Below are 71,745 nucleotides of genomic sequence, written 5' to 3'. Positions count from 1 at the left end.
TTGCAGAGACAGCTGTAGTGTAAACCCAGACACGCTGATTATCAGTGCTAGTATAAAAACAGCCCCAAGTCCTGGCACCATAAAGCCAAAATCACTCAGAGGAAAGCAAGCAAATAACACTGCTGATAAAAGATCCAGGATATAAATGGTTTGGATTTCATATTAGTTGATATCAGTATTTGTCACTAAAGGGTAGTGGGGCAGTTCCAATGACAAATATAGACACCAAGATAGTGTGAGAAATTAGAAGAGTGGTTTAAACTGTGGGCTGGATGCTGGAAAAGGCTGCAGTAATATTCTGCAGAGGTAAGCAAGTTACAGCTGGCAAGAGTCTGTACACACAGCCCTGAAAATGGAGAAATACAGAGGTCCATCACTCTTGTTCAGCCACAAAAGAAGGGATAGGAAAAATCTGAACAAGTCTGTCTGAACTGAATCTAGTGAAGATTGGATCTTATGAAATGCTGCATTTCCCATAACCCAGATAAAAGGTCCCAAACAGGCTAAATGGCCAACAACAATGACTGGCAGCCTTCTACCTGCCTTGCCAAGACAAAGCACCACTGATGGCCATGGCAACAACTGCCTCACAGGGAGGGATGGCCCAGTCAGCCACCTGGTAACTTGTGCCAGTGTTTTCAGAGAATCAACAAAGTTGGAAAAGAGCTCTGAGATGACAGAGTCCAACCTAGGACTGAACATCACCATGCCAATTAGACCATGGCACTAAAACTGATAATTTCTAGCCCTAAGACTGATAACTCTGTATAAAGCAAATCCAGAAACAAGAAGGTCAGTCAGTCAGTCATCAAATCTGTAGCAAACTGTTTTCCTTGTACAGCAAGACAGGTCAAGGAAGATGCAATTCCAGCTGTGCTGATTCCCAAAGAGGTGCTGAGAATTAGCCTGAAGGTTCCCACACTGGGCTTCTGGGGAATTTAGCTCAAAGTGGGGACAGGAACCCACCAGGGAAATACCCAGAACTGAGATATTTATAGAAAAAGGGCCTTTCTTTTTAATTCTACCCAGCCCCATACAATACCAGTGAACGTGCCATGACAGTGCTGGAAGGAATCAGGTCTCTGAAAGGAAGCATTCAGGACCTGAAGTCACACACATGCCCAAGTTGGATGAGTCAGAAAGAACATGTACTGCTCAAGCCTAAACAACAAAACAAGGACACAAATGAGAGTGAAAGGTGAGCCACAAATATAGAAGACAACAACAGCAGGAGGAGCAGCTCGCTCCTGCTATCTCAATTCAGCCATGGATAAGGTGAAAACAAACCTGGTTTGTAATGTCAGAGACTATATATAGTTTACTACTCTAGTTTCTGGGATATGAACTGTCTGAAAGAACACTCAATAGAATATATTTAGACTGCAGACCACTGTTACTGGTGCAAAATTTGAATCAGAGCACATGACGTCTTTCTCTTGAGTTCCTGCAAGGCCTGGGAAGACAGTGCTAAGAACCGAGATGCTCAGACACTTTCCAACCATGTATTTTTTCTAAAAATCCCAATCCTTCAAAAAGGCTTATCATTTCCATTAATTTTTTTTCCAGTCTGTCTGCCTTCCTGCTAGCTCCCAATAGCAGTGTGCACAGAGCCTGCCCTGACCCTCGACCCTGGGATGGTAATTTAGGTCTCTGCAGCTCACAGACTGCCCCAGAGCCTGGGATCCCAAATCTGCTCTGCAGAAAAGAGAAATGACTCCCCAGGCAAACAGGAGCCTGAACTGCAGGTGTCAAGGCCTCTCCCAGCAGCTCTGTACCCTAAGCATCAGCTACACAAAATGGGAGACAAAGAGATTGAAACAAAGGTGATTGCTGTGCAGTGCAAGACATTCAAAAACAAACACATGAAGGTCAAGACATGAACCAGCAGTAACTGAGGAGTTCCAAACAATCCTACACAGGATTCCCAGAAAAATCAGGTCTGAATAGAAAAAACAGGAAGATGTTACCCAAAGAACACCCAAACCCAACCCACAGAGTGGAATACAGACCCCCAACTACGAACATGAAGTAGGAGAGAAGAAGCAAGATCAGCTTAAATGAAGGGCTACATGACTTCAGATATCTCATTAAGTGGCTGTGTCCTAAAATAAGAGTCAGGTCCAACAAGTCAACAGAAGAAAGACAGCAGCACCACCAAGGTTAAAAGGATTGATGCAGCTGAACGTCAAAGCTGTTCAGCTCAAGGAAAGGAAAATCCTAAAGCAAGTCTAGGCAATTTGGTCTTCAGGCACATGTTACAACACTCCTATCACTGCCCCTCATAAGTGCAGTTCATATCAGAAACACAAAATGCCTCATCTTATTGCTTGAGCATGAACTACCCCCTGCACTGCACCTCTGAGCAGTAACACAGACTGCCAAGCAATCTGTAAACACACACAAGCCACTGTTTACAGAACTGCCTGGGGTTGTGAGTCCTTCCATAACAGCCCAGTCAGCTGAGCCAGGCACTCAGCTGAGCACAAGCAGGCAGTTCACCAAGTACTACAGCAGAAGGAGACTACAGTCCACAAACATGCAAACAACAGGTTCTACACTGCAAGCACTGCAGTCAGAGCCACACAGACACATCCTGTTGGAACAGGCTCAAACTCAACCTGTAGACTGACATTCTACATGGGAGAAGAGCTTTTACGAGGGTTAATATTAAACTTACAGATTAGAGCAGTTCTCATCAACTTTACTAAGAATGCACACATGGTCCAAGGCACTGTTCATCCTTGCATGCTCTCTGATGGTCATATCCTTCAAAAAAGCATCCTTCTCTTTATAATGTTCCATGACTTTGAGTAATAGCTTTGTGAATAAAACAGAGAAAGATTTTCCAGGAGATAAACATAATGAGTTTGTTAAGCTGGCCAGAGTGATGTAATGCAATCCAAGACATCCAAAACAAAGTTGGTTTTGATTCTTAGCTCACTGAGAACACGGAAAGCCAATAAATCAAACTAAATCTAACATAACATTTACCTGTGGACCTTAATGGTATTTTCAGAAGAGAAGCACCATTATCACTAGTTTCATAGAAAAGGAAATTGAAGTAATGAATATGAAAGAATTACTCAGTCACCCAGCAGATCAATTACAGAGGAACAAGATATTCTGAATCTCATTATAGTCTTCATTCTATAGCAAAACATTAACTCTCATCTGCACAGAGCCAAGCCACAGAATGCCATGTAGACAGAAAACTGCAGGACTGACTTTTTTTCCCCAAGACATGACTAATCCAAAAACCCTTGGCTTGTTTGCTTGGATGGTTTTAAGGCCACTCTCTCCGTAGTCCTTCTAGAAATATCTTTCATTTGTGCTCCTCCAGCAATAAGCAAGAGAAAATACCATGTATTTCAGGCTGCTTAATATCTTTAACAGAAAGCTGAACACAAACAATTTAAACACATCATTATCTCTTCAACATGAAGAACAGTTAGCAGTATATTCAAATTAACAGACCAAAACATTTTTCTGCTACGTGGCTGTAAATACACAATAAATCACGTGGCCATAGGAATATGAAACGTGTCTGGTCTTCCCGGCCATTTTGTTTCTCATGTAATATATGATAATAAAAAAAAAATTAATTACTTAAACATGTATGCCATATGTACATGGCATTCTTTTTAAGGTTGCTGAAGTCCATTTTCTGCCACTGGTCTTTTCAGCAACTCAAAAAGTAAGTAAATACAAACAAACTGCAGAAAACACTTTTCCTGGACTTCCTACAACTAGTAACCAAAATTTAACTTCACAAATCGCTTGAAATCGCAGTGGGTTTTGATGAACAGCTTACAAAAGTAGAAAAGCAGATTCCCATTCTCTCTTGCACCAGTGGCGTCTCTACGTCTCTGCTCTCACAGGGTCGATCGTGGTTAAGTTTTGGGAGATACACTCTCTTTGGCTTTGTTTTCCTCAGACCTCTGCACAGTTGGGGTTCTGCTCCCACAGCTTTCCAGGACTATCCCAGAGCACCCTTTGAGGTTCTGCTGCCCACTGATTGCACTGCTGTTACCACAGGTCAAACGGGCTCACGCAGGATTTGGCTCCGCATGAAATCGCCTCAGTGTGAGCCTGCCTGACACATTCACTGTCTTAAAACTCACAGACATACGACAAGTAAAGCAAAAAGCTGTGCCAACCGAGCTCCACACAGTTTGAATGTCAGCCTGGTATCCTGCATGACAAATACTCCGCTCAGAATAAAAGTTTTAACGTGCCAAGGCTCTCACGAAAAGTAAATTTATTTACAAAGGCAAAGCCTGCACTCATCATTTCAGAAACACCTCCTTGACTCTGGCAGGTGTTCTGCAAGCCAGCAGGCTGCACAACCTGGCCAAGAATGTCAAACACACGTAGCACCTCACAAAAGGAACAGAAAGCAAAACTGCGCCATCCAGAAAGTTTTCCCTTTCAAACTTGGCTCACAACAAAGCTCCGAGGAGCCCCTTACCGTGAATCTCTTTATGTAATCAGAAACACAAAATCCTCCCATGCTCAAACGAAGGGATCTGTGCAGGGAAGATTCTTGATACAAAGTTCCCATTCTGCTGGGCTTGTCTGGTGGTCACCCAGGTAGCCTACAGCCTTTTACTGAATAAAGCTGCACTGCCTCCCTGGATCTTGCTAGAATTCTGTTTGTGTGATAAACCAGGCATTTCATCTTATCTACCACTACACCAGGCATTTCAATCATTTCACTGCCCTATCAGCAGTACTAAGCTCTATCTGTATCCTAGCAGCTCACTTCCTGAATCCCTGATAACGGGAGCTCCGGGGCACGGAAACAACACAAGATGACAGTCACATCTCTGCAGGCACTGAACAGCTCCTTCTTCGCATTCCTCTGCTCCTTGGCTTAGTTTCGTCCAATTTTACTTTGCTTTTGCTGTGACTTAAGGACAGCAAGTTTCCTTCAGCCAGGCAGCGACAAAACTGTCACTTATCCAACAGCTGTTCTTTTTTTCCAGTGACACTGAACTGCTGCAGGATATTTGCTTCCACATAACACGATTATTACACGTGGGTGTTTCGTGTATTTCCAATTTCTTAAGCACAGAACAGAGGGAACAATGAAAGGGCACAAAAGGACCATTCAAGAGGATTGATCCTCTGTCAGAACTCTCATACCTATTGAAGCCTTCAGCACTGTTTCCACAGCCTGATTTGAGCTCAGAGCCATTCCCTGTGTAAAACCCCTTACAGCCAAACAAAAGCACTTACACAGGTTGCTACGAAGTCCATGTAGATGTATTTGTGAACCCCTAGATTCAGAATATTTTTACTTTTTTTCTACCTACACGGATTATTATGCAGTCATAATGCACCCAAAATGAACCCTAATGAATTCCTTTTTACTTTGTTCAGTGTGAGACACACTTTTTTTTTATCAAGTTCTTACCTATAAGATTGTGTCTGCAGAGGACAAATATACAAAGACGACGGATACAAAGATGCTGGATGACCTAAGAAGAAAAGTAAGGTCTGGAGAAGAAACTCTACTTTCAATTTTAATCTGTGTTGTGCCTTCCTTTCCCATTCAGCCAAGAGATTGTAATAGAATTATTTCTGATTACAAGCTTCAAGTGATCTAACGTAAGCTGAATCACATCAGGCATGGGAATACAAAATGACAGTCACTCTCTATGGACCTGCCTTTGAGCAGGTGGACAAGCCATCTCAGACAGCAGTACCAGGGCTTAGCATGGGCCAAGTCTTCACTGCTTAAATCAGAACAGAAGTGTGTTTTACTGCAGGATGAGTGCACATGCACTCTCTGCCCTGGAACAATCAAGTGAGCAATAAGGGTAAGATACTGTACCTTTATCATTATGATCTAAGAGATGTCAGGTCCAGAGGTGTGGGTACAGAGCTGGCTACCCCTCTCACAGAAAAAACAAGTGTTTTGTTTCCACTTGGGTTTGGAGAGCAAAAAACCAAATATGCTGTTAGAAAACAAAATAAAGTGAACGTAAGTACAGACAAAACCAGAAAATTAGGGTGAGTGAGGAGCTCTTGCAGGGCAAAAGCCAGGGAGGAGATGGCTGTGCTGCTGCAAGTATTTGTTACTGCCTGGCAGGGAATGTTTTTCAGGCTATCCAACAAACAAGTGAACAGGCAGGGGTCGCCTGGGGTACCGGGGGATTTGAGCACAGTTCAAGGAGACAAGATAGTTCTCCCAAGAGATGAGTATCCAATATACTGGTAAAGGGACTAGTTTAACATCCTGGGAAAGTGACACAGGCAACCTGAGGCTGCCCAAGATGCAGTACTGGCCCCAGATATGTGAGGCCAATCTCGACTGCCAGACCCCTGCACGATTCCCACCTCCACCTCTGTGCTTCAGCTTTTCCACCTGTAAAACAGAGTTAGCCCTTCGCAGCCAGAATATTCTCAGAGCTTTGGAATCTACTATTACTATGCCGCCCTTTTGAAAGGCAAAAGCAAACTGTAAATTCTAGGTCACAACTTCCCCAAAAGTTTTAAGCCCCATTAGCCCTGTGGCACAGGGACAGCTGTGCCTCCTGAGCAGGGAGAGCTGAGGCTGCTCCTGAGCCCTCCTGCCTGGCTGGGGCAGGAGTAAAGAGTCATTATTACTTAATGTGGCAGCAGAGGCATGGACACCATGCAAGCCCCATGCCACGGGGAAAGCTTGCATGACAAAGAGAATCCTTCAGAAAATTTGGCAAGCCCTCCAGAATTTGCAATGCTCAGCCTGCAACCTTCCATTAGCAGATCTAAATACAGATCTGTAGTGTAAGACAACACCTTCCTGCGGTATTTTCATTAATTAATATTAAGAATATAATTATTATGGTGAGTTTCACTGATTTTTAAAATCCATTTGTGTTCTGCAAAAAAAACCCCAAACAACCCCACCAAAAAACACAACTAATTTGGAGCTTTTCTCTCCCCCATTTTAATTTCAAATCTCACTACGTCAGTTCTGGACTGTGTGATTCTGTGAGTATTAAAAGCAACAAATTAGTAGTAACCATATAACATTCAATCCACAACAAAGAAATAGCCCACTTCCCACAAATTTAAATGTACTGCTGTGGATAGAAATCAGGCAATGGACACAGGACTATGTTTTCGTTAATACCTGGGAAAAACCTAATGAATTTTACACGTCAGAAAATACATTTTGGGTGCCTTGTCCTAAAGCTCTAGAGACAAGTAAAGCACTCGCTTTGGACACAGGCTTCGTAGATGACACAAGACATCATTTACTTATAGAATAAATGCAAAACTTAACACCCAACAAATGAAATCAAATCCAAGGTTAGTACTTGAGCTTTTAGAGCAACTCTTCAAATCTGCTATATTTAGACCCTAAACTCCTCTCTCGAACCAAGTGTTTGACAGCATATCAGCTCATCTGGAGCACAGACCAAGGAAAGGGAAGAGGTAAAGAGGTTATTATAACTGGCTTCCCCAGCCAGCTGCTGACAGATATGCCAACTCTTGCACTAACTGCAGGCTAAAATGAAGGGGCTCAGCATTTTTAAGGTGACCTCTCTCCTCTCCCAGCATCAGCCTCTGTGAATGAGGAGGAGGTGCATTGGTCCAAAAACACATCCCTTTTTTCAGGGAATTTATAATCTAAACAACATTTCCTATATCAAATGGTTAATACAAAGTATCTTTCTTCCTGAAAATGAGGAGAAGCTTTAGTCACTTGGCACATTTCTTTTATACAACACTTAACAGTCAAACATTTTAGAACCTTTTTGTCATTAACAATCAGGGGCAGGGAGCTACTAACACTGATGTCACCCAGTTTATCTCGTCATGGCTATGCCCTCAACACTGAACTGCAGGTTCAAGTTCTCTTCCAAAAGGCATTTCCAAACTGTACCAGTAACTTACCCTTTCATTACGCTCCCATCCATGCAACAAGCTAGACCTGAATGCCAGCATCCAGGAGTGTTCCCAGGGGAAGGCACACAGAACCAGCAGGCAGGGGATTGATACCAGAAATGCTCAGGTCCCCTTCTGTATCTGATCAGGACAAGTATTCAGGAGCCTGTGAAGGCTTTGACTGATGAGGCATGTTCTAAGAGCAGTCAATTCCTGGTTGTCCCTGTGCCAGTATCAGCTCATTTCTAGAGCTGCTCCACTCACAATGGATTAGTATTAAAGGACAGGTCTGAAAGCCTCCCCACCTCATTAATATTCATTTTATATTTCAAATTCCCTTTACACAAGGACTCATCCTCAAGGCTAGAAGCCTCATAAATTATATTCCATTTTTAAACCTGCAGTATTCGCTGTCATTGTTTCAAAAGGAAAACACTAGTGGAGACAGCTTTAGGCAGTCTGCTTTTGTTTAAAAGAATACTATCTAAAGCCCTGCTTTAACTTCATTAGCCCACAAAGATCTGCACTGCAACGAATCCTGCCTGCAAAGCACAAACACAACTGTCAGCAAATTTTCCTTCTTTCATTACTCTGCTTTTGTTCCAGCTGCCAGAGTGGGTGGTGTAACATCTGCTGCTGAATAAACTCACAAAAGGCAACTTACCTAGTGAAACACTCAAAATAGCTACAAGCACCATAGAAAAAAAACAAATTAAGAGATAAAGTGACCCAGTATCTACTTTGTCTCCTGCTAAACATGGGAAGATGATTTTGCATTCAGAGCTATCACATCACACAGCAAACCTGGCTATGATGGCCATAAAAAAAGGTCCAAGGGAGAACATATTGAACCCTTCTCTGTAAGGATGGGGGCCAGTTTTTGGGTAGCAGTCTTTTCCTTCCGTGCAACACTGAGCCTTGTTACACAGGCCAACCCCACAGGCAGTGCCTGCACCCTTCTACCTTCCACTACTGAAGGAATGGACAGCAAAAGCAAAAAGAAAGATTTTTCTCTTTTTACCTTTGTAAAGCATTTGCTGTGACACAGATTTCATATTCAACAGCCTGTTAGTTTAAAACACAGACAGGTAACTGGAACCAGATGCATTTGACATCATTCCTCCACTTGCCCTCCAAAAAGCCTACAGTGGTGAGAAAATCAGACCAAACACATTTCCCAGAATGGGATGTCTAGGCTGTCACACACACTATTCTGTGCTTTTTATAAAAAATTAACCCATATCCTCTTGCCCACTCTGAGGTAGCCACACAGCAGAATTGGTAATTACAGCCTCTCATTTAATGCTCCATTAACTAGAGGAGACGTCATTTCTATGAGTAAGCCCCATAAAGAACACATGCAGCACCAAATTTATGTGTCTAATGAATATATATGTGGAAATGATAAATATAGAATCCTCTCTATATTTGAGTTTGAAATTCAGAGATAAATATTTTAGATGTATTTTAACTTTGGCAGCCTGGACCTTTTTTCCCCTATCTTTAAATCAGTGTTCACTACGTAGGTTCATTCTAGCCCTCAAAAACCTTCTTCACACGAAATTTTCCCCTTTTGAATTGGCTCTGGAAAACAAGGATTAACACTCTCCATCCCACTCCCAGTGGTGGTGGGATCTTGCTCACCTTCCATATCACATCTGAATCCATTTCCCACAGAAAAGCCCAGTAAACTCACAAGGAAGGACACAGATGGGGAAGGGCAAACACAGGAACAAAACAATACAGCCTCTGGAGAATTCCTTTCTCAAACCACTTAATTCTTCAGTAAAAAGGAACTGCTCTACTCTGAGAACAGCCTGAGTAGCAGTATCCTTACTCCTACGAAGGCAGAACCTCCCCACTCACTCTGCCTTCTTCTCCAGTATCTCCTGCTCCTTCTCACAGCTCCAGAAAGCCAAAACACATGCATTGCTTTCTGCACCATGATATCCTACAGAAGGTCTCCACTCTCATGAACAGCCTTAACACATTAATCATTATTATTCGTCATTAAATCACTGCTGATTCTCATCATTATCCCTTTCTCCACTCTCTAGCCAAGTCCAGCATTTCTGTTTTCCTACCCTCACCATTCCTACCTTGCTCTGTCTGGTCCCTGCCTCCCCCTCATGTTGAGTGAGTCACAATTACTTTCCTGCCTTTGCTATATAAGGAAACCCCACTGCAGCTCTAATGCTGGCTAATAAGGAAAACTGCATGCCTGAAATCCTAGAAACTAAGATGACTGTAATCATAACACAAAACCAGTCTGACAGTGGCCTTTTAAGTAATTGTGCTTTTGAGTCATACAAAGCACAAGCTGTCAAAAGCCCATTAAGATATCACAGCTTGATCAGCAAAAAAAGGCACTACTAAATTGACAAGGAGCAATCAACAATCTCAGAAATAATTAATCTAATACAATCTCAACCCATCTGTTAGTCTCAGAAAATATAATTTTTATGACTTTCTCAGATTCCCCATGCTCAAATTATGAATCTCCTCCTTTCCAAGCCACTGTAACACGAGCATTCAAAACAGAACATGTCCCGATTTTCCCATTCACTGCATTTTTATTTTTGATCTTTCTATCATTGGTAGGAGTAGGGTTCTGTTTTCATTTTAATTTTGAGTTCTTGCAACACATTAACAGTCTAATATTTTAAAAGAAAATATTTTGAGGCTCATTTTGCTACGTCCTATTGCCATCAGTCTCAATCACTGAACAGTACAAATTGTTCAAGTATCGGTTTCCCCTTCCAAACTCCTCTAACCTTTTATCTTTTCCAGAACTACATTTAGATGCAGACTCATGAGCTGTAAGCAAACGTGAGCTTCCCTGTTGCTAAGGAACTGTGTGCCAGTAGACAGTGCTGGCAGTGTTGGAAGCAACAGCACAGAGCTGCCAAGTTCGGAATTTGGTCAGCGTCAAAAAATGTAAGCTAAATATTTTGGATGGGACTCTCAATCTTTTTAAAATGGGTGTGAACAACAATGAAAGAAAAATGCACCCAGAAATGACTAGACTCATGAGTAATCCTGCACACTGGATTTTTTTCCCCACCAGGGCACTTAAGATGTATTGCAGAATGCAGCTATTAGTATTCATCTAAATTAGGCTTCTTGCTCAATTTCCATTCAGTCAATTATACACTGCTTTGAGGTACTATTTTCAAAACGTTTATCTAAGAAAGGTATTACAGAATTTCAATCATTCAGTTAAATAAAGTTTGTTTTAAATGTACCCTTTTGACAAACTTTCTCTGCATGTCAGTAATATAAAAATTCTAAGAGTAAATTCTAATGCTTGTTTTATAATCTTAAAACAGATTTGTCCACTCAATTTGGTAGGGAATTCTACTTTTACAAATTTTTGATTTTTTTTTAAAAAAAGTTTTTACTTTAGTTGCTTCTTTTTCAACACAATTAAGAGGTAGAGCTACAGGACTGGGTTCTGAATCATTACTTGGCCAAGACTCGATATATCTCTGCCTTAAGCATTTCATCACTTCCTGTATCATTTTCCATTCTTTGGAATAGCTCTGTCTTAAGGAACAGAGAGCTTTGTTAGATTTCCCAGATGAGAGGAAGCAATCTTAATCCTCCACTGTTACAGAAAGGTACAGTAAAAGCCAATTACACCTTAAGCCTCAGCCTACAGTAACACTGGTTCCCTGGTCAACTTAAACAAATCGAGCCTCACATTTCTAACCTCATTTCTCTGAGGTTACACACCAGCATTTCATAGTTTTCATGCAGTCCCCAGCTGACAGGCTCATACAAAACAAACAGCTGATCTTTGCAAGAGTTTCTTATGCTCGTGCCTTTCCTCTGACTCTGTCCTGTGTTCAAGACAAAACCTGTACTACCCCCAGGACACTCTGTGTGGTCTCACCAGACAGATTTAATACCCAGTGCACTCTTATGCATGTTGTGACAACTCTAGATCTAAAGATTCATGAACTGTGCTGTTAATAAACTCCATGCCATTACTTAAAAATGCCCTTTATCACCTCAGAACTTTTTATCTGCCAAAGCAGTCAACCCCATCAATACACACTACTTTCAAATACACTCCAGACTGCTGTGCAGTGTCAGTAAAATTGTATCATTCATTCATTTTACTGCAAACCAGAACTCCTGATTCACCCCTTGCTCCAGGGAGTTCACTGCCCCTGACAAAACACCTTTGCTGTTGCTGAGAACCAGGAGCTGGGACCCAAACCAGACACTGCAACCACACCCCCCACACACGGGCACCTCCACACACACACACAAACACACCTGTGCTCCACAGCTTCTCCAAATAAAGCAACTCTGACCTCAGTCTGAAGATTTATCTTTATTAGCAAGATATTTTCCATAAAATATTCAAAAGCTGTACATTCCAAGACAAAACTGAAACTTAGAGAACTGCCAGACTATTAATATTTTTACTCAAGGTATCTGGAACATTCACTGTTCTTAACAGCATTTTATGGTCTTCAACACTGTCTAGGATTAAAAATAGTATTTATTCCTTAACACTTAAAACAAAATTTAAGACTGAGTTGAGATTGAGAGAAATAATACATAACAGGAGACCAAAGGCATAAACTTTAATAAGACAGAGCTCAGGTACAAAGTCAAGAAGCACCAAGAAAAGCACCTTATGTGGGTAAAGGGAGGTCAAGGAAGGAGTACCTGACTTTTTTCTGGGGATATGCTGCGTGGTGACACCAAACAATTCATGAGAACCATGTTCTGGGCTTGAAACTAAACAACTTGGATGAAAGCAGGTTTAGGTTTTCTTCTGCAGAAAAAAGAAAATACACAGATTTATCCATTTCCACTGCCTCCTGCCCAATCAATGTCTTGCTTTTTACTTTGATTTTGCATCCCAATCAACAGCTGCCAGCTATGAGTAACCCTCTTCAGAGTAAGAGCAGGAAAAAAAATGAACCAAACGCTTTAGTACATTGATTCACAGATATTTTCAGTTCATTACGAACTCACAATATCTACTGAAATCACAGTGTATTTTTGCAGTGTCTGATCTGCCACAATGCAGCAAAATTGATCATCTTCCTCTCAAAAGAAAAATCAGATATAACTTTGGGGCAGCCAGACTTAGAGTTGCGTGAGTTTTGAAAGTGACAGCCTAAAAAAAGAAGAAAAAAAACATTTATTCTATTACTTATCAGAGGTGTCATACCACCACTGCTACCTAAGTAGCAACCTCCAAAAATGACAGGTAAGTAACTGGGGAAAGCAACACCTTGAAATGCTTGAGCTGCATTTGCTAGGGGTTATTTGCCAGAATCCACAGTGAAATAAAAAAGTAAGAAGCCTATGACAAAACATTGACATTGTCAATACTTTGAGGGATAAATTGCTTTCAGACTCACCTGAAAGTGTTGGTTAAACTTGTTTCCATTGGGTCTGCTCTATTTCCTTAATAAGCAAGAAGGCACCAGGCAAAATCTGTGGAGTGAAACAGTTGGCACTGAGAGCCCAACACCTGCTCCAGCCCTGGTCCTGCAGAACAAGCAGTCCCTAACAGCTGAAGACATCTGCAACAGATGAAGACATCCTCCTTTCACAGGACATTTCACAATGTCCTGTGAAATCAATCTAAATCCTGTCTCCCCCGACCACTCCATGATGCAAACAAAAGCACTGGGAGCACAGGCTACTGTGAGATTTGCTCGAAACACATCCTGCTAATCCAAACAAATCACTTGCACAGAGGCACCCGGAGATGGCAGCAGCCCTGCACCGGCTCATGGTGCAGGGGGATCCTTCCTGGGATCGGCAGCTCAGAAAGGCCTAAGCTGAGCAGGGATTAACAGTGTGCTGGTTACAATGTTTAATCACAGGTTGTCAATATTTTAGAGGTTATCAGAACGGCAGTCAAGCACCACATCCTGTTAGGCAATGACATAATGAGCATCCTTCACAGTACAGTCCGAGAGACAAGCAACAGACACAAAGCTGTGAGTAGCCTACAGGGTCATTGTTTCACTATAAAAACAAACAAACAAACAAACAAACAAAAAACCCAATTAAAACAACAACAACCAAAAAACAAAAACAAAACAAACCCAGAAAAACAAAACAAAAATTAAAGCACTAAGTAAAATCAACCCATAGACCGTGTTTGGGAACTGATATTCAAAGCCAATACCTCATTTCTAGTCTCTCTCTCTCCATAAATCCTGCCCAAACACAGGATGATGATGATAATCTGCAAAGTATTCCTCAATACTCTGTCCAATTATCTGCAAAGTATTCCTCAATACTTTGTCCAATTTTCAACTTTCTTTAATCAACCATAACAGCATTAGAACAAAAATAACAGGAAAATCGGAGATGTTGGTAAAATTTGACCAAAGAAAACTTAAATACATGGGAATTCCAGGGGAGGTGAAGAGTTTCCTTGAACAATTTTTTATTTAACTGCCAACTGAAAGTTCAGAATTCTTTGGTCTCGACTAATTCTTCACCTTTACCAATTCTCACAGCTCAAGAGCTGACATCCCACACCAGGGGAGCAATGTTTCAGTGCAGAGAGCCAGTAACACCCCTCAGCAGGATTTTAAGTTCTCACATTAGATATGAGTGATGTTCCAAAGCAAAGCGATCTTTCAGGGTATTTGCACTGAAAACTGAATACAATGCTCTTCCCAAACTCCACAGTAAGAATGCCTGAATAAACAGTGAACTATTTAGAATAAGGCTGCCATCTAGTAGCAGAAGAGAGGAAATGCAGAGAAATCTCAAGCCAAAACTTGAACTGTGAACCCACTCGATGGTCAGACATGCTGTTACAGAAAGCTATAAACACTGGCAAGCATAGCTCTTAAGAAAAATAAATGGAAGCAGATTTCTTGCTGAATGGTGGTTTGCAAACAGGCAGTTCTCCAGCACAATCATAAACTATTCAGTTCTTAACAGGAAGTTTACTCAGTCAGGCAAGTCAACGTGTACAGAGGTGGACTGGTATTTTACTTGATCTTTTGTTCCTAAAAAAACAGCAGCCTAATTCACTTTTTCTGAAAGAAGACCATGTTTCTGTGTGAGGCTGCACGCTACAAAAAATGCAGTGAAACAAATGGGAGTCAGCCGGAACCACAAAGACAGTCATAGGCAGGGCCCAAAACCTGAAACTAGAGTCACAAAATAAGTTTTGTGTAAGCAACTTCCTGAAGTGTTACCATATTTATTCCTGCTTCTCAGAAACTGTGCAGTTTCCAAGTCAGAGCTGCAGTACATAAAATTTTTCTCTTTCATCACTTAGCTGTCACTGGCTTTATTTTAGTCTCACAGACAGAGCAAATACCATTTACAATTATAATCTACAATGATTTGCTGCAGTGTTTCATCCGTGGATCGTTTCTAACACACAAAGAGTGAGCTCTTGAGATGCCATCATGTTGATGCCTCCTCTGTACAATGCAGAGACTTTCCAGTTCAGTCACTGAATGTGTTCCAAGAAATCTGTCTTGGCATGCCACAGTTACCAGGGCTTTGGGAAGATGCCGAAATGTCCTGTCTATATAGGAAAGAATGGCTTGCTTCTGGTTAGTGGGAAGAGAAACTCTGGTCTCTTGCTTTGCCATATCCATTGGCCAAGAACCACTATCCCTAGGATATTTTCAAGGCCACCTGCTTCCATCACAGCTTTCTCAAAGAAACTGGAAGCCAGCAGGGGAAGAAAAGAAGCATGACAACATGTGGAGAAAAGCTGAGGGCAGAGACCTGGGGAAGACAAAGAGAAGAAACAAAGAAACAGAACTCAATTTTTCCAGAGAGCCACAAGCAATGAAGGAGAGAAAACAGCTTTGCCCTTTGGAGAGGTATGAACATATTTTTCAGCACTTATTAGAGAAGGCACCAACCTAAATGTAAAAATTGTGAGTTAAATTTTGTCACATCTAACAACATTAACTTCAGGCCTCTGACAGTAACTTTAGCTCCATGTGGAGGAGCAGAAAGAAGCAGAACAGGTAGGAAAGGTCAGAGCACCAACAAACTGCCTTGGCAGTTCCCTTTGTCCCTTCTTATCACAGCAAATCTTGTTCTAGCAACAGGAGCAACACCAGCCTGATCACATCTTTCAGTTCTCAAAGTCAGAACTTCCCTTTTGTTGTTCTGACTTAAACAACTTACCATGCAAACATAACCTCTATCCTTAAGAGTTACTCATCTGTCCTTACTCCTGCTATCTGTGACAGGCTGGGGCTCTGGAAAGCAGAAGTCTACATGATGTAGGGAAGTAGGTCTTGTGATCACAATTTCTCATTTACTGGAAGACAAATGTGTATTACTGGTTTAAGTTCATTTCCACACCCACCTCTCTCATCCAGTGCTAAACAGGATCCAAATTATTCCTTAGGAGTTAAGAATTAAAAATCACTTTCCATGTTTCCTGCTTTTGCCTACAAAGTTTGCATCTGATCAGTTCCTTGTGGCTTCACTTGAAACTACCACGGCTCCTTCTTTTAACCAATAACTAACAGACAGTCAGTATTTGACAGTCTGGCTTTTAAAAAAATCTTGGCTTCCACCCAGAGCTCAGTTCGGTAGCAGAACCTCATCCGGCAATTCCCACTATTAAAGTAATGGGATACTGAAGAGTATGAGTAATACTTAATTAAAAACCGTTTAGCTGCATTCCCCTTCCCAGAAAAGGGCGAATGAAAGGTGATAAAACCCCAGTGTATCAGATTTTTATGAATGTAATTACCTCCTACACCTCCTCCCACAGGATTTTACACGGCTTGAGGTTTTGGGGTTTTTTTCCTGGTGACACAAAACCCCCCCTATAGTTACTAAAGGAAGAGTTTTGGCTCCTGTTGCACAACATCACTTGAACAAAGACCACTCTGTTGAACGTCTTCCCCAAACCTATTTCCCCCCAAAACAGCTCAGGTAGACTTTTGCTTTGGTGTTTACAGTCAACAGTCCAAACACAACAGTGAGAAGAATTATGCTTTTAAAAGGCAGGCAAAGAGAGCTACTGAGAGTAAATCAAGCTACCATATCTTCATGTTTTGGCAATGGCAGTAAGGTGCTGACTGCAGATCCACATCCCTGATGCCTGCTTGTCTCCCTCTCCAGGAAATAATGGCCTAAGAAAGAGTGTGGCAAAAGAACTTACCGGCTGGGCAAGGCAGAGACCAGCAAATAGTTGTTACAAAACAAGTGCTCAGCTCTTAAACTTCAGGAGTCTGACCCCAGAAAGTATATATGACTTGTAAAAAACAGCTCCACGTAACAGGGAATTATTTTCTAGAGCTAATTCATACATAATATGAAGCTAACAAAATACTCCCCCCCAAATTAAACCACTTTAGTTTTCTTCCTATCAGACTTATATCACACCTATTAAAAAAATGTAAGTCTCAAGTCATACCTAGGATGAATACCAGACTTCTAAGAGGATAAAAACCAACACACCCTGAGTATCACAAATGTACTTAATTCCCAGCTCAATAAAATATTGGAATATCAATTTATTAAAAAGTTATGCGAACTGTACATACGTAAACTGCAATATAGCTGAAAAATCTGAAATATATAATTTTAAAGGAAAATCATTTATTTCTGAAAATATTTAAAATATTGCATTTCTGGCAGCAAATTCAAGAGAAGTGCTCTGGAATAGGTGCAGTCTCTCTGTGCATTTGTCTAACAATTGTCTTCAAGGCGTAAAACACATCTGCTTCCTGATTTCTCACAGCACAGCGTTGTGAACACTTTCTTTCTGGTAGAGACTGAATTTGACTTCCAAGAACAGCAGCAGAATTTTAACAGGAAATACTATGGTCCTTGTTGGTGTAGACAACGCACTTCCCAAGAGTCCATGACACCTTGGCAATCTGCCAGCCATCCTGCATAAACTGCACCACACTGTGCTTAAAAGTCACAGAATAAGTCTTTGATTGATAATTTTTCTGTTTATTTCCGCCAAGGCCACCGAAAATACGAAGGCCTTTTCATCTGAAAGGTTAGCATACATGTCAACTTCTTTTTCTTGTTTCTCTGTAGAAGAAAAAAAAGTCACTATTAGAAGATTTCTCCATTATTCCAAGTTAATGCAAGTTACACAGCAGTTAATAAATTATGTGGAGTGAAGTAGTAGAATTGAAGTCAGACAATCAACTCCTCTGCACGAGGCATTGAGAAAGAAGAGGAAGCAATGGAGGCACACGAAGGCGCTGGAAGAGCCACAGAATTAGTCATCCAAAAGCATGACTGAATTTCTGTTCTTAAACCATGACAAAAGAATGAGTCGTTAATATAACAATAAACAAGTATTCAAGTGTTCCTTCAGTGGTTTTGGTTCTGCTGGTTTGTTTTTTTAATTTTACATAAACACCTCACATCCTAGAAAACAAAGTTATTTTACAATATACTCATTAAACACAACATTTGTTTCCCTACTTTGCATATAAGTGAAAGCAACCCAAGAGTTTAATTACAGTATCAAAGACCAAAGAGCAGATACTTGGCAGAAGTCAGGCTCCCAATTTATCATCATGAACACTTCTGGACTTCCTACACTGCAGCCTTTCCATCCTATCCCAGCTGGAGAACAATGCTAACACCTCCCTGGGCAAATGACAGCCTGTGAGCCCCCTCTGCTGATGTTGGCTTGCTTCAATGCTACAGACACACAACAGGAAGCCATCAAAAATTTCCACACTGCAGTGCTCAAGTAAACTGAGTCACACCACAAAATCTTGTAAAGTAACACGATTTCAGAAATACCACTTTCATAAATATCACCCACTCCACATCACAAGTATTTATATCCCAGTTTATCCAGCCACAGGTAGCTGACACAAATCATTTAGAAAATAAAGCTAACAAAGAAACAGTTTTGTCAGCAGAAGACCAGGCTTGTGGACATAAAGAAGAGAGAAATGCATTCAGAGCTTTAAGGTCGGTGCCCAGCTGTGGAACTCCATCTCTAACCCAGGTTCCACAGTGGCCTGTAATTACTTACAACCATGACATAAAGCTCACCTGACAGAGCCCTCTGTCTCACTAACACAATCACACATGTGGCAACTGCTCCACCAAGACACCTGGACTGGCATGGGAGAGAGTGAAAGACAAGGCAGCACTGGAAAATAATGGAAAGCACCATGTGGAAAAAAGATCCCAGCATCTCCTATCTCCACCTACTCACCCAGTTACCCCTCGATGGGTTCACATTCATTAACAATATTTTTAGATTTGGTTTCACATTTGTGTTACAGCTATGGACAGAATTCCAACAGACTGCCTTCCCTGTGAAATCAAATGCTTGCATTAAAAAACTAAGTAGGAAAGCTGAAAATCCTTTACCACCATGTTCTGATTTAATACTGATACAGAAACAGCAGAAACAAGCTGTCTGTTGGTTCCCTGGCTATGCAAGACAATATTCTCTAGAGTACTGAGTTTGAAATGAGTTAGAAACTGAGTTTCATTGCAAGTCCTGCCTTGTAGTTTAAGGCAAATCAGTCCCTGCATGTACACCCTGTCTGGGTTGCTCCACTTCCTCCCTCTCACCATTTAAAAATTAACAATGCTGGGAGTTGTTCCAACCACAGACACTGCACACACTGGTTATTCCACATTAACCTTTTGTATTTTCATATCTAAACCCCACCCCTTTTTTCATGCTTCCTGATCCAAATCCAGCCACCACTTAAATATGTGGGTACCCAGCAAAATGAAAAATACTCCCCTCCCACCACCCCTGGGCTACTGTTAACAGATTTTGGACTTTTTAAATTTTAGTTGCCCTTCCTCCCTGTCCTCACAGGACAGGTTTGTTCTGAGAGACTTCATCTTACTGAAATCTTAATATCTAAGAGTATCAGGGATTAAGGTTTGTAAGCTTCACACATTCTCAGGGCAGTTCCAGTTCTCAGCAGTAGCAAGTGCCGAGTCTGCACCAGCACAATATTTTACCCCAGGCTGCTCATGGGACACCATGGCTTCTGCAGACACAGTTAAACCTTTCCACTTCAGTCTCCTCTGAGAATAGATTTGACTCATTTCTCTATTATGAGTAAAAGACAAAAATGGTACTGTGCTTCTGTACAACTAAGAGGTTATTGAGATGAAAATAGTCAGTCCTTCTGGAGCACATCTCTTGCATCCCCCAATCTCCTGCAACCCCTTATACCTGCAGCCCTTAAAACTGAATATGCACAAATCAAATGGGGACCCTCCCCCTCACAAATTTTGCAAGGATTCACTACTCAAGATAGGAATTTACTTCAAATGTGCACACTGGGCAGCAAATGTGTGAGTAATACAGCTGGAAAACACTGGAAAAAGAAAATTTGGGCCAAAAAATTTACTTCAGCTCAAGTTCTATCAGGATACTGAAATATCTTTATAAAAAGATTCATCCCTTGTTAAGTAACAAGTATGCTTTAGTAATTCTACAGACCCTTTTTACTGAGTCTTATTTGCTGGTAACCTCTTGCAGAATAACCAACACCACTTCCTTCAGCACACAAGGGTTTTGTTTGTTTTAATACAGTCAGGGTTGGTACCCAGATAACAGGGCAGCCTGGGAACAGGTCTGGCTGTGTGTCAGTCCCACACACTGAAACAAAGAACACACCACCATAGCAACAATATCAAGAGTCAAATTATTACGAAGCGTTTCTATTTTCAAAATATATTGTACCATTTCTGACAAACAAATCAAGTGATAATTTCGACAAGCTAAGACTGCAGAGAGAAGTTCCTATTTTCCAGGGTCATCAAATGGCTCTGGAACATGAGACAGGACTATTTTCTGGGTCCCAGCACTCTGCCATATCCCCTTAATCTACATCAGCTTCCCCTTTCCTCCCTCTCCATTCCTTCTTGCTAAATCTGCAGGAAAAATAGCTCATTTTAAAAAAGCTTTTTTGCTTTTTCTGTTCTTAATTGTTGCTGAATCCTTCAGCTCTGTGCTCTAATGTGAACCAGTCACAGAGGACACAAAAGAACCAGTCAAAGGCACGGACATAACTGGAAACAAGCACACTGTGTACGGAAAGAGCATGGCAAGCAAAGAAGCAAAGCTACAAATGCCATGGGGATCTTTAGGAAGACAATTTTCATAGCTGGGTGGTCTTCAAATGGACAAATGACCTGCTCTTCCATCCTATTATAATTGAGGTGTTTTCTGTCCTGTTTTTCCATCTACAAATGCATTAGGCATTGCAGAAGCCCAAGAGGCACCAAATATTTAACACCTATGCAAGCAGTCTTTTCAAATATCTGGGGTGAAAGAAGGACAGCACAATCTCTAGTGGCAAGCAATGTGTACCCAAAATATCACAGAAACAAACAACGGGCAAGGAAATAAAGTCTAACACCAAGCTGACACCTTGCACTCCAGAGCTGACTTTCACCACTACACAGACTGATACCAGGACTAGCAATCACTCACACAACAATCACCTTTACTGTAGTAAGTTGCTTAATATACATAAACAGTTGCTTAATATACGCAAACAACACTATCAAGTAGCAGGTTTGGTAAAAGAAGACTATTTCTAAAATTCCCACTAATTACTTCACACACAGTAGTTAGGTCAATTTTCTGAGAGACTTGAAAAGAGAGAGGTCAATGTTAACTTGATTTATAGTAATTACTTACAAAATGATGAGTTCAGTGTTGAATTTATTTTTATAGCCATGACAGCCATATATATATAACTTTTTTCTTTTTTTTTAATCAGCCGCAAAATCACCGCAGTGACACATTACAGTCTGACATAACCAGAAATAAGTCAGAAGTAAGAAAATATTCTAAGCCTACTTACTCCTGAGCAATAAGATGAGCTGTCCTGAAGCAAAGATAATGACAAACGGGTGTGAACCCAAGGCTCTGTACCAGCTCTGCAGAAGAGGGGGAGCAAGACATTGTAGCAGTGGCCACAAGTGGAGGGGATGGCAAGAGCAGGAAAAGATGAAGGTAATCTTACCAAGGGAGATTCAACTTTAAAAAACACACCAAGATAAATGCACACCACACAAACACACACACACACTCTGATGCAAAGATCTCACTGCATCTCTGTCTCCAGTTTTCTACCTCAAAGCACTGCCATACTGTACCTCGCAGGATGCAGCAGGAGGTTGGAAACACTCAGCCTAGTTCTGATTAGGAAAATGTGCTCTCTAAATATCCCTCATGCTGTCAGGTTCTTGCTCTTTGGAGAGTATAAAACGTGTTAAGAGAATGGATCTTCTCCTTTGACTGCTTTCCTCTTTTTCAGGGGACAGAAAAGAAGATTTACTTTTATAGGGCAATCCAAGCAGCTTGCTGGAATTTTAAAACCAAAGCTGTTTGTGAACTAGACCAGCAGTTAAAATGCCTAGAAAGGATCCTAAAGTTGCTTGACAAAGTCTAACCTGGGTCAATAACAAATAGGGAAAGTACATACATCAATAAGCCACATAAAACAGTGAAGAGATTAGATATTACCAGTGTATTCCTATTATAGCAAAACAATTGCCACCCAGAAAAAAAATACAGAAGTCAAATTCCACCTCCTCTTTCCACATCCAGAGTACTAAAAAACTCCACCAAATCCCAATTTATACTTGTTTTTTACATGAAAGAAACATTAAGAAAAAACATTTGAATTAAACAGCAGAGATGTCAAAATTGGTTTTGAAAAGGAATTAAAGGAATTTGCAGCATGGATTAGCATCCTTTTTTTGGTTAACAAACAAGTTGGAAAGGAAAAAATAAATGCATTTCTGAGTTATAGCACAAGATAGGCTTGAAGGGTTCAGGAATTTTAAGAACAATATCTTCTGCATATTTGTGTGAAGTTTTCTTATTTTCCTCTTACCTGCCTTCCAACATTTTTAAGTCCATGTTAAGTTTTAGATTCATAATTCAGGCCCCAAATTACTATCTTCAAAAACACAGATAGCAAATGAAGTGTCATTGGGCTCTTAAAACAACAGAAATTTTAAGTGACAGTTACATCCCTTAGGGGTTTGTAACAGTCTCTTTGCTGTATAAAGACTAAACCCAGCAGGTAAACAAGGAACCTTAATAATCAAGGAGGCATTTTTTCCTCCAGAGTGTTATTCTAGAAACATGGAACCAAAATTCAGGTCATAGTAGTGATGCCCTTTTTACTTTGGCCTTCTTAAAGCTTTTTAAGCAATCCCGTGCTTCTAATCCCTCTCTGACAACAGACATCATTATATTGCTTGTCCTTGTGATATAACGCTGCAGCACCTCAATAGAAGCCAAATCAAAACAAAAAACCTACCCAACACTTCAGTCCAATGGCTTTCAAGCTACATGTTGAAACTTGACACAGTGGCTAAAAATACAGATTTAGATCTTTGTGGTTTGTTTCATCAGACACTGAAACACAAAACGAGAGGCCTCTACAGATGTGAAACAGTCCCTACCCTATGTTAAGATACCAGGTATCAGCTGAACTAGTCTAGTTAAATGGTTTATTGATTAAAAAAAGTCTTCATACAAATAGAAAACCCAGTGAAAATACTTCTCCAGTTCTCATACCTCTTTCTTCCTCGTGCTTTTTTGCTGAGGCACTTTTAGGTCTTCCTCTTCCTCTTCTGCTGTGATCTGAATGGCTGTTAGACCTGGATCTTTTTCGGTTTTCTAAGTCTTTATTTACTGCAGAATTTATCTTCTCTCGCTTAACTCTCTCTGTCCTCCTCCTTTTGGCCTCACTCTTGTTTTCTGTGCAAAGGAATAGAAATGAAATCATCCAGGGTTCTTTTCATCTCTGTTCTTAATTTATTCCTAGTGCTTACCCCATGTTTTTTCCTTAAAGTGGTTAGATGTTTATGTCTGTACATGGCATCCATGCAGAAACGAAGGGCTCAGATCCAGAGTGACACTTCACCTCTTGATTACAAGGTGAAAACCTTCAATTGCTTCAAATGCATTTTGCAATGTGAGATATTTGCTAGTACACGAAAAGCTCAGTTTCCCAAACAAGATGGAAACACAAACTGTACACACCACAGCCACCAAGACAGCCCACTGCATTTGTGTCCTCTAGCAAAAAAAAAAAGGTTTATCATACAGGCAAACACCAGAACACTTGAGCTTCTTTTGACAATAGCAACGAAATCATTCCTGCTGCTCAGACAAATCAAAGGCTGAGTCAACGATGCCATCAGTAAATGCCACAAAACACGGTGTAGGTGTCCCCCTATGACAAGGCTGTGACAGGGGTATTGTTTTCCTACACACCAAAGTTTAAAAAAAAAAAAAGTGTATTTACATGAGTTTCACCTGGAGGTTAAGTATGAATTAATAAGCTTGGGTACCCAAAATAGTACAGTGACCACAGCACACTACTGAACATGGATTAGCTGCACATTTGCAAGGCTGCAGCACCGTTCTGCAGCAGCTGTATTGTGGAAAACACTGAAACATTTCCTAAAAGAAGTGGCAGGTACCTTATGAGAACAACATAGACATAGACAGTCTCTTACTGTATCTTCCTGGGGAACTGATTTTCTCTTGCTGCAGTTATCCCACTAATCTCGTACAGACACAGGGTACAAACTGGACAGCAGTGTAACTTGTCACTAATGTTAATACAAAAGCTGTATTTCACAGTGTCACCAACAGGCTGAAGTATTCAGGGACCCTCTGGACACCAACCTCGCCTCTGCTCAAGCAGGGTCACCAAAACCAGTTGGTCAGGACCCTGTCCCGAAGGTTTTTGAGTATCTCCAAGGATGGAGACTCCACAACCCCTCTGGGCAACCTGGGTCACTGCTTGGTCACCCTCACAGTGAAAGGGCTTTCCAGAGCTCTTTCCTACAGGATGGCCCCCCAGTATATATTCACTTTGTCTCCCCTGGTGCATTTCCTATGTCCAAAGCTGAATTACACCACCAGATTACAGCCTTCAGCTTCACTTGGTAACTACTTGATCAACAAGTGAGGAAGAGGAAAGAAAACTGACTAACATTTCCAACCTACCACAGACATTTCTCAACCTCCTCCACCTTGAAAGTTAAGTCATCAACACGATATCATCTGATTCCTACAAGATCCTTCAAAACAGGGATACGAAACATCAACTGCTTAACTCCCATTTTGTAGGTCTGGTAGACAATTTTAAAAAGCAGACATTCTAGATCAGATATGCTGCTGGGGGTTTTTTTGGTGTTGTTTTTTTTTTTTAATATACATCTTTGCCGGCAGGTTCTTGTTCTCACTCATTCTTACTAGGACTGGAGGAAGTGATAAAAATTATCAGAAGATCAGAAGAAGAATGTTATTCATGCCAGAATGCACATTCAACTGACTGATCACTGTATCCACTTGACACACAAGTTGGACACAAAAAATACACTATTTTTCAATTCAATCCATGGAGAGAGAAGCAAGACCCACCTGGATTTAGATTAAACGTTATGAACAATTTTATTTTTTACTTTCAGAACACCCAGCTTCAATCAGCACATACTCTGAAATCAGATCCTTCTGGCACCTCTAGACACTTAGCTTCGAAATAGGATTAACACAAAGCTTCCTGTAATGAGGTTTTTTGCATAGACACCAATGTGCACAGCTAGAACATACACAGAGAAAATGCCAACATCACAAGTGCAAACAAAGTAAGACTGAAAATACCAGTTTTGCCCCCCTACTCAAAATTCAAGCAAAATGAACATATTCAAAGTCTACCATGCACAAATTCAAGGGAAAGTGAACTGACAATAGTCAATTCATCCAGAGAAGTAAAATACTTGATCCTTTGCTTCCAATAAATAAGGGGAAAGAACTGTTGCCCCCTTCCTGCCCCTCCATCAGTATTACCTGTGATGGGTGGTGATCTCTCAGAACGTTTAGCATGCAAGAGTTTTCGACTAATAAATATGTAGCCACAGGGACATGATTTACATGCAACAGGAACCTGGGAAAACAAAAGACAAATATTTCAGATAGAGTCAAATTATGACAAAATTCCTGCCTGATGAAGAAACAAACACACCAGGAACTCACATTTGGCAGAGATAACTCTTCCAATTCAGTCAGTACTGCAAACTATGGCCTGTACTATTATACAATTGTATTTAAAGATAATAAAACCAGAATATGCTGTGAATCACCCAGCAAGCCTTTTCTTTATGCAGTTGTTCAAAACCAAGCTGGAAACAGCACAGCTGTTGTGATTGCTTTGCACTGCTTTTCCCCAGGCTGGCAGGAAGGGGGTGGGGGAAAGTGGAGAGCATTAAAGGAAGGCTGAATTAAAATAGAAATACAATTTCTCTTCAGAGCTCTCAAATATCACCAGCCAAATCAGTCAGACACTTCCAGTTGTGCTTCCTCTATTTATTTTTAAAAAATAATTATCAGAACCATCAGCGCATTCAGAATACATTCACTTTCAGAAGCATTTGAAAGCAGCTCCTTTAGAGAGCAGGAGCAGCTTTAAACAGGAGGCACAATAGAGCCCGAAGCAAAACAGATGCATTTGTACCACACTGCTCCAGAGCTGGAGACAAGGCCGGGTGGCTACAGAAGGACCTTGTTAATTCAAAATGCAAATAACTCACCACAGCCAGTCAAAAACCGACTGCAGGCCCAAGAGTTTGAGAGAATACAGGGCTTTTCCTGATCAGCTGAGCAGACAGGAGCAGTGTGTTCCCCCAGAATATGACAATGTAAAACAAGAAATGCCACATTTAATATGAAAAAATGAAAAAAAAAAAAAATCTCAGAGCAATTTTTTAAAAAGCCACACTGATAAACTACAACCCTCATTACCTTAATGCCAAGATCTTTGGAGATCTTTTAAAAGTAGTAAGGAATACATCATGTTGCTTTGTTAGGTTTAAGACTGAAAACACAAATCAAAACAAGTTTAAACAGAGATCTGGAAGAGATTAAAATAACACATGAAAGTCGAGTCATGTTGAAGCATGACAGAGGGGGAGAAAAAGCAGGAGGGACTTTCTCCAGTGTAATTCTTTAAGACAGGTCACTACAAGTTTGCCAATGTCCACTGAAACAAACAGGAGCACAGAACCACCACTGTCTGCCCAACGTAACCAGAGATGGACAAGAACCAACCTCCAGTGTTCCACCGGCTAGAAAAGACCCTGCCAATATAGTACATGAATTTGTAAAGGGGAACTTAACTCCTACTCAGAATAAAAATTATTTGGCTTTCTGCAGCACATCCCAACTCCTGTATTTCACTCTACAAGCAGCTTACAGGTAAGACTTTTGACACAGGTTTTACACAACTAGAGACTTTTTCATTCCCTTTATGGAGACACTGACATAATAAAACCAATTCCAATAAAGGTTTATTGAATCTTAAAGCTCAGAATTTAGCAGACTTATACGCACACTTGTCTCCTTGTTCATTTATCAGTCAGTATAAAAGTACTGAAGTCCACAGTCTAGTAGATAATGTGTGTATTAAGGTGATACAGGAGTTCCATTTAAATCCATTTTTGAACCCTTGAGTCTCTCCAATGATTACGTTTCCAGCCTCAGCTTAAAAAAAAATTTTGGCTAAACCACCCAAGGGAATTGGAACAGACCCAGTATTTTTCAACGAACTTAACTGTACCTAACAGAACAATTCTGTTCTCACGTTACAGGTTTGGCATGTAGGTGTGTGCACCATTAGCAGGGTGGGGATTGGGGGGAAGGGGCTCATTCACTGAAATGTGTCAGTTACCCTTTGAAGGCCTACGCTGATAACATCCTGCTCCATAATTAAGGCTACATAGTCCTACAAACAGTACGTAACTTTGTCTAACATCTTCCTAACCAAAAAGAAATTCAGTTCCTTACACAGGAAATTTTACCTGACACTAAATTAAGAAGTGATAATTATTTCCTCTCATTGACTGTAAATACTTCAGGCTCCCCAGTTTAATGGGGTTGTGCTTTGGTTGTGAAAATATCATTGGCAATGATATATCATCTAAATTACAATTAAAAAAGTTTTAAGCCCTAGGAAGTCTTACTCAACATTATACTCCAATAATTGTCGCTGCCTTATATCTCCATGCTCGCCACTTCTAGTTAAGAAATCAGAGACAAATGCAAGGCCCTAGCGTATGGAAAAATTTAAGAAAGATTACTACAGGACACAACCACTGAAGAGTCACATGAGAGCCTCCCCATGCTCTGCAAAGGGCGACCTGTCCTGTAGGGTTTAGTTTCTTTTTCCCTCTCAAATATTTAGCAGTGAAAAACAAAGTCCTGTGAGCAGTGTGTGCCAGGGCAGGACATATATGCACATAAATTCCATATTAGCCACAGAAGAGTAGCTAACACAAAATCTACACTGACATATGCCTATCATGTGTTTTAAAGTGCAGAACAAAAGTGAAAGTTATCACATCAGCCTAAAAAGCCTACAGTGTTTGCTTACTTGCCCTTTCTATTGTTGGTTTGACATTCACTACATTTAGTAAATAAAACAAAAAAGAAATAAACAAACAAACAAAAACAACCAACCCCCCCCCACTCTCATATATAGCTTCTCACTCATTTTCACTTCTCCTTTCACCAACTGAATAACCAGAGCTTGGCACACAGTTGTTTCTCAGAAATAGCCCTTCAGTGACGTGCCTAACGTGAGCATTTGCAGTGGTTCATCTGCTGGCTGAAACACGAAAGGACGCCCACACACAGCTCAGCACTCCAAACTGTTCCAGCAGGAGTAGAAACACTGGAAAAACTATGCAAGTCAGAACCAATAATAGGATTTTTTTTGTTGTTATTTTTTTAAGTAAAGAAAAATGGCATGAGGTTATTATTTTCCTTAAAGTGGTGCTAAAGGAGCGTGTCCCGGTCCGTGTGCAGGGTCGGACGGGAGCAGCGCGGTTCCCATGACCGCATGTGACAGGCTCTGCCCCTCCGCCGAGCCCCACGGCCGCTTCTGCAGCGCCGGGCTATTGTTCGGGGCTCCGCTGGAACCGACCGGCCTGTTTCTGAACAGCCACATCGTTCCCGGCGAACGGGGACGAGCTCCCGGCACGGCAGCGGAGCGAGGCGGCCGCTGCCACCCTGGAGCGGGAGCAGCTCCATTTTGTGGCACAGCAGGACCCGCAGCGGGACCCCCGGGCTGCAGGGCAGGGAGCGCAGCAAGGGGCTCGATTTCGCTGCTCACGAACTGCCCCGTGAGAAAACAGCCCCGCCGAACGCCCAGCCTCGGGCGCGCCAGGCACCCAAAAGGGCGAAAACTGCATTATATAAATCACCCAGCTCATTGTGCTTGTGACGAGCCCCACGCTCACCGAGCCCCACGGGCACACGAACAACAAGGGTCGCACGGAACTGCGAGGGGCTTCACCGCAACGTAAATACCACACTACCCTGCAAGGGGGACGCGGTGTGTAATCCACAGTCCACGCAGGAAGCCGCAAAAGGCAGCAATCGTTTGTTTCGCACAGACGCCGCCTCGCAGCGGCACCGAGACGCTTTTCCGCGTCCTCCCTTCCCAGACCGCCGCGCCCGGCCCGCGGCCGCTCACCTGCTGGTCGCACTCCGGGCAGGACTTGGTGGCCATCTTCACTTTCTTGGCCCTACTGGAGGACATGCTCGCTGCTGCCGCGGCTGTGACTGACACTGCCCGGGCCGGAGCGCCGCCCGCCCGGGAGGAGCCGGCGGTGGGAGCGGGAGGAGGAGCGGCGGGAGAGGGCGGAGGGAGGAGCGGGGAGGGCCTTTATCAGGTCCGCGCGCCCCCTCACGGCCATCGACAAAGGGCTGTTCTTGGCCGAGGGGATGAGGGAGCCCTGGGGATGATTGAGGATGAGAGGAGCCTGGGGATGATTGAGGATGAGAGGAGCCTGGGGATGATTGAGGATGAGAGGAGCCTGACTGAAATGTACGGGCTGTCAGGAAGCGTCAAACACAGATTTTCTGGTCTTCATCCCACTTCGGCAAAATAAAGACTGGAGTGGAGAGTAATGGTTATCGCCGGCTGGTTCCAGAGTCGGGGTGTTCAGTCATGCATCTAAGCCTGGTTATGCTTGCAAATGCGATGATTTTAGAGCAAAATATTATCAGGACCAGAGCAACACGAACTGCACGAGGCCTCTGCTATCTCAGCAGGGTCTGAATTTTTGAGGGGTGAACTGCATTCATTCAGTCCTTCAGATTCTCAGTTTGGCATGCCAGCCCTCTCCACCCTTACTACCAGTACTGTATGATGAATAAAGAATCAAACATCATTTGCAATATCCTCTCCTGTGCCAGCACAACCTGTTGATTTTTTCGATCATTCCTCCTCCATCAGTCTCTACCTTGAGCCTTGTTCCCATACAGGGAATGAGAATATACTGTTCTGCACTTGAGAGCGTCTCAGTCTCCCCGTGTGTGTGGTGGTTTCTGTCTGTGTACACAGTTACTAAACTGGCTCACTTGCCCTTTTCCTTTTCTCCTTAGTATTTAAAGTTATGACTCAGAGACTGTATTTGTTTCCCTGTTCTCTCTGTGTGTTGTTTCCAGCCCATACCAATCCATCGGCATAGGTCTTTCTCCAGAGATACACAAAGACAAGACAAGTTTATTTTCCATATAAACTGTAACTGCTGCCAAAAGGACAAATGTGTTCCATGTAGGCAGGACATTCAGATTTCATTCCTGAATCCAGAACAAGTCCATGCAAACAGGACCTTGAGACTACTTTGGGATTTTTGGATTTTTTCTTTTTTTTTTTTTTTTTTTTTTTAACTGAGAAGCTCTAGACATAGCAAAACATAGAAAGGTGTTTTAGGGGAATTTATAACAGCAGGGGGCTCTGCTGGGTATAGTAACAGTGTCCAGTAAATAAATTAATGAATATACAGGAGAGGTCACAGAGATCTATGACAACACCTTGCTTTTCTTTGTGCAGCAAATAAAGTAGTCAGGGACAGCTGTTCAGCTATTCCAATACAAAGAAAAATATTTTCCTTGTTGGACGCAAACAAGATAGTATTCGTAGCTAGACAACTGATTATTAAGATTTTCCAAACAGATAAATATTTTTCTGGTTATTCTAATTTATTAACACATTTGAGTTTTGAAAGTCCAAGACTATTTTCTTTTACATAATTTCAGAGGTTTAATCCAGTACTGAGATAAAAACAGCAAATACATTTTTTAAGGGTGCAGGTACCTCCCCTCTTAAGAGAGTCAATGGGTGGCACTTTGCAAGACTAAATCTCATTTAAAAAGTGTTTTACACCAATTTAAAATAGAAAATAAGAAACTTATGCCATTTCTCTATTTTATGAAAAGCTATACATGACTTTGTAAGTGCCTGATGGCTGCTTTTCTTTGCTGTTGTCACCACAGGGTCCAGCTGAGCTGAATGGTCTGAGGTCTTAGGGCTCTTTCCCGGTTCACTGGAGTGCAGGGCACACACCTGCCACATCAGCTTCCTGCACACTGCAGAATTTTGTTGTGCAACTCTAATTTTACAAGAGAGAAAAAATCCCCAAATCGGTAAAATTCACATATCTAATCCACCTTACACGGGCAGAAGAAGTCCTTCCTAAGTTACATTTCTGATCACCCCTCCAGGCCATTCAGAAGGATCCCACTCTCCTGCTTCAGTGTCCCCTGGGAGGGCTGGCAGCCTCCCTGCCAAAGTGCTGACAACAGGCAGCAAACGGAGAAATGAAATTCCTAACGTGCTGTGCAACCTCGTGTCACAAAGGTTATAAACCACTTCCCAGTTAAGTAACAACTTCCCAGTTAGTCAGCTATGTTCAGGGTGGTTTTACCCTTTCCACAGACAAAGCACTATCTGGAGAATTCTTAAGTTATATCTAAAATACGAGAGTAGAATGTATGAGAGGAAAATTACAAATAATAGGAAGAGCTAGATGATAATATTTGCAGTGTGACAGTATTCAACTGATAAGAAGAAAATACTATATGAAAATGAAGTCGCTATACAGACAAGCTTTAATACTATTTCCTGTGATTCTGGTTTTGACAATTTTGGTAATCACAATAGTTTATAATGCTTAGTAATGTTACTGTGCTTCTCATCAGTAGATTTCATAGTAGTTGTAATCTGAGTACCCTCTGAGTCCTTTCAGAGGGAATCAAACTTGTGCCTAACAAGTCCTTTGAGATCCCATTACTCTAAATCTGGGCAAGAACAACGTTTAAGCGATACAAATGTTGGCTTTGTTCTCCAAGTATGGCTGAATATTGAGTGTTTCCTAGTTACAAAGTGTTTTTTAATTTATAGTGTTGTTGTACATTGATGCCTTTTGGTTTCAGGAAGCCACGTTCAGGCTGCCTTCCTGTCCCAGCTCAGTCTGGCACATCAGAGCTTGCCTGAGGAAAAAGGACCATGGCCCCAGTGTAAGAAAGTACTTCCACCAACACAGTGTAGCTGCTGGATATCTCACACAGCTACTGCAGGTCATGAGCCAGCTCAAGGTCTCACTGCATCACCAGCTCAGGGGCAATCAGGGCCCACTCGTGCAGTGAGTCACTGCAGCACTTCCCCACATCTGCAACTGGAAGTCAGCATGACCTGACCACCTCAGCCCATTAGACAGAGCCTAATCAAAGCCAAGCCCACTTCAGTAAACAACACTTGACAATTTTTAAGAAGTCATATTTTTTTCTATATCTTTACTGTGCTTCTTTTTGTAATCAGAAAGAAACATTTTATTTTCTATCTCCTGAGTTTTAGTAATGAGGGAAAAAAATTCCTTGAACTTTTCCATTCAACTGCTTGGTTTTAGTTGATTCTTAAAGCAAACGTGGCCAATACAATGACCTTTTCCATATAATTTATAATAATGAGCTGCACGTCACTTAAACCCTCTAGGGGTAAACACTTGCTGAGAAGATCCTCCTCTAGTAAAGCTGAAGCACAGCCTACACAATGAGTCTTATGGCCCAGGTCAACAGTGGTTTTTAGAAAGGATTTATTTCCTTTTTGCAGCAAGTCAGCTTCAGATGGGATTTTAAAGAGAAGTTTTTAATAAAATATCTATAATTTCTATAATGCCAGTAGCAGTTAACATTCTACTAAAAAAAAAAAAAAAAAAAAAAAAAAAAAAAAAAAAAAAAAAAAAAAAAAAAAAAAAAAAAAAAAAAAAAAAAAAAAAAAAAAAAAAAAAAAAAAAAAAAAAAAAAAAAAAAAAAAAAAAAAAAAAGAGGCATCCCACATTTTATTCTCATATATCAGGCCTTCTTCATGGGAAAATTTATCAAGATCCACATTATTCAGAACAGCTCAGTTTCAACAAAATAATGCAATTTCACCAAAAACCTCACATTACCTTCCTGGAGAACTTTTTCAATTAATTCTTATGAAGACGTTTCAATAGACTATTTTACACATTCCATTTGAGTTCAGTTTTTGGGTAGGAGGTTGAGCTTTTTTCTTTTCTTGGCTTATCATGAGATAATGAGAGCTGTTAAACATTAAGGTATGAAGTTACTGAACTGGCACTTTTTTCACAGACTGAGTTGAACTTTGGACCAGATCTTTAAGATTTATACACATTTTGAAGAACAGAAGCCACAGTAATTTCTCTGAAGATGCTCCTTATACTCTGAACTGCTATCATGGGCAGTATGCCACAGGAAACAACCATCCTTTATACTTGCACAACACAGAATTAAAAAAGCTTTGCTCTTTTTGGCCAACTGAATGTACTTTTTATAATGTGGTTCCCATCTGCTTAGTGTCCTCACAGATTCCTCAATATCATTAACAATGCTTTGGCATTTTAAGAGCAGTTTTCTATCCAGTGTCTTTACTTAAATGAAACAGCAGGAAAAAAAATGAATGCTTAGTTACCATGTGCCATTATTGTAATTATGGGGTTTAAACCACGCAGCTGTCGATGGAAAGCAGCTTGTTGAAGGTTTGTCAAAATGGAAACATGACAGCAGCTGTTATTCTGTTTATCATGTTTTTTTCTCCTACACTCTCTCTACCTTTGTATGTATTTATGCATTTGCTGCTATGTACCTCTAGCTTGTCACCATCAACATGAAATTCATTATTTTAGCTTCTTATAACTGCAAGAAAACCATCCCATGTCTTTATGACTAAAGATGGAATGCAAAATGGAGATCAAGGAACTGCCCTTGGGAAGCAGTACTGTCCACCTTCCATATCTGACTTGTCTGAAACTTGTGCTCATGTGATTTGCATAGAACACATGAACTGCTGATCTGTCAAACCGAGCACCACAGGCCAACTTGCAGAAGCAAACAGCCTCTCTGAAGGGCACATCTGAGCCCGTGTTTGTGTGTGTTATCTGCGGTTCAAGCCGGGGGCAGGGGGAGAGAGAAAGGAAGATTTCCATAAGGAAATACAAAAAGATACTTCATCTTTAATAGGTCATTGCACAAGATTTTAACAAAAGTTCACTGACTAATTTCACAGCTCACAAGGGAAGTTTTCTTTTCCTCATACGATACATAGACATGCCAAGCACCAATAAGTCAGAGTGGCATTCACAAAACCAGTGACATTGACCCTGGAGCAGAATCCCAACTCTCCTGAAGTCACCAGGAGCTTTGTTGTTAACTTCAAAATGCAGTGATTTAAGAACAACTCTGCCTCAACATTGCAAGTGCATCATAAACTATTTACTTTCAGGAAAGCATCTGTATTAAAATAACAAGTGAAGATACATTTATCATGAGTAAAGGTACTTCTCTATAACACGAACACCACTCCCTATTGCATTTGACATGGAAAGGGTTTGTTTCATCCTATGTCTTTTCTGTGTGCATTTCTAAACTTAGGAAACTAATCAGACCATTGAATATCAGCTTTGTTTGTGTTCATTTCAACGTTTCACTAAGAACGCTTGTTTTGAGTTGTGCAACACACGTTTGAAGGTGTTCAGCCTCACTCCACCACTGCGGGGCTGTTACACACTAACCAGCAGCGTCACAGAACTTGCCAGCAAGGGCTGAGGTCCTGCTTGGATTGTCCCTGGAGGCAGAACCGGAGATGTCCTGCAGTTTGTACCTTTACTAGTGGAGGGTCAATTGGAGATAGGGTGGCAGTGCTGGCTGGACACTTTCTGCCACGCCACCTGTTTGTGGGGGGTGGATTGGGGGTGGAGCAGCATGTGGGCCAACAGCAAAGGTTAATGTGTGCTCTTCCCCCTGCAAAATTAGTGGTTCCAAATCCATTGAACTTTGATTTTTAATAGCCTGGGTAGCATTTCAACCTTGATTTCTAATGAACCATGAAACACACTTGATTTAAGATATCTGGGAAGTCTGAATATAAATATTAGAATTTAAAATAATTTGAATATTTCAGATAATCTGATTAAAGCTTAATATAAAACCAGATCTGCCTTTGGTTTTGTGGTAAATTCAACCTTGACATGTCTTACCACTGTTTGTAATATTTTCTTCTGAACTGCTTTTTATCAAACCTGGAGAAAAAGCAACTGTTTGTTAATTACCAAAATGCCAAATTCAGAGAACACTCAGCTTTCTAGATACACAGCTGATTACCACTTTAGAAGCAAAGTGCCGAAACACAGAGGCTCCAAAATTTGACATTTCAAAAGTTAAAAATCTTTAAAATATGGAAAAAAATCCAGTCTGAGGGTGATGCAGACTGCAATGCCCTGAAACAGCTACTGCAGCTGCAAATAAACAAGAGTGGACTTCTTGGAACTTGAATTTCTAACATAGAGTCCTCTATTGGCTCATTTTGTGGGCAGAATTTTGGAGGGAGGACAAGCAGGGCCAGAAACACTCCACATGGCCTTCACAAGCTGAACAGTAAACAAGTAAAAGCTTTTAGTACAATCAGTCCAATAACTGGAAATACAAAACAAATGAGTTTTCTACACCACCTCAAGAGTGTTGCTTCAGCACAAAAAATATCTAATCTCTGTTACTTTATTAACTAAGTATTGACCAAAATTTTTCAAGGAGCAGTTATTTTTAAATTAGCACAGAGCAAGTGCTAAAATAGTGCACTTGAAATAGAATAAAGATTGGAGCAAATTAATTATGAAACTAAACACTATGGCAAGCAGAAGTTTGTTAAAAAGAAGAAATACTAAAGAGAGGAAAAAAGGCTTAAGACAAAATTGTATGGGATGAAAGAAAATCAAACACAGCAAAAGCAACCTCCTTGCTCTTCATCAACTGAGGGAAGATACCAAAACTACAGAACAAAACCCAAGTCTCAAAACATCTAATTTAGGCACCTAAAATTAGGAATCTGGTTTTTTATATTCTCTCTCAGTCAGTAGAGAAAGTAAAAAGAAGGTTCTAAAAAACAATTCACAAATAAGGCTGATTTACAGCCCAGGCTCTTACTCAGGGAGGTAACATTAGGTCATAGGAATATTCCTGACTGAAAGATCCCTTATTCCACTCTCTGAGCACAAACAAGGAGTCTCTTCTGGACACCCAGGACGAGTTAAAAGGGCCTTCTCCTCCTCATGGGCAGCAAGAGGGAGAGAGAATTTACCTCTCTCCCCTGAATCCTGCTGCTGTTGTATTTTGTGGCAGATCTCCAGTCATTTGCTATGAAAGCTAAACTGAGCCCGAGAGATAAAAACATTTTCATCATCTGGAAACAATGAGGAAACTGTGAGAGAGGACCGACTTGTTTCTGCGGGAGGGAAGGAGCAGGAGCGAATGCTGTCCTGGCATAGCGACAGCGTGAGGGATGAGGCTGCTGGCGCTCGCCCAGCCCCTCTCCCTGCCCGATCCCTGCTCCTCGCTTGCTATTCCAGCAGCCCCGCAACAGGTGACCGTGACCCTCCAGCAGACCCCACCGCGCTGCATTCCTGATGCTGTGCGAGGCTGGGCGATGAGCGCAAGCGGCTTTCCCCCCCACGGACAGATGAGAATCAGCGCGGGCAATGTTAGGACTGTTCACACCGCAGAGCAGAGAAGCGCACCCAGACAAAGGCAGCGCTCCCTGCACGGGCGGGCGGCGACACCGCGGGGGCCGAGGGGCAGCGCCGCGCCCCTCGCACGCCGGGGATGCGGGATGACCTGGCTTTGCCTCTCGCTCAGGGAAACCCACTGGACTTGCCCCCGCCCAGGCTCCCGCGGCATCTCCAGCGGCGGGAGCGCGCCCCGCCCGCGGGCGGCGGGGACAATGCGGGCCGGGCCAGGGAGGCCGCTGGGTGCGGTAGTTCCCTGCCCATCACCTGATGCCTGGGCAAGCGCAGCCGAGGCAGCCGGGACTACAAACCCCGCCAGGCAGCGCGCCCGGCAGCACGGCTGGTGCAATCACACCTTAGCACGCCCCGGGGCCGGGGCAGGCGTCGGCTGGGAAAAGGATGGTTTTAGCTGGGACTCTTGCAGAGCAGTAGCTCGGGGACTTCTGTCGGGGACGGGAGGGATTGCGGCGCTGTTCGGATGCAATGGTGGGACCTATTGCTCTCGCGGTGGCATCGCAACACTGCAAGATCGGTTGTATCCATTGCAATTAAGTTTGCGGGATCTGGACATGAGAGGACCTAGCGTGGACGTGTAACTGTGCCAGCTCTTCGACGTTTCTTCTGACTGCACCTCCTGCTCGTGTGCCTCCTTCCCAGCGCCTGGTTCCGACCGCGGAACACACCGATCCTCAGCGCTCGCATCCTGAGTCTCTCTTTGGGGAGTACCCGGAGGACCATGTATCGGTTTGCCTTGGTTGCCAGGCAAGCTGGGGCCCCCCTGTGCGGCCGCGGGCCGGGGGGCAGCCGGGGCGGAGGGTCGGACACGGCCCTGCTCGGCGCCGCTTCGGTGGCGGCGGGGCGGCAGCCGCGGGGACCCCGCCGGGACAGCACCGTGCGCTGGAGCAGCGCTGCCAAGGCCTCCGCCGTGAACATCAACGAGAAGGCGAGCAGGGAGAAGATCCTCACGCTGGAGTCCATGAACCCGCTAGTGAAGGCGGTGGAATATGCGGTGCGGGGCCCTATCGTCCTGAAAGCCGGGGAGATCGAGAAGGAGCTGCGGAAGGTGAGGCGGGGCAGGGCAGGGCAGGCAGTGCGCGCTCCCCGCAGCCCACACCGGCCCTGCCCCGGGGCACCTCTGGGGGCTCGGCAGAGCCGGCGCTGGGGCCGGCGGGGACGCCTTGACACCCCGCGGGGGCTGATGCGCGACCCTGTGGAAGCCTCGGGAAAGCGGGAGGCACCGCTGCAGTGCCTCCTCCTTCCAAGTTAAAGACTCGGGACCACGGGCAGCCTTTCCTCCCATCCCTCTTTGCCCCCTCGCGCTCTCCTCTTCCCGGCCCCGCTCGCTCCGCTGCGGGCACTCCCCGCACCCGCGCCCCTACCCACGGGGGGCGGGAGAGGCACAAAACAAAAGAACCCGCTGTCCGGCTACTGTTTATCAGTGTCACTGCCTGCGTAAGGCAAATAGAGCAGTGTTTACATTTCTTCGGCCACTTTGACCCTTTGCTGCAATCCCGCGTCCTTTGTGTTATACAAGGGGGTGACTGACCAGCTTTCGTCATACTGATAGAGCGTTTGAGTCGTTCGTGAGGATTTTAGAGATACTGCCTTGGCCGGGGCAGGGAAACGCCTTTGAAACCCCTAACAGGTGAGATGGACCCGGCTGTCCCGGGCACTGCTCCGCAGCCTCATCCAGCACTGCCCTGGGCTGCCCAGACTCGGAGGGTTGAAGGCTTCCTGAGACCACCGACACTGTGCTCCGCTGTTATTAATTGCAGAAGTCTGAGGTGCTTGAGGACAAGCCTTCCGAGCACAAACACTCAGTAGCACTGCCCGAAGTTTTTGGTGGTTGGTGCTGTTAGGAGGATCGGAAAATAAAGCAAGATAAAAGATACTCCTAAGGGTCTGGGCCAAAATGTACTAAATAAGGTATCCAAATCAGTCAATGCTTACGTTTGGTTCTTCATATTTTTTTTTTTCATATTCCTTAAGACTTAGTATTGGGAAAAAAAAAAAAAAAGAAACCCTTAGTAATACAGACATGGCTTTTTGCTTCTACTATTCAAACCACAGCTTCCCCTCCCAGCACAAGGACTCATTTTTGTTTTGAGTGAAGCATCTGGCAGAGTTACTTTTCTTTAATTTCAAATATTTTTCCCTGCCTTCACTACTTTAGAAAGTCTTGCTAATATGTTATTACAAGTACTGCAAGGCTGTTTTGATCAGTACATGAAAGGTGCTTTGACAAAAAAGTGCCATAGGAATTCTAATTGTAAGAGATTATTTTAATTCTCTGGTCTTTGTGTTACTTGGTTCCCCTTGCTTTAGAAGGTGAAGCATATTTTTAGCTCACTGTAGTATACACATCAGTTATGTATGTCTACTGAATAATTATTAAAAACAGCTTTCTAAAAAAAAATTTACTTAAAAACTTTAGAATGGTGATGGGGAATTAATTTCAGAACATCTGTTTTGATTTTTGCCTTAAAACTTGTTTATAAAGGTGTCATCGCGTTTATGCAACAAAGTTTCCTAGTGAGTGCCTTTTCCAGATTATAAAATCTTCCAGTGTTCTCACCAAGTATGTTTGTTTTAAAGTTAATATCACAGGGCAGGAGGTATTACTTGACAAAACAAATATAAAATGATCCTCACAAACTCCTCCCTACCCCCTGCTTACTCCAGTTACCAGCTGAGTCACTGACAGAGAGAATAACCTTCTGTACACTTTTGAAAAAATATAGGAGGAAGTCATTGCCAATGGCTTTATTAAAAGATTGCTATGTCAGTTTTGTGCCTACTTACATGGCATTTTCCATTTGAAAGTGTTTGTCTGGAACCAGTGTCATGAATAGTGTTAGCCACTGATGATGGCTACTAGCATTCCGAGAGGTGACTATTCTCTAAGATGACTAAAGCAAGCAAACCTCCCAGTTGGCAGGGAAAGAGGACAGAATTACTGCAAAAGTTGAGACAGTGTATCTGCAGAAAACATTAATCAACTTAAGGAAGCAGCTGAAAGACTTTACTTCCTTTCAAACTTCTCAAGTTATTTATTCCTCTTTACCTTCCTGATAAAAATACTGTTACTCCTTCTATTGTTTAACCAAGCTATCTGCTAAAGTGTACAGTGTTGAGTAGTAACAAAATATTATAGGTTATCTAAGTGCCTATTTTTTGTGTGCGTGTCTGAAATTAATTTCTGTGTGATCACAGGTCAATGGCTCTTCTTTGTTTACTTTTGACTAAAACTGGACAGTTACTTTTTTCATCCCTCTCAGTCTTAGCTCTCAGAGTTAGGTCAACCCCTGCCAGCAGAATTAACAGTGCCAGATAGAGGCTGATGAGGCTGTCAGAGAAAGGTGATGCCCCACAGCAGCTCTAGATCCAAAACTACTCTTCATTGACAGCAAAAGTTGCCCCATAGCAACTGTAACACGTCTGACGGGGAAGGAGCTTTGCCCAGTACGAGGTGGAAGTGCTGCACTGGTTGGGGTATCAAGAACAGGCAGAGGTGAAGCAATGACAGCCAATCTGCGTTTATCCCGTCCTGCTGGGATACCTTTAGTCTGAACTAAAAGCCCCTTAAATGCAGCCATTGTCTAATCAGATGTGATAGAGGCTCTCCCTCTTTAAACTTGGTTCAGTTCAGTTGCACTTCATACTTGCATAACTTATACAGCTTGTTACGTAGACTATAAAATAGGTACTTGGAGCTGTTTGCACAGTGTAAACTTTCATCTTCTTTGAGTTTTGTCCTGCTGTCTCAGATCCTGAATACAACTGCCTCTGTTATTCTATCTGGCACTTACTGCTTTTGTATATTAACTCAAATGATTACAATATGAGATGTAACTCCACACACAGAAATAAGAACTAAAATGTTACTTGAGACATCCCTGAATAGGCAACTGAAGGGCTAGCTCTTGAAAAAGTAAATAAAAATGAGGCATTAGTTTTAGCTCGTGTGCTTGGGACTAAGCCAGTGAAAGTGGCAAGAAGAATACTCTGTTAAAGCAGAATAAGATTGATTGCTTTGGAGTACAGGTGGGGCACGTTGTACCTGGACTTCACAAGTTTTGTTGGCTTGTGACCTGTATTCATCTAGGTGGAAAATCAATCTTTTGATATACATTAAGTCTTTTGAGATAGAAATCTTTATGCAAAATCATTGACTTAATTCCCTGAATTTTTTTTTTTTTTGTAGTTTTGGTATTGTGTCATGCTTCGAAAGTGAAAACATGTTTTTTCTTCCTCTTTGCTAATGATATTATTCAGCTGATTCTGGCTTACTAAGATGACACAGAAAGAACTGACTTCAACCAATTTCCTCGGTATTTCTGGGGAACTTTTTAAAGCAAGCTAGAGCACAGACATATTTTAATAAATGATTACACTCTCAATAGAACACAAACAATACCTTGTTTTGCTATCCCCTTTGTGTAGACTTGCTAACAGATGGCCACCATATCAAGTATAACTTTAATTGCATTTCAGATAGAAAATTGATCCTGAACATGAATTCAATGCAAGAATAATGTAATCTCTGGACAGAGGCCTTCTCTTTACTTAATCAGTAATAACAAGCTAGCTTTATCTTTACCCAGGCAGCACACATACCTGATTTATTACTTTGCATTCACGCTAATTTTAACTGACCTTGTTATGAAAGTCCCTTCGTATCTGTTCCTCTGACATTTTACTTATACTCTCCTTTTTTCTCCCAGTTCCTGATTGGGTTTTACATAATGCTGAGTTCTATGTCAGGTTGAGTTGACTTACTTGCAAAGCGTGTGCATATTAAACAGCGTTTCAGGATCCACAAGTCAGCTCATGAAACACTGGAAGCAAGAAGTGCCTGGCTCCATATAAGTCACACGACACGATGTTCTTCTTCAGAGTTTTCAAGTTACTGAAACAGAATTGTAGGGCAGAAGGGGGTAGAGGGATGGTGTACAGGGATACATTGGTAGCATGCAGAAAGTTCCTTCAGACCAGCACAGGTGGTTACCATATCCCACCCCTGGACCTGGAACAGTGGGCCTTCAATGGCAATACGCATTGGAACCCTTATTTTTGTGAACAGCCACAGCAGTCTGGCTTACTTTTACAGTAACAGGGTTGTACACTCATCTCCTGTGCCCACGCTTTTCATTTGCATAAGTATTGCAAATAAGTTGCTGTTGCATGTTTGTTCAAGTCACTGGTTCACTCCCTATATTTCTATTTAGATAATAAAAGTACCAAAATCCTTCTGCTTATGTAGGTGTAACCTCAGGCAGCTTCTGCTGAAGTATTTTTATTAAAAGACTGTAGAGCTTTTATTTTTTTTCCTTTTCTTTCCTTTTTTTTTTTTTTTTTTTAAACACTAATTCATCAGGCTTTGAAACTGAATAGAAAAAGTCTGTCTTAGAATCCAACCTAAATTGTAAATGTGAGTTGACTGTGTCCCTGGGAGTTGTGGAAAGATAAAACACAGTTTAGGCAATGACATGCAGAAATATAATTTGACATGCCAAGAAAAAGATAAAAGATTGACTGGTACACCCAGTAATGAAAGATGTTAAGCTTAAATTACCATCCTATAATTTTCTGCTTTGAATACGTGACTGTGTGCACACTAAGGCAGTGTCTTCCAGGCAAGAGCATTTGACCTCATTAAGACAGAGTGGTTGTTCCTCAGTTGTCTGTACATGTTGCATACATAAGTGAATCTGTAGTAAACCCCATGTTTTTTAACAGGGTGAAAATTGCTGCAGATGAAGACGAAAAAAAAAAGAGTTTTAAGAGTACGATTACCAAAATCATGTGTTCAGAAACACACAGCACACAAGATCCAGTTATTTGATCTTTTCTTATTGAATACAGTAGCAAAATCTATTCCAAAACAGCCCTTTTCCAATAGATCTTCAAGTTAAGAGAGTCCTAATGTCTAATCACTTTCTAATGAGTATTATTTCAATTCTGTCATTTGCAACCGCATTGAAATCTAGGGCTTTATTCATATAGGCTAAATTTCTGAATGCAAACGCACTTTGACCAATGTGTAAGGCAAAAATAACTCGAGGATAAGTTCTGTTCTGTGATCTGTCTATCAGATCTGCCAGTAAATGGTCAGCCCCACCGATTTGCTCATGTGATATGAGGGGACATGCAAGCCATCACTGCCATTTCCAGTCAAAATCCAGAATTTGCCTTCTCCTTCCTTCCAAAAACAGCTCATGTCAGCTTGAATTACACATGTATAATACAAACTGAAAGCCTTTCTCTGTGGTAAGCAGGTCAGGTTTATTTTTCTGCTGTGAGTTGTTTTAATAAAAAGATTGGAACGCTAATACAGGTCTTTGGGTCCCTATTAGTTAAGGGCCTCTGGGCAGGGCTTTCTTGGCCCTTTGAGAGGAGGAGAAAAAAAAAGGAAGCAAGCAACTTGGCTACTACAGCATAGATCTCAACTGTGCTGAGAAGTTTGGGTTTGCCAGCTCTCCTATTGTACAGCTTGTTTGTGCAAGTCACAGCAAAACCAGGCTCAAGGAAATAGTACAATGTTTCATAGTGTGATGTTATTGCCTGATAATCATCACGAGGAGACACAAAGCAATGGAAATGGAAGTGAAACAATTGGGAGCAGCCAGGAGTGGACTAATTCTGAAATTCAGAAATAATTGAAATACCATGCTGCTCTTTTGGGATTAAAAACAGCTCACATTTTCATGTGAGCTCCTCCAGGGAGCTCTTTTAAATCCTTTCCTGTTGCCATTACCAAATCCACACATGCTTCTCTCCAGACTGAGGGGTTTCCTTTGAAATTTGCTGAGGACTTAAGCGAGGACAGCGTTAGGTCAGCTTGCACCCTTCGTCACTCTTTCTGAGAACACCAGTTTGCCAACATTCTGAGATGGTGCCATTGCAAAGGGAACCTCCAGGCAGACTAAACCTCCTGGGAGAGCAAAGCAGCTCATGGCAGGGCATTGCCTTCACAGTCGTTCTGTGGGATAGTGCATGTTCTGGCCTCATGTTGTTTCTTTGATCAAGTAACTCTCCCAACACCTCTTGGTGCAGGTGACTCTCCTTGAGAGGCAGCTCATTGTTTGCACACTGTATTTATTCCTTGCCTGCTGGGGGTCTTGGGGCTGTGGGAATGTTTAGGGGAAGAGGAGGCTTCCCCAAACCTGGTTAACTACATGAAGATTTGTATTGACCCTGCACCAATGAATTCTGGTTCAGGTATAAAAATCCCTCCTCCCAACTTCTTGTAGTATTTAGAACACTGACACAGTTGTTAAAATAATTCTGTCTGACCTGCTTCAATTTTCAGATGTTTTTCATCTGGTCTCATAAAAGACAGCATTTCCTCTGAAAAGGGCAGAGTGACAGAGGTAACTAATTTCCAAAGAGCATATTCCAAATCCTGGAAGATTCCTTTATTCCATTAAAATACTTTCATTATCGAGAAGGGAGCAACTGAAAAAAGAAGGAACACATTTTTATATTTTCTGCTTTACATCAGAGAGTGAAAGATGGCTTCTGCAGCTTTAAAAATGGCTACTGCAATTAGTCTGTCTGCCAACAATGACAAAAGAATGGCAGGAGCCTGGCCTTGTTCCCCAGATGAAGCTGAATCACGTTGTAAGCACAGTGTGAGGTGCCGCCAGAGGCAGAAGTCTTTAACAGTGCTTGTTTTGTAGGTTTTTCTTCTAAATTCACGTGGTTCATACCCTCTTCAGTAGACATGAGTATCAGTCTGGTACTTACTGCTCCCGAGTTTGTTATTAGAGCTCTTGTTGTGCAAACTGCACTTTTCCAAAGCTTTGCCTTTTCCAATCCAGTCAGACTGTGTCTGGATCACACCTGAGAGCCTGCCTGCACTCAGGGAGGGGGAGAGGTGTGGTGAGGGCTGCACTCTATCCCCAGAGGAAAACAAAACAACTCCAATAACCCAGTGTCTGCTCCCCCTGTGTGTTCCTTGGTTTGCAGGGACATAAGTTGTCTCAGCACAGGTCTGTAGGTGACATGGTCAAAGACTGCTTAACCTTCTGCAGTGAAATAAATCTAACTAACTAGGTCCTGCTGCAGTCTTTTTCCTGCTGTTTTACAACCTGATGTTGAGGTTATCAGCATCACATTCATATTTCCTCCTTTCATACAGATGTTTTCATAGACCTTCCAAAAAGTATTTAGCATGACTCTTCCCTTGGATACCCGTACACCCCAGTGCCATCACCACAGGAGAAACCTTGACACAAGTAACCAGTGACTAATGCCAGTCTTTCGTAGGAATCTGTGTAGAATTCTACCTTGCAGTCATCTGCAGAGTCACAGGCACTGTCTAGACTTCCCTTGACACCAGCTTCTGATATCCTTGCTTTGAAACTTTGACCCATTAGCATTTGAGGCTTGTTACTATTTCCAGTTCCTCGTTTCTGAAATGCTAAGATGGGACTTTTTGTTCTAAAGAACTTCTTTAGAACTCCTTTAGAACTTCTTTAAGAACTTGTTTAGAACTTCTTGTTCTAAACTAAAATCGACAACTTCTGATATTCCTTCTTTCCCTAGAGAGATTGGAAATCAGTAGAAAAATACTTAGTGGTCATAGCAATTTGTGGATAGATTTCACTAGGAGGGATGTAGGGAATCTCATGAATACAGTTCTAAACAATTGCTGATATTTACTCATTGTCAGGCAAGGAAAAGGCTCAAGTTATTTAAAATCATCTCGCTTTTCTAAGACAAAAAGGGCAACAGCTCTTGAAGCTGAGGCCAAGAAGCACAAGTTAGTCAAGAGGACCAGGGGTTTTTAATGTGGGAACTGTGTGTACAGCACAGAAAACTGTTGTGTATGTTTTGCTTTTTTTTTCCAGATCAATCATTTTAGTAGCAAAGATAGTATGGGGTTCGTGGGGTTGGTGATGATTCTATACCTGCAGTGATGCCCACAGGCAATGATGGCTTAAACACTGAGTTTGGCACTAGTAGAGATCTGGATGGTATCAGTGCTAATAAACTACAATAAACCTGACACAGACACCAAAAAGATGATCTGTTATCTTTATCTGGCATCCCTATTCCTAATTTTTCATTTAGAGCTGAAATGCAACTCTTAATTTAGGGACTCAGATCAACAAGCATGAAAGCAAATGACTTGGTGGAGTCACTGTGTCACTTTCAATTATTTAAAATGAACTCTTTTTTTCAATTGCTGCTAAATTTAAGGCCATATAAAATTGACCCTTTTTGATCAGGATCATATAAGTCTACCTGTCTTGTTGTAATGCCATTTACAACTACCTATTCAATTTTAAAAGGAAAAAACCCCTATAGGTTATCAGTCACATGATGGAATGGATCTGTAGGGGGCATTTGAATCCCATTGTCACGTAACCTCTCAGACACATCATGCAGCCTTAAACCTCCAAATCCTGGAATACCTGGGAATCTGTGTCCCTGGTGACAACTTGTATTTTGGTTCTTGTTATCTTTTCACATCTGGGTTCTGATCTGTCACTGAGGTTCAACACATAATCCACCGTAGAAAAGCAAAAATTAGTTCAGGCTTGCCAGCCACAAATTCCATGTAACAATTCTGTCACTGCTAGAAGGCCTCCCTACTCTCTCTCAAATATACACCACAACAACTGTAAATTTATTTTTGTCATTTATTTTTCTTGTAATGTTGGCCTTAACTTTCAGATAATCATTTTTTATTTAAATCAGTAGTGTTTTTTTCTACCTGTCAGCTCTTTGCCTTTTTTCCCCTTATTTTATTTTACTATTTAAAGGGCTGTAATTGCTAATCAGCATTCATTAATGGCATTCCCTGTCTTCTCATAATGTATTCAGTTTCTCACAGGAAAAATGGCTGTCTATTCAGATTTCAGAGACTAGGAAGCTTGTAAATATTCATGGTGATTATTTAGCACTTCTGCTGTTTATCATACAGAGCCTCACTATGATATATTTTGTAAAACATCTCTACATGGAAAAGTGGGGTCCTGATACAATGAATATTTAGTCTAAATGAAAATAAATAAGCAAACAGTATGTTTACTGCTTTACTCTAAAAGGGCTAAAGATCTCAAGGCTTGTTTTGTGTGTGGTTTCTCAAATGTCCTCAAATCTTTTTAGTTTCTTCACTGATCCATCCCTCCCTTAGGTGTCTCTAAAGTTGCTCTCATACTGACAATTCAAAGTGCCTTTCTTTCATCTTTTCTACTTCAGCGTGTAGTTTTGAAGCAAGTCAGTCCCTTACTTGCAGCAAGCAGAAAAGTAAAAGGCAGCCTATAATTTAAAAATGTGTCACAGTCAACACAATTTCTGTGAACCATTTAAGATTTACTGGCACTATTGTATAAGATATGCATTAAGCTTTGCATTCAACACTGTATCTGCTCTGAGATTAGGCACTATATAGTTACAGTGTCTATATAGATATACATATATATATGTGTGTGTATATATGTGTGTGTGTATATATACATACGTATATATACATATTTATATACAGTGCCTATATATAGACAGATACCAAAAAAGAATCACCTACTTCAGTCCTAACAAAATATTCTGCATTCTCCCTTTCTAGGGAATCAAAAAACCTTTTACTGAAGTAATTAAAGCCAACATTGGAGATGCACATGCAATGGGACAGAGGCCCATCACCTTCCTCCGTCAGGTAAGACTATTATAAAATATTATTATTTATTTTTTACTAGAATGCCTTAAAAGCCATCTGATATGTGTATTGGTATAAATGATTCCCTAGGTGCAATTAGACTTTAAATGGTTCTTTTGTAAAGAATTACAAATTTTCATTTCTGAGCCAAAGGCCTATGCCTTGCTTGCTGATTGTCCTCTTTTAACAGAGTAGCTTTCCTTACTTCTTATATCATTCTCCATCCATACTTTCTTCTGCCATTTCTCTTATGTTATCAATCAGAACGTTCATTATCAATGATGTACCTGAAGACAGGAAGTGGTTGTCTTCAGAGAAAAAGCAAATGCCTTTCTTCACCTGACAGTATACTTTGAGATCTGCAGCAGTTGGGTGCAGGAGTTGTACTGTTGCTCATTTTGCACATTTTACCTCTGGACGAGTAAATTGGTGAGTTAACTTTTAGGAAAGACCACAACAGACTTCATATTTGTATATTATTCCTAAAACACAAGTAAGGTTAAAGCTTGTATTACACTGTTTACTGAGCATCCCTTACACACACCTGTAAAATCCTCAGGCTATAATAATGTAAATTCAGAGAGTTCCAGGACAAACTAAAGCTGTATCAAACTGGGGGTTACATTCCTTATTCTGCTAGGTCATGTTTCTACTTTTACTATGTTCTGTATCACCACTTCTTTTTTTAGTTAAATATTTCCCACAACTTCAAATTAGTAAGAACTGTAAGTTATTTTTGGAAAGGATTATTAGAACATGCAACCAGGACTTCGAAATTTGGTCATATTTCTCAGTTCAGCTTCATATGCAAACTCTTGACTTCTTGTCAATAAAGTGGGCTGGTAATATCCTCCACAAAGAGTGGAGGATAGAGCTGTTTAGAGATAAAATATGAATAATCAACTGTGCTTTACTGTGTTTGCACTGTGCTTAGCATCCTTGGACTCCAGTCTTCACGGTCTTTAATACAAATAGTTAATAGTTCTAGAATTCTGTTTATCAGCACAACTTGGAACCTGATAAGATTTCTTCATTTCTGTAAGCACTACCCTTAAAAAAACAGCTGCAAACTCTTCATCAATAACCTGTGTTTTAAATTAGCTGGTATTTGTGACCTTCATTTCCAAGGAAAGTTAACAGTGATATTACCAACTTAAAATAACCGTTGATAAAATGGCGAATTTACATTTTCTTGGCACTGCAGGTGGTGGCCCTGTGTACATACCCAAACCTGCTGGACAGCCCAAGTTTTCCAGAAGATGCCAAAAAGCGAGCCAGACGGATCTTGCAGGGATGTGGAGGAAACAGCTTAGGTAAGACTCTGTTTGAGATGCTCCTCTTGGTATTAGAAACAACAAAGGTAGTTTTGATAGCTGCAACAGTGAAATTTCTTAATCACATCTTATATGATTACAAGTCAAATGGGGAGGGCCTGGGACAGCCTAGTGGGGGAGGTTTGCAGGGTGGCTTATGGATAATCAGTGACTAATGGGGCAAATTTTTGATGTGGCTTATCACAGAAGGGTAGAGGGTGAGGGTTATACAGTTATGGAGCCCTCACCACAAAAACATCCAGGCATAACTAGAGAGAATGTTGAGCTTTTTTATACTAGGAAAGGGGCAGAGAGTACTTGTGAGGCTTTGTGCTGTTGTTATGGCATCTGTAAATCCCAGGCTCTGACAGCTGTGTCTCCTGCTAAGACTAGGTAGAGGTTTTTACAGTTCTGTCTTCTCTAGATGTTTCTCTGCCAAGGAGTTTGCCACCCCTGTAATGCTGGTATCAACATACAGTGTGTGTGCACCTCAGCTGATCCAGTTCACAGTCCTGTGTCTTAATTTTGAGCCATCAGTCCGAGTGTGTTGTCAGGTTATGAACTGGAGTATCAGAAGTTCAGGTATCCAGGTGATAATCCTCTGCAAAGGGAAATCTACACCACTGAAAGGTGGTGGTTTTTTACCTAGCTGAGAAAGTTTTAAGTGAATATGTCAAGGCCCTATTTCTCCAGGGTAAAATAACTCTTGAAAGAACTACAGAGCTCTGTTCTTTTCAGCCAGGGGTCCTACAAGATTACACCTGTAGTGTCATATAACTAAGTACAAACGTTGAATATTCAGTAGAGAGGAAATTGAAGAGACAATTCCTTTCTCATGTGGCAGCTGTACAGCCCACTTGTACCTGGCAAACACCACTAGAATTTCCACTCTGCAGATCCTGTTACAGCTGCTGGGTACAGCAAAGAGTCTGGCACACCTAATTACCTTATTTCAAGTAGGCAAACACTGACATTTCAAAGCACACATTACAGTAATTGGCATATTTCTTAATCCTTGTGATTGCAGTGCCTATTTGCACTGGCATATTTTGAGATTAGGTGCTTTGAAACTTAATAAAATAAGCAAGACCTAACCAGTGGTTACATTAGCAGTATTTCATCCTTGGACTATTCCTGACAACACAGGCTAGTACAGAATGCATTTTATCTTTGCCTTCTTTGTATCAGTTTTGTCTTTTAATATGGAACATTAAAAATACATTTATCAAGACTGAGAAGTTCCTCTAGCTCAATTCTTTTCCTGTCTTACTTTGGCACAATAAATCCACATATTACTGTTGGCATGTAGGAGTTAGTGGGGATGCATTTGAGATTTGACTCAGTCTTTCTTTGTAGTTATTCTCAAATTCATGGATGTGATGTGGTGTGAATTTTAAGAATGCTAAGTCTTGTCCCCTTGAGTGCTCCCTTCCCCTTAAGGGTGAGACCCCACAGCTCCATGTTGGAGTAAAATGAAAGGAATTCATCCTTGAATAATACTTCAGAAATAAGTTCCCTTTTCAGCACATCATGCATTTCCAACAATTTGCGTTAGCTTGGTAAATTCTGAGGAAGTAGACCTGAAACAGTTGCAATATTCAAATAAGATGATCATTCTGAACAAATGCTGTTAATTTCAGTGGATAGATTGAAATTCTGTAAGTAACTGGAGTCTAAATGTTTTTTTTTCTTGAAATGATACGTGCCAGGAACAACTGTGCCTCTAAATTCCTGAAAACTAAAACCACTGTATACCTCACTGATCTGCTGTACTGTTTTCTGCCTCCTCTCCACTCTCCCCTGTCTCCAGTATCGTGTATCAGCCCCTTCTCCTGGCCCCTGTAGCTCATCAGCCTCTGCACAGCACTCCTTAAACACACAGTCTGAGGCAAATGGACCTGCAGCTGAAAGGAAGCCACTGTGTTGGTAGTCTGACAGCTCACTGCTGTTGTTTTCTTGGCTGACAAGGAGAGATTGGCTTCCCTGGGAAAAATCAAAGGTCAAAACCTCATCCTTCTGTGTAGCTTTAAGTGCTCTGTTGTGTTCTAACAAAACCTTATTTTCAACAAATTTGTTGATCCAACACAAAAGTGGCTTCACTAGAAATGGTCATTTGAAGCGTTGCACCCACATCTAAACCAGCCTATTTAAATGCATTAATTGCAAAGTTAATGTGAATGTCTTGACCTGTGGGTATGAACTAGAATAACCCCACTTCTAGTGAATGTTCATTTGGCAAAATCCTAATCTTAGTACTGAGTCTTGCTACTCCCAGGCCATGTATGAAGGCTCAGCTATGTCCTCAACTTCTGTTGTGCCCAAACACTTTGGGATTCTATGGACATCACTTTGCATGTGGGATAACTGGCATTATCTTCCCAGGTATTTGAGAAATTTCCCCCTCTTCTCTGTACAAAAATACAGAGTTGGGTTTATTTATTTGCATCCCACAGTGCGAACACACCGGTTCTATCAAAGCTATTCACTGAGTACAGTTAAGTGCAGAAGTACAGGGCAATTAAGTGTTATATCCACAGAGTCACAGCACTCAATGAGCACAAGACAGAAAGACATCTTAGCTTTGCTCTCCTGCTTTACCAGCAGCCTCTGAGTTGTGGTCAAAGACCCATCTACAGACCCACAAGAACTTTTAGTCTTGTAAAAGTAAACATTAAGGACATCAGGGAACTTCATGCCCTGAATTATACTTTGCCCCATGCAATTGTGCAGTACTTGCAAAGCTTCTTTGTCTTTATAAATCATGGTTTCACAGAAGTGTTACCAGGCAGACTACTAGCATATAACTGAGAGATGAGAGTTAAGTCAGGCACAATTATTCCACTCCATCCAACAAGCAAAGAAGATCCTGCAGCTTCATGACAGTGTTCTAAAATAGATGTACACTTGTCACTTCATTGTCCATCAGTTTTAGGCTCCGTAGCTTGAGTCCATTCCTCACCTTGGCCTAGGCTTGTTTTTACTCTTTACTTCTTGCATGTACTCAGCAGTGATGCACACAGGTACCTAACATCTCATTTTATTTAAAATTATTAGTTGTGCTCTGTAAACTGCACATGAGATTGGGCTGATCCTAGGCATTTCTGCTCCAAGTAACTGAAAAGTGGTTGTGGGAGCTGCTGTGGGGGAAGGAGAGAAGCAGTGTAGGAATTTTTGGGTTTCAGACTGTGGGAAAAAATGGTATAATCTTATTTTCATATTGCAAATAAGCTCCTTATCTTTGTCATGGAATTGAAGAAGTTACTTTCCTTTCTACTGCACATACTACCTCCCTTCCTTGTTCCCATTACTTAAATGGGTGTTGGTTTACATTCAGAAACGATTTGACATAAAGAAAGCAACTGAAAGACAGTAGACATGGGATTGCTGTCCCAGTTTGCAAAGTAGCCTTTAAGTCATACTTTTTACCAATGTTATTTTTGTATTTTAGTGATACTGTATTTGTCTAATTCCAAGTTTATTCTTTTGCTCCCTTTCCTACTCCTTTGAAAAAAAAAAAAAAATCCAACCCATCTTGGTGATCCAAAGTGCTCATATATACAATCTAATCCTTACAATACTAGCTCAGGAGTTCTGTTAGCAAGCAGAAAACGTGATGTACATTGTACTCAATTCTCATCTTATTCTCTATTTTGCACAGGATCCTACACTGCCAGTCAAGGTATAAACTGTATCCGTGAAGATGTTGCTTCATATATTGAGAGAAGAGATGGAGGGGTTCCTGCAGACCCAGATAACATTTATCTCACCACTGGGGCAAGTGATGGGATTTCCGTAAGTGTTCTAATTAAACCTGTCCCTTCTTGGTACAAACTATAATTTATCAGTTACCCTTGGAAATACAGATCTCTGTTGAGCATCTGGTCTCACAAACTCTTGTGAGTTTGATCTGATGGATGCTGAAGTCACATTCAATGTGTAACCACTATGTGGATGTCACATGCCAGCGAGGGAGCAGGTGCGTCTCTTAATTTACATTAACTTGTTCCTTTCTGTAAAGATACTAGGAACTACACAGATGCCTAAACAGAAAATTTAGAACATTCAGACCTTTCAGAATAAATAATGATTGTCTTCAGTGGTTAAGATACAGAAGCACTGAAGAGTAGAGGGTATCAGTCAGCGGCAGAGAGAAGAGGGAATGACCTCAGATGTGAGAAGTCTCAACAACTTATTTTCCTAGAAAATTCTGCTAGTCCAGATCATTGCCAATGAAAATCCCAAAGATCTATTTTTATAACCGGCTTGTTTGGGAAAAAATTCAGTTGTCTTCAACCAAGGTTCAGAGATTGTCCTTTGTTAAGACAGGCATAATTGTCTCTATTACATTCTTCCTTTACACAGACACATTTACTGATACCAGCAGAACCACCAGCAGCTCTTGGCTTTTATTAAGGCAACCTTTCCTAACCCGTTGGTAGGAATGTTTTTAAATGACATCTAGTGGCAGAGCTCAGAATGGCAACGTTCTGACAGGAACAGCTCTCCAGATGCTGATAGTGATTTGGCTTTCCAGAGTTTATTATCCTGTCAGCTTGTAAGGAATGGCAGCACAGCACATCAAGTCTGTACCATGCTGATTTGATTTCACCAGTGATGACAAATCAGCACTACTATGAGCCCTGTTATTTAGCCCTTTCAAAAATAAAACAATTATTTTTTCATAGCTTGGAAAAAAAGAGGGTATTAAGCAATTTTAAAATATGCATTTGGTCCTGATTATATATTTTGAACGCATGATATTTTTAAGCATGGTTTTGGTCTCTTCTGTTACTTGAAAATGGAAACATGATGTGACTGCAGTTTTGTTCCCAGCTAGCCACAATTCCTCCTAATCTAAAACAGGTCTCTGTTCCAAAGGAGAATCTCCACAGAACACCAGTTCTAATTTCTGGATTTATTTATTGATCTCTTGTGGTTAGTGAGATAAAATAAATGGAAGGCAACAAGCAAGAACTAGCTGAGGCTTCTTTGCTTACAACTGGGCACAGCAAAAAAAATCTTCATCTTGATATTCCTGTTTCCAACTTTCCCTCTAGTGTTGTGCTCAGAATGTTTTTCCTAAATTTTGCAGTTGATCAGGCATGATCTCTGGAAGCCATGACATGCAGAGGAGTTCCATTAAACTGAGTTAGACTATCCTCACTCAGCCAGTAATAACCTGAAATAAATAAATGCCCTTTGATATGAGAAGATGATTGTATGCTTCTAGAACAGAAATCCACCTTAACTTCAGACTTTTTTAGGAAGGAGGATCAGTAACTACTATTAACTCTGGTGTGTGATACTTTTGTTTCTAATCCCTACTTTTTCCCCAGGCAATTTTAAAGATCCTGATCTCAGGAGGTGGAAAATCCCGAACAGGAGTGATGATTCCTATACCACAGTATCCCTTATATTCAGCAGCCATATCTGAGCTCGATGCTATCCAGGTGAACTACTATTTGGATGAAGAAAGATGCTGGGCTCTAGATGTGAATGAACTTCGCCGTGCCTTGAATGAAGCCAAGGCATATTGCAACCCAAAAGTCCTCTGCATCATCAACCCTGGAAATCCCACAGGTCTGGGAATTTTGCTTAATGGATGGGTTTTAAAACCATTTAAAAATTTTTTTTCATTTTTTTTGACATTGCAGGCAAATCCTAAATACACATCAAGTATGTAAAGCTGAATTTTAGAGTTAGTGCTCTAAATTGGACAGTATGTCAGATTTTCAGATACATTTTTTCAGTGTCATGGAACTCCAGAGAGGAGGGAGCAGGTTCACTTCACTGGATCCCTTCTGAAGCCACTGCTTCCCCTGAACTTTTGCAGACTTATGGAATGACTTTCAACCACTTCTGGTCTTTATGAAGGATCTTGCCTCTGGCATGGCCTGTAGCCTTTTGCTTCTGAGAGGCAATGGCTGTAGATTCTCCCTGAACTCAGTGGCAACCACCGCCTCCCTCAGAATTTAGGTTTTTGAGCAGTTGAGGTTGATTAGTGAGAAACTAGACCCCACTTAACCATCATGCCTGTGAGCATTTGAAATTGTAAGTTATACACAGAGTACTCTTAATAAGCCATTGATTGATTACTGCATCTCACACTTCCTTTGCTTGAGATGGACTAAGTTACCTTGAACCATAATTCCTCCAAAAATGTTTTTTAATTTCATACTTGGTGAACTGAATTCTGAAGTTCAAAAGCACTTTTCTGAGGAAGAGGGACATCTTGTTGAAAAGCTAGAAGTCTTGCTGGGTATTACTATGTGTGTATATATATATATATATGTATACACATGCTCCACTAACTTTCTTCTTGCTTTAAAAATCAATCTACAGGACAGGTGCAAAACAGAAAGTGCATTGAAGATGTGATACACTTTGCCTGGGAAGAGAAACTTTTTCTTCTGGCTGATGAGGTAATGGAATATTCTGTTCTCTCAAAAGCACAGCTGAGAGTATGAGGTATAATTTTGTTCCATGCATGGTATTGGTATTTTTTAAGTACAGGGAACAGATTCTCTGTTATCATATTAAGACATGAACAAACGTGCAAGATTCTTAGTATCAGAGGATCAGTATAATAGGTGGCTTGATCTGGATTTGAACTAGAGGAAAAGTGTAGGGGACACAAGGAGGAACTTTGCTGGAACTGACCTAAAAACCTGTGTGAAGCTGAGACCACTTCAAATGAAAGAAACAGAAGAAAAATCAATTTAAACATGCAAGTAAAGGTTAAATTGTATACAAAGAAGCTCAGTGTTCTTCCAAAGGCTGAACCTTTAACTATGGTCACATGATATAAAATATATCATGACAGTAACTATTACTTAATAAAGAACCTTGTGTCTTCTAACAGCTTTTAAGTTCCGAGTGTTACCACTGTTTCTTCAGTTCAGATCTGTCTCTCTAAAAGGCCAGGTTTTATCCTTAGTTGGGGGAACAGAGCACATTAATGTCTTCTGACTGTTCAGGTTTACCAGGACAATGTGTACTCTGAAGGATGCCAGTTCCATTCTTTCAAAAAGATTCTGTATGAGATGGGACCCGAGTACTATAACAATGTTGAGCTGGCCTCTTTTCACTCCACCTCTAAGGGATACATGGGCGAGTAAGTCTGATTTAGTTTTTTTTATTTCATCTTCCTCATTAATCTGGTTGGACAGGCCTTTCATGTTACTGACCTGAAGGTAATCCACCGTCTTCTATTAATTTTAACTAAAAACTATCAAGAAAAGAAAAAAAAAGCATTTAAAGCACAGAGTAACGGATTAACTCTGTGGTTTTCAAAGTACAAAATAATAAGCACATTTATTTCAGACACTTAGTGCCTCAGTTCCACAGAGGTGAAATCCTACAGTCCCAATCTGGACCTGTGATAATGGAAAACTGGTCTCCAACATTCAAGGAAACAGCTCAGTAATCTGTGGAATGTTTGATGTTGTAAATATTTGGGTTTGGTTGTTTTGGGGAGGAGGAGATGGAAGAAAAAGAATTTTGTGATGAAATGTGTGCTACTACAGCCATATGCTCCTGTTCTGGAGATTAAACAATCCGTGTTAATTGTTAACTCACCTTACAGGGAAGCTGCATGTACACCTTTATCTTTGCATGGGACACTAGGATCTAATGACATCCCATGTAGTTCCATTTTAAACCACTACCAGTATAGCAGCTGTTCCAACAGCCTGTATGTTACATACTGTAAGATTGTCATTAATTGTCTTTCCCCTTCTGCAGACACTTTCATTGCTTTCCCAGTATTTATACACTTGAGGTTGACCAATCTTTTCTGATCACTTTGTCGCAGATGTGGCTACAGAGGAGGTTACATGGAGGTGATTAACTTGCACCCAGAAATCAAAGAACAGCTTCTTAAGCTGCTTTCTGTTCGCCTTTGTCCCCCAGTCTCAGGACAAGCTGCAATGGATATTGTAGTGAATCCTCCAGTACCTGGAGAAGAATCTTATGCACAGTTCATAAAGGTCAGCAACAATGTTCTTTTATGCATTTCCTAAACATATCCTAGGTATTGGAAACTCAAAATATGCACAGGGACATATTTTCTTTCCTTTCTCCTCAGACAATCCTGTAATAAAACCAATTTACAGAACCATGCAGTGTATTTAAAATTAACTCTATATGACTACCTTGAAAAATACTAAGAAGACATTATCAAATCAGCTTTCTTGCTGATAAATTCAACTTTTCTCCTGTGTTTAATTTGACTAAATGAGATTTTCACTCAAATCCAAACAGGAATGTAAGTTCAAATACAGTTATAAAATCAGCCTTGTTCTTAGGTGTATCCAGTGCCTTTATATACTGAGCAACATGGTAATCTGTGTTACATCTGTAGACACAGTTTCTCACCTGTAAAAATGAAACTGAGTCTGGCTTAAGAAATTGCATTGTCAAGTCAGATCAAAGGTTCAGCTGATGTGGTCTCTAAAAACAGCCAAGGGTGGATGCTCAGAAAGAAGAATGGAAGAAGGCACACGGATAGAGAGACTCCTGTAGGTTATTGTCTGTCTGCAACACTTTGTAGCTGTATCCTGCTAATGCCTCTTTGCATTGCTGTCTTTAGGAGCACAACTGGAATTTGGAACATTGTTTGCTCTAATAGCTCAGCAAAGCCCTAAAAGTGTTTAATTTGGGGAAGGCCCCTTGAAGCATCATAGTTTCCTCTGGAGTTTTTATTGCCACTTCAAATATGTCCCACTGAACACCTCTCTTTTAAACAGGAGAAAGAGTCTGTTCTGAACAATCTTGCCGAAAAAGCCAAACTGACAGAAGACTTGCTTAACAAGATACCAGGACTTCACTGCAACCCTCTTCAGGGAGCTATGTATGCTTTCCCACGGATCTTTATTCCTTCCAAAGCCATTGAGAAAGCAAAGGTCAGTCAGTCACTTCTACCTCAATTAATTTTAACCTTCACTGGCCTGTGCCTGCCACTTCTAATGATGAATTTTTATTCCAGAGACAGAGTAAGCTCACACAGTTACAAAAGCAGTACTTCATAGACTATGTATGATCTTAAATATAACACAACCTTCATTTTATGAGAGGAAAACAAAGCAGGGCATTTCATCTCAGTGGTGAGGCTTTCAGAGTGAGAGTTGTTGTTCAAGGCATACAAGTAGCTGGACCTTTGCAATTCCAAATTGCTGCCCCTGCCTTGGTTAGGGAGGCAGTGGACTGGGAAAGGCAATGTGCTACTGACCCTGCAAAAGAAGCCCCACTCAGCAAGTCTGGGAAAGAGGGAGGTTTCCTTACAAATTTTACCTTTTTGCATTTGGATCAGTAACCTCTATAACTGAAAGGCAAGTCTTTCTGTTCCTGACTAGAGCCCTGATACCTAATGTGTAGTACTTGGTTTTTTAGAGGGAATTTTATCAGCACAGCTGAGAACAAAAATAGGGCTGTTTTTCAGCTGCTTATTTGATTAGGTGTATAACCTGCATTAATTTAAGAACTTTCTAATCAGCAGATAATTGGGGGGGGGGAATAGTAGCTGCCAACAGAACTGGAACACACAGTTCTCAAATAAATTTAATCTTATAAAATGTCAGTGCCTTAAATTTTTCTAAGTACAATTTTGAGACTTTTGACAAAAAGTTAAAAGCAAGTCAAGGAGAATAACAAAATTACTTAAAATCTTTCTTTTGAAGTGAGTGTTTTGTTTAGGTTCCTCAGCCCTGTTCCTTCATGAAGTACTGTTATTTAATTCACAGTGTGAACTTGTGAACTGTCCCTCACCTTCTTTAGTAAGCAGAATAAGAAACTACTAATGTAAGATAAGTTTTGGGGAAAAAGGAAGGAATAATGAAATTCTATGTATTTTGTATCTATATATTCTATAATAATTCCAAAGCATCCCTTCCCTTAGGCTCATAAAATGGCACCTGATATGTTCTACTGCATGAAACTTCTGGAAGAGACTGGAATATGTGTTGTACCTGGGAGTGGATTCGGCCAAAGAGAAGGAACCCACCATTTCAGGTACAGTTTCTGCTTGTTTAAAATCAAATTAATGGTAATAAGCAAAACACCATCCCAGTACTTTCTCTTCTGATTAAATATTAGGATTTTTATTTCAGTTTATGTTGTCTCACTTTAAACTGGACAGTTTCAGTGGACTGACAGCGAGGCCAAAGACCTGGTCTGCTAGATGAGCTGTCCAGGTTTTTGTGGTGTTTTCCCACATAATTTATTCTGTTTTTATGCACTGGCATTTGAAATACCTTCTCCAGGAATACAAGCAATAATAATATCTTAGACTGTAATCCTAAAGTTGGCTACAGGATTAAAAAAAACTGCCTTGCATTCTTCTGGGAGGCGGGGACATTAAACAGCTTTTCAGTATAGAGAAACTGCATTAAAAATGCAATATCTCGCCTATAAATCTCCTCCTTAAGCACTCTGAATAACCCTTCACTTCACCAAAACAAGATGTTGAGCTAAATAATCTGATACCAGAACTGTGAACATAAACTCTGTTGCTTTTGCTTCCAATAAACAACACTTTGCTCCAGCCAAGCCACTGATACTAGAATTTATCATGGAATTCAGTCTTATTCAGCCTGAGACAACATAACAGAGGGTATCTTTAGCCTTGGTAGTTCTGCTGTGGTATCTGGGTACATACAGCTCCAGGAAAAAGCCATTCCAGCACCAGCGTGGGAAAAACACCCTCTTCTGTAGGTCTGGCACACAGTGTGCCATAAATACTCTGTGGGATTTTCACATCATGCAGAAGAAGTTAAAAAGGGACTAAAAGCTGCAGAGTGGGATGTTTCATTGTTCTAATGTTTCTGAATTCAGTTTTCAGTTTAAGAGGAAATGTACATTTATTCATAACTGCCCAAGTGTGGAAAAGCTCAAAAAACTGGGTACAGTTTGGTATAACAACTGTGGAAAACTGCCCAACTGTAAGAAATTGTTGTTTCTTACTGATTACCTTCTTCACCACTCCACAGAACATAACAATTCTTGAATTCCTATGAACTAACGAATTGAAACAAATAGCTCTAATTTAATAGTATAGTTCAATTAAAGTAGAAATGCATAGAACAAGAGAATCACATCAAAACAGGTGTTAACACATTACTGTGCCCTGAAATTAATCAAGATCTGTGCAAAGATCACAGTTCAGTTTGTTCTGAAGATAATCTGGGTTGTTTTTCTTTCTCTCTAAATATTATTTTTCAGAATTACCATTCTTCCTCCAGTAGAGAAGCTGAAGATCCTACTGGAGAAAGTGAAAGACTTCCACATAAAGTTTCTTGAAAAATATGCATGAAACTACTGTGGCTTTTCCTCCCTCGTCCCCTCCCCTTCAAGGCAAATGAAGACAATGAACAAAGATGTGCTGAGAATGTGCTGTTCATCTAATTTACATAAATTCAAAATAGAACCAGTCTCAGATACTGCTACAGCTTATTGGACTGTTAAAGTTAATGTCTGGTATAGAAGACATTGTTACATAAACTTGATTTTAAGGGGAAGGGAAAGAAAGTGAAGGAAGCGGTGAGAAGAAAGAGTCAGTTAATGTTTTTGTGCCTTGATTGGAAATTACATTGTGAATTTTGGACTCAATAGGTTGGGAAAGGGAATTGCTCACTAAAATTATTACTGTTATGTGGGGTTTTTTTACAGAACAGAAATGCAAAGATCAATCGTTTAGCTAGGAAAATGTCCCATCCTAAAATTCTACTAAACAAAAATTCAAACCCCTACATTATAGGTATTGTTTGGTTTAATTTTTGTTTTTGTTGTTGTTAATTATGAAATGTTCTCTAGATCTGATTAAGCATGTAGGTACATCATGCTTATTAAAAAAATTTTTGGCACTTGTGTGCAGATACCTTTGGAATTCTGCAGAAAGGAAATCCTGCCATCACAGCATAATCAGGATGGAATATACAGTTTTGATCAGAGAAGTGAATATGGTGTCTGCTTGGACCCTATTTTTTTGAAACTGAAACGTAATGAGGAATATTTTCTTCTTCTTCATGTGCTGTTCAACACAAAATCCCAGCACAAGAGTGCTGAACATTTCCTCTCATTACAATTCCACGAGTCTCCTGTTAGCTCTCATCTCTTACACATGTGGAACATAGTAAGGTATTGTTTCAAAGCAGATGTGAGCACAGTCAGTCTTTTGAAGTAGGGTAAGACACAACACACTTCCAGAAGCGCTCTGTCCATGGAGAATGTTTGTTTGGAATCACGTCAGAGACCTGCGGTGTGGCCCAAATCCAGCTTGAACTGGCAAAGACCAACACATGTTGTTACCAGGGGAAATGCTGAGGGGGATTTCTAATGAAGGGAAAGGTGTTTAAAGGAAAATGTCTTGCACCAAGCATAAAGAGAATGGTAGTACAGCTGACACTTAAATCTTCCACTGGCTGAATGACCCTGAGTGCTTATTAAAGCCCAGCTCAACAAGGTTGCTGTCTAGGAGTACAGCTTTTTTGACTCCACTGATCTGTGCCAGTTTCCCTGCAAAACAAAGGACAGCTTCTGTTTCTGTAGAGCTGGAAGCTGGACACCTCCTGCTGGCTCTGATAAAGGGCTAAAGGAACAGAGCTTCCAGTATTCAGATGTGAAAGCATTAGCATTTGTCAGGCTTCGCCTCAGCATTTACAGAGTTTATTCATTAAGGATATCACATTTAATCTAGTAGTTAATTTTAAGTTACCATATAAAAGTAAACTCATTTTCATGTCTATTAGCACTTTGTTAGGCTGCCTTTGTAGCTGGTTCAACATCCTATGCTGATACAAGTTACTAAATCCAAGGGCTACAGAATCACCGTATGGATAAACCTGTGCCAATTTATTACATGTGGAAGACGAGAGGCGTTGCCAGGAACTTTCCTTGCAACAGCAACCACCAGTCTATGATACAGCATTAGCTCCCAGTTCCTTGCTGAAGTCTGTGAGAGGAATTTAGTCCTCAATCACCTGCCAGTGGTCCCAGGTTCATGAATGAAAATGTCACGCTGCTAAAGAGTCACTGTGGAGGCTTGGAGAGAAAAAAATCATACTTTTATCCTTGGAGAAATGCACTTGTGGGAGGACAGCAGACTGAGAATACTTATGCTGCTACTATCCATTGATAAAAACAACCTTTTATTTGTTGGTATCCTTAATATGCACTAATAAAACAAATCCAGAAATCAAAACTGTAGTAGGAGATCAGAATATTGATGTGAAAATAAGACAAACAGCACTTTCCTATTCTGGGAATGTGTCCAAGTGAGATCTGGCTTTGGACTCATAACGCAGCGTAGATTGAAGCTAAGATCTAACAATGGGCGTTAGAATATTTTTTTATATTTTTGTAACTACAGCTTTTTCATGGGGTAGTATTTGTAATCTAATAAGTCAATAGATTTTATATTTGCCTTGCATTTGCACCTGATACTTCTGGAAAAAAATGTAAAGGTTTACAAGTTTCTAATGATAATTTACAGGTGTGAAAGGCTTTTTGTTTTAAGTCAAGACAGCAATTCTTATACTTTTAAATCAAAATATAATGACATAAACTGAGTTTTTTCTAAACATTCTATTATGGTGCCTTTTATGTTTGTGACATTATAAGGGATAACAATTTGTTCTTGATGCATCTCATGTGGAAGGGTGGTGATTTCTATTGTCCATCCACAATATTTGTATGTATTGTGATAAGGTTAATGTGCATTTTTGTGGAACAATGCTGTAAAGCTAAGAAAAGAGGCTAATTTTCCATGTCTTTGAAGTCTTTCATTAATAACAGACAATCCTTACTTTCAGATGCATGCTTCTAGGTTTGATCTTCCTACAGGTGCTCCTTATAACAGTACTTCAGATGTATGAGACTTCCAAATAATAAAGCACATGTTAAAAAAAGGGTAATAGTTCTCCATTTCCTATGTCACTGAAGCAACACCAGCTGGATTGCACTATGACACATTAACCCCCTGTTATTTACTAAATATTTACTACTATTTAGCATCCATGTACCAGATCATTAATCTCTGCATCACTTCAATTTATGGACTTGAAATTTGTCCAACTTGTTACCACAAAACTAATTCCTACTATTGCAGAACCTCCCTGGGCAACCTGTGCCAGCACCTCACCACCCTCACAGCAAAAAAGTTCTCTGTAATATCTAACTTAATTTTCCCCTCTTTCAATTTCTACGTGTTGCTCCTTGTCCTATCACTACAGGATAGAATAGGATAAGATTAGGATAGGATAGGACAGGGTAGCAGAGGACAGGCTTTATGCCGCTCTGCCCATCCCTCGGGCACTCCCGAGACGAGGGACCCATAGATCTGCACCCTCCTCTGCCCTCCCTTCCGACAGGAGCCGGGGAAACCCTAGGGTACCCTCGGCTCCCGCCCCGGCGCCTCCCGGGCCGCCCCATCCCCTCCCCGAGGTGTGTCCTCCCGGCCCGCGGGCGGGGGCGGAGGGAGAGAGGGAGGATTCCCGTCTTTCTCCGCGGTCCCGGGCTCGGTTCCCGGCGGGATGGTCGCCAAGCTCCTGCGGAAGCCCCCGGGCAAGCGGCACCGCTCGGACTGGGGCGTGGAGCCGGACCACGGGGAGCTGCCCCAGGAGCGGGACCAGCGCCCGGGGCTGTGCCAGGAGAAGAAGGATCAGCGCATCGCGCTCTTCCTCAGCGACTTTGAGCAGCAAGGTATGGCCGGGGCCGGTGGGGCTGTCCAGGGGGGAAGCAGTAGTGCCCGCCGCCGGCGCTCCCCTGCCCGGGATGGGTGGAGGGAACAGCGGCTCCCGGCGGGAAGAGCCCCCGGCCGGGAACGCGCCCTCGGGCAGCGCCGCCGGCACCGCGGTCCTCGCCCTCGAAGGAGTGGCTGGTAGCAGGCGCTCCGACTCCCAGGTCGGATTTCTCCGGTTAAAACGTTGTTTTAATTTCCTTTTATAATGCGATCTTCCAACGCTTATACTTGAAAACATGTAACACGCATGGCAATAAAAGCTTGTTTTGTTTTGAAACCAAGGAGGATCCCATTCCAGGGGATGAAGAAAGAGCTCGATTCGCTGCTGTAAACAGCTGAGAAGGCGTTTGCAGTGGAGCTGCTGACGATGCCGGCTGCCATCAGGAAAAGGAAAAGGAAAGACTTGCTCGGTAAGTGTGCGTGGCCCAGTCCTTGCGAGGGGTGCAGACAGGGTTAGGGAAAGACGTGTCTGCGACTGGTGTGAGAAAACCTGTAAACTAGGGGACTTCTATGTACAAGTTTGCTTTGTCAGCTCAGTATTTTAAGCTAATCAGCAGAGCTGTTACCCTGCAGATTGGTAAGTAAGCACTCTTGTTCAAGTAGACTAATCTGTGTAATGCAAGGTATAGAGTTAGCAGGTAACAGTGTATATAGTCTGGAGCTTTTTCTACTTATGCTCTAAAGTTGTATTTGAAGTCTGAAGACACAAGGAATAATTACAAACCTAGTGCTTTCTGTGCATAAAAACATAAGCACTTCTGTCCATTTGAATCTGTTCATCCCAGCCACAGAGATTTTTTTTTTTTTTTCAGTTTTTGTCACTTTGAAGCCTTTTACTACCGAGCCTTTCTCAACTAGTCATTTACCTGTGATGGTGAACAAATAAGTTGAATTTTAACTGCCATGTGTGCAGCAGTTTAAGATGTGGTGTACACTCAGCCCCAGACATACATTCTGGTGAGAACTGATGTTTTTGGAAGCTACCTTGCAGCTGGAAATTGTAGGCGCCATGCAAATATCAGACCTAAGACTCTGGAATAACTTAAGTTTACTGTAACCTAACTATGTATTTTGGTGTTTTTCTTGAGAAACTTCTGCCTAAAAGCATTAGATTTCTGCAATACAATGTGTCTGCGAGGTTCTTCTTTGAATTTGTTATATACTGTGTGACTACATTCAGTGTCTTTTCAAAGATTAAACATACTGAAATTTTCATTGTTTTGTAGGATGACTACGAAAAATGCAACATATATGCTAACTAAGGTTAACTATTTAAGCCACTGTAACCCTGAATTACTTATTCATCTACAAGGCCTTAAGATAAGAAGTTGAAGATAAAAATTATCCAAGTAATAGTATCTAAACAAGTTATACTTTCTTGAGTTACAGATTTGCAAGAAGGAGAGGAAGTGGCTCTTGCTGTGGCAGTGGTAAGTGTGTATTTTCAAATTTTATCATAGTTTACAGAATAGAATTCTTCTCTTCCTGTTGTAAATATTTCAGACAAAATATTTTGTTTGTCTGCGTGTTTAAATAGAAGATGATATTGAAAGGCTAGAGAGCCAGCCACGGTGCAGTTATGAACATTACCTAAGCTTTTGGGGTCATCTGCTGGGAGAAATCCACTTATGCAAAAATAAATTGGTGTTTAGCCAATCTCACTTCTGTCAATTGCTTTCATGTGCTTTAGTAGCATAATATTTATTTACTGGGTAAAATCCTTTGACCTCCCCTTGCTGGATAAACACTATTTTTTAGACTGGAAGGTGTATATATGAGACAGGTGGTTGGTTGTACAAATATGAATACATTTTGACAGCATGAAACTCCTTTTAGAATGCATATTTGCCAGTTTATATATATATATGTAGTGGGGCTTAACTGCTCTTTTTCAATTCTCACAGTATTGTTTCCTGCAAATCCCTATCCTTTTGCTTTCAAATGCCGCTTCTTTTAATTGGAACCTTACATATACATTTTTAGATCTCCAAAACCATGTCGTTGGTTTCACTGGTCTCTGGTTTAAATGGTGAACTGAACCCTCTTTCGAAGGTAAGACTGACCTTCGATAGCTTATTTAACTCACCTGAACTTGTGGGTGCTGAGAAAAATTATTTTCAAATGAAGTAGCTGAGATTTGAGCCCAACAGGAATACATCTGATAAGGATGTCCTCCCTAACTGAGTGAGATGCACTGTGGTTATGGGAACCGTGGACTAAAAGCACCTCTAACTGATGAAGGTGTGGAGTTGTATTTCTCACTGAATGGTCCATAGTTCTGAACTTAGGGAATCAGTAAAGATTTCCAAACAATACTTGATGGAAGAGAGTATGTAAGGAAAGCATCTTTGTTCTGTTAGGACTAATAAATTGTTCTGTAATAAATACTCAACCTGATTATTGTGGCCCTCCCTTACCTACTAACACCAATTAATTCTTTTGATCCTGTAGATTGTTAGGTCCCATGATATCATGTTTACGTCAGGAGGGCTTTTTCACCTGTGTATACACTAGATGTCTGTCCTGGAGCACTCCCTAATCCACTGTCTGTCTAACTTCAGCCCAGCTAAAACTTCACATTAGAAGTAGATGAAGAGGAATAAATAATCATAATAAAACAAGAACAAACAAAAAACCCCAAACAAAATACAAAACTGATGTGGTTTTTTTGTGTGTTGTTTGTTTGTTTGTTTTTTTAGTTTCAGTTTGTGTTAACATCCTTCTGCAAGTCACACTTGCAGAGGAGTAAAGTCTCTCACTTCTCATTGCAGTGCCACAAATCTCACAGCCACTCCAAAGGTACCTAACAGGTAAGAGGTTGTAATGGACTGATTAAAAGATGGAGTCTGCTTCACCATTGCCTCCAGCATGGAGCTAAAAAGCCTTGATGGAGCAGCTGAGCTGTTTGCAAAAGCTCCAGGAGGTCCCTGGCAAGCGACCAGGTAGCCCAGCATTAAAGAGGGTCCTTGGAAAAGAAGTTGTTACAATCAAGAACGCGGCAAGGTCTTACTCTTCCAAATAAGGTTTGTCAGGCAAATCTTGCTTGGTTTTATGGTCCAGCCAATGGACACTCAAGGCCCAGCTTGGTCCCAGGCAAACTTTGCTTGGGTACTGCTGAACTGGCCAGTGGGCACTTGGGGGGTGTGATGAGGAGGGTATTTGGGGCAGCATGCCAGTGGCACTTCGTGGTGGTTGTGACTCCTGTCCTGTGCTTTTAACAGTCACCCTGAGCTTTTAAAACCTTTCCATCTCCCTTCTTTCTCTCTGTGTTACAAAATAAAGTTGAATTATCCTTTTTGGAATCCAGCATCTGGCCTTGCTTACGGGAATGTTTTAGAATCTGGTTCCCCTCCTCATCTAAGCAGATCAGAACAGGGGTTTTTGGCTTGTTCTTAAAAATAATTTTGTTAAATACCAGAATTTTGCAGAATATTCTGAGTTGGAAGGGATCCACAGGGATCACTGAGTCCAGCTCTTGTGGGAGTCAAAGGAGCAACATCTCTACCTCAATTAGGTTAGGAATTTAGAATTTAGTGGTCTCTGACCTTAGAAGAGGAGCTGTACCTTAATCAACAAAAATGTACGTTTTCTTGAACTTTGCCATTTTGGCTGTTTTTCTCTTAAACCTATAATCAGTCTAGTGTCATAAAATAAGGGGAAGGGAAGCTGAGATAATTGAAAACATCTGAATAGTCCACCTGAAGGACGTTAACCAAATGAATCATATACTTCAAAAGGTGCAATCAATAAAGTTGTTTTCGTAGGAATTAAATTCAATAAAGGATTGTTTAATAGCATGAGGTTATCTTTTAACTAGTGATAGATGTGTCTTGCAGTGGGGTAAAGACAATCAGCTGAGTGTCCGCCGCCCCAAATTCCTGCCACACAAGAGACACTAGATGGCGGCCTTGCTCCACGAAAGACAAGTTAGGGGAAACGAGTTTAGACTCCTGCCGTAATAAGGTGGGTAGTTTTCTGGGAAGCAACTTTGAATGTTACAGTGTGTAAGTAGCCGAAGGAACTGTACTTTGGTGAGCATGTATGGTGAATGATTCCCTGTTTTCCCTTCACGACGAATTAGAGGAATGTTTCATCCAAACGACACTGTGTCTTGGGGTATGATTTCTTTGTTTCAGCTGGTGCTGCAACTCGGATCCCTCTGTTCGCTGTGAGACCCCTTGGTGAGAGGGACGCTTCCAGGGAGCCCCTGGAGATTGCTCTGACAAAGCCTCCCTTAGCCACTGGATCACTGCAGGAGCAGAAAGGTCCTGGCCACAGGTAAGAACATTCCTTTTCTGGTTTGGTTGAAAGACCAGACTCTGGGTTATTGCCCCGAAGTTGTTACATACAAAGCGCTGGACAAAGTGTATCGGGCTGCTCGTGCCTTAGAGATACACATCGGGCGCTTTATATAGGGTTCTGTTCGTCATGTGGTCTTCCAAATCGGGATTGTCAGCTTACAGACTCGTTTTGCACTTGGTATTGCGTGTATTGTGATTTCTGTCTGGATATATTGCTATCCTGTCCCTTAATCCCCTTTGTAGAAGGTGCCAGGCAGTTGTAATTACCAAGTGCCAGCGGGAAGGTTTTCTGGGACTCTTCAGGCCAAACCAAAGCTGATGGTAGGAGTGGCAGAGTGATCTGACTAATTGCAAGCATTTTCAGACTTGGGGTTGGGGGGACAATACAATAAAGCCCAAGTTCACCTTTGTAAGTGGTACAGTGAGCAGTAAAGCTCTGGGGATAGATTGCAGTTACACTGCATATTCCCCACTGTCCCCAGGCCAGTGGGTAGGTGGGAAAGATGAACCATTTAATCAAACAGCAATTGGCAAAGATTGCTCAGGAGGCTAATCTGAGGCATTACCAGTTGCCCTATTAAAGAACAGAGTTAAACCACAATTGAGGAAGGCCTAAGCCTGTCTGAAATATTATACAGAAGGCCTTATGAAATCCAGTACAAGGGAGAAGACATCAGACAATTAGGAAAACAAATGTTTGAGGCAATACATAGTAGCTCTAGGGAAACTGTTGAATGAAGTAAATAAAAGTGGTTTGGGGACTAGAGCTAGAGGATTAGACCATGCAGTTCACTGTTTTAAGCCTGGAGATTGAGAGTATGTTAAAGCTTTTTCAGGTCCACCTTTGGAGGGGAAGTGGAATGGACTCTATCAGGTGCTGCTGACAACCTTCACTGTAATCAAGATCAAAGAGCAACCTGCCTGGATTCACTATTCACAAGTGAAGAAAGCACCTGAGAATGTTTGGACATCAGAACAAGTCAGACCAACTACTACCAAGTTCTCCCAGCATTGATCTTTGAGACTTTGATAAGTAAAATAACTCTGACTGAGATTTTGCCTTAGACTGGCCGTGGTTCCAAGCAGGTTGTGGGTTCTCTCGTCTAGAGACCATGTGTATAGATGATCATCAACAAATGGCTGCATATAATACATCTGCTGTGGTCTTACAAAGAGACCCAGTGACCTTAAAAGTTTGGCAGAACTGACATTATGGTGCAAGCATTTTGGCTGAAGTTTTTGGAAAGAAAGTACGAGTAGGATGTAAAATACTTAATCCACTCCCAAAAGGAAATTAAAAACTGCAAACCCAAATTTTTGTGAGAGATTCTTTGGTTCTTGAGGGTCCATCCTGTTCACCTTTTCTTAAAACTTCATGTGCAGCGTGGCTACGCAAATGTACATTCACCTTCAAGAACTGGACTAGAAGAGATACAGTTGGAGCATTAGGATCAAGATTAGGGGTTTTGAACAGCATGGATTCTGAAATAATAATGAATAGATTAGAAACAGTGACCAGCAGTTTGAATCAATCACAATGTCCCCTAAAATCTTCCCTTTCAGCCCCAGGAGCTAGTCAACAACTCGTGTCAGAAGCGTTAGTCCCTTGGGAAGAAACTGATTATGAAAATATCATCTGTTAATTGCAGAAGCTCTAGGGACAGCTCAGACCAGTGTTTGTTTGGCTCTGAGTTGTATTCAGGCTCAGGCTTGGATACAAACAGTGATAGCAGTGATCATTAGGGAAGGTGAAGGGAACATCTTACCAACTGAAATTCATGCAGTTATTTGACAAAACGCAACACCATTTGCACAAGAATTGCAATTGTGCTGGAAATTAGTTAATGTGACCTATGCCTGCTGCATGTAGATAAACATACTTTAATGACCAGTAATCATTCCAATTTTTGTGTTAGCAATTTTGTTAACACTGAAGGGTGTGATTTTTAAAAAATAAAATACAATAAAAATATAATTAAAAATAAAATGTTAAAAAATAAAATATAAAATAAAATTAAAACAAGAAAAAGTAAAAATAATAAAATTATTTTATGGGATGGACAATTAGTTATTCTCCCTAGGAGTATAATTTACTACTAGAAAAATTCAAATGTGTTTTTCAAAGTACTGATAGATTTGACTGCAGACTTGGGCTGCAGACTGAAGTATAGCTGCTCTGGAAATTCCAGGAAAAGGTGTAAAATAATGAGTGAAAAATGTCAAGGGTAATATTTGTTTAATGTGATTTCATTCATACGTTTATATCCAAAAATGTCTCTCTAGACCATCTGGGAGTTCTACTGTTGAGTCATGTTAGCCCTTTCCTTTTTCACATTTACTCCATTTTGTTTGTACTTCCCAAGTCTATTTTATTTTTCTCATTTTCTTTTACCCTGCTGGTTTGTTCTTTCTTGGCTTTATTTTTAATTAGTTAAACATAAGTGGCCTTTGACATAGCAAAGATTATGAAAACAGTGGGACACTGGTTACTGCTTTGAAAGAATAAGGCAAATATTTTTGTGTTTGTTCTCCTTTGTCTGTCACCTCTCTCCTGGGGTTGTATTGTCAGTAAGTGAAGTGAAAGAGCCACTTGAAGGGGGGAAAGGGAGTTTATTTGGAATCTTTCTTAGTTTTCTGTGTATTATTAGGGCTAAAAGCCCTAATAAATCTTGGTTCCATTGTGCTATGCAAAGCTACAAATGCGTAATGAGAACATCTGAAGTTTACAGCATTAAGCGTTATGCCAGACCAGACCTGGCAGGGAGATGATATTTAATTTTATGCATCCAGATCAACAACCAGGGATTTTGAGCCAGCATCTAATCATGTTTAACATCTCTTGAAAATCTGTCCTCTCACAGTGGAAGCTCCTATGTGGAAAGTGGCCTACTGGAAAGCTCTCCTTTTATAGTCATTTGAAGACCATAGGGGAGATGGTGCTGTCAAGTCTGAAAGGCTTTCCCAGCTCTGGTGCCTGTCCAGCACTGTAAGCTTGAGAATATAACCTTTTACTTGCTTTAGACCTTGTCATATCCAGTAACAAATGTGGCCAGACTGGGCATGTTTGGTCTCCTTTTGAGATTTGTGTTGTATTTCTTTTGGAATTGTGGCACTTCACGGTGACCAGAGCTGGTGGCCATTGAGATTCTGTTGCACATGGGCAGGATGGCTCCCTGAAAAATGAAGACATGCATACTGTTCTCTTGCTTGACTTCAACCAAAAGTTGAAGCTTTGAAAAGCTCAAATTTTGGCTACAGAAAGGTGCAAAATAGTCCCAGAATCCTGCCCCTGTCTGTGCATTTCTCTGTGATGGGTACCAGCTGGCCTCAGAGAGGTTCTACTTCCTTAGGGATTTTACAGAAGGTATAAGACCCACATTTGTGTTGCCTTCCTTGAGAAAACTCTTTGGGAATTAACTGTTGTTACTTGGGACATGGGAAAAGTATTAAGTTCCTCCTGACTTGCAGTAGCAGAGTTCTTAGAAAATCCAGACTTTAAGCTGTGTAAATAATTTTGGAATATAAACTCCATACTTGGGAGATTACAGACGACAACTGAAATCAAAGGAATTATCTGATTTTGTTTTTAGCAGTGACCAGCTCTAGTCACTCACACACTTTTCAGTGTATTCTAAGGTACTTGAAAATGTGGGCTATGAAGACTAAATAAGGACACAGAGATAAGAAGCTTCTTTACCAGCTCTATTCATTCCACAGCCTTTATTTAAAGTAGTATAGTAAAGCTACTATGGCTTGTTTTGAGCAGTCTTCTCCTTGGAGAGCTATGGACTTCCTTCTGTTCTATGGAATGTATACAAGGAAAGCTGCTTGTGCAGAACAGTTCTCAGCACTGGACCTAAGACCCTAGGACCAGAAGAATTAATTTGTGTACTATTCCCAAGAGCTCTGTGTTGGTGTTTTCCAGATCACTTTCTCTACAGTAGTGCAGTTTTCAAGCATAGTCAGCATTGCCCT

The 71,745-nt window shown here is 41.2% G+C and overlaps 3 protein-coding genes across 5 annotated transcripts in view; 1 reads left to right on the top strand and 2 right to left on the bottom strand.

The window, feature by feature from the left end:
• Positions 1 to 5,955, bottom strand: part of MYLK3 (myosin light chain kinase 3) — a 33,981-nt gene extending 28,026 nt beyond the window's left edge. The window contains exon 1 of one of the 2 annotated variants that reach the window (XM_027889866.1): positions 5,837 to 5,955. In XM_027889866.1, coding sequence (XP_027745667.1) covers positions 5,837 to 5,845 — 9 coding nt within the window. In that variant the 5' untranslated portion in view covers positions 5,846 to 5,955. Of the gene's footprint in view, positions 1 to 4,468; positions 4,610 to 5,836 lie in introns of those variants that run through there. The other variant, XM_027889865.1, reaches the window with a different exon arrangement.
• An 11,405-nt stretch (positions 5,956 to 17,360) lies between these two features.
• CUNH16orf87 (chromosome unknown C16orf87 homolog) lies at positions 17,361 to 29,526 on the bottom strand. Its single transcript, XM_027889858.1, has 4 exons — positions 29,385 to 29,526; positions 25,703 to 25,799; positions 23,417 to 23,599; positions 17,361 to 17,904 (listed from the first exon to the last, which is right to left on the bottom strand). The coding sequence occupies exons 1-4, from the start codon at positions 29,448 to 29,450 to the stop codon at positions 17,786 to 17,788; spliced, it is 465 nt and encodes a 154-aa protein (XP_027745659.1). The 5' UTR covers positions 29,451 to 29,526; the 3' UTR covers positions 17,361 to 17,785.
• A 7,537-nt stretch (positions 29,527 to 37,063) lies between these two features.
• On the top strand, positions 37,064 to 62,642 carry LOC114060381 (alanine aminotransferase 2-like). Of its 2 annotated transcripts, none has more exons than XM_027889854.1 (11): positions 37,064 to 37,819; positions 47,333 to 47,422; positions 48,627 to 48,735; positions 52,394 to 52,527; positions 54,072 to 54,315; positions 55,078 to 55,157; positions 55,713 to 55,849; positions 56,549 to 56,723; positions 57,483 to 57,638; positions 58,631 to 58,743; positions 59,953 to 62,642. In XM_027889854.1, the coding sequence occupies exons 1-11, from the start codon at positions 37,493 to 37,495 to the stop codon at positions 60,041 to 60,043; spliced, it is 1,656 nt and encodes a 551-aa protein (XP_027745655.1). In that variant the 5' UTR covers positions 37,064 to 37,492; the 3' UTR covers positions 60,044 to 62,642. The 2 variants fall into 2 exon arrangements, with proteins under 2 accessions (XP_027745655.1, XP_027745656.1); XM_027889855.1 differs by having other exon boundaries at positions 37,067 to 37,819; positions 55,713 to 55,845; positions 56,545 to 56,723.
• The last annotated feature ends 9,103 nt before the right edge of the window (positions 62,643 to 71,745 follow it).

The sequence above is a fragment of the Empidonax traillii genome, unplaced genomic scaffold, assembly GCF_003031625.1.
Source record: "Empidonax traillii isolate 1590-97213 ecotype Southwest subspecies unplaced genomic scaffold, ASM303162v1 scaffold273:size739602, whole genome shotgun sequence".
NCBI classification, from domain to species: domain Eukaryota; kingdom Metazoa; phylum Chordata; class Aves; order Passeriformes; family Tyrannidae; genus Empidonax; species Empidonax traillii.
Note: the sequence above shows the minus strand (reverse complement) of the source record. Positions and strands in the feature narration are given on the sequence as shown.

Bases quoted from the DNA above. Each gene is read 5' to 3' on its own strand.
- LOC114060381 (XM_027889854.1), top strand. From the start codon at position 37,493: ATGTATCGGTTTGCCTTGGTTGCCAGGCAAGCTGGGGCCCCCCTGTGC. The intron at 47,423-48,626 runs GTAAGACTATTA...TTGGCACTGCAG, and splicing joins CCATCACCTTCCTCCGTCAG to GTGGTGGCCCTGTGTACATA. The intron at 56,724-57,482 runs GTCAGCAACAAT...TCTTTTAAACAG, and splicing joins CTTATGCACAGTTCATAAAG to GAGAAAGAGTCTGTTCTGAA.
- CUNH16orf87 (XM_027889858.1), bottom strand. From the start codon at position 29,450: ATGTCCTCCAGTAGGGCCAAGAAAGTGAAGATGGCCACCAAGTCCTGC. The intron at 25,800-29,384 runs GTGAGCGGCCGC...TTGTTTTCCCAG, and splicing joins GCCCGGAGTGCGACCAGCAG to GTTCCTGTTGCATGTAAATC. The intron at 17,905-23,416 runs GTATGAGAACTG...TTTCTTCTACAG, and splicing joins AAAGCACGAGGAAGAAAGAG to AGAAACAAGAAAAAGAAGTT.